The sequence below is a fragment of the Pempheris klunzingeri genome, chromosome 2, assembly GCF_042242105.1.
Source record: "Pempheris klunzingeri isolate RE-2024b chromosome 2, fPemKlu1.hap1, whole genome shotgun sequence".
NCBI classification, from domain to species: Eukaryota; Metazoa; Chordata; class Actinopteri; order Acropomatiformes; family Pempheridae; genus Pempheris; species Pempheris klunzingeri.
Genome location: NC_092013.1, coordinates 16,773,312 through 16,834,259, shown reverse-complemented (window position 1 = coordinate 16,834,259; position 60,948 = coordinate 16,773,312). Strand labels below are relative to the sequence as shown.

Here is a 60,948-nt window from a genome sequence, read left to right as displayed (position 1 = left end):
CAACCTGCTATCTCTGATTCTTCCAAGGTTGCAGAGGAGGAACTTTCAACCTTCATTCAGCTGAATTGTGTAACATCAAAGGTGAAAGGCCCATTCTGCAGGCGGCATGGCTGAACAGGAGAAACAGTGTATGCTGTACATTCATATACAGAGCAATACTCACACGGGCTACGATCACATGCATCTAAATATCGACTTATAATATAAAACATGTTTCTTTCAGCTGTCCCCAGTCTCTGTGCGCTCACGCGCCATGCGCTGACAAGCGGAAGTGCGTCACTAATAGTAAGCATGTGACAGCTGTGGTAGTGGGAGGGAGCTTTGCGGTTGTCTTTGAACGTGGTTCAGTGATTTCAGCCAGTGTGACTGTGGCTGCCTACCGGCTTATCCGCTGCTCGTCTCCCCGGTATCACCGGCATCGGTTAGTTAACCCGTTAAACCATGAAGATCTGGACATCGGAGCACATATTCAAGTGAGTAGCCCGTTTAGCTACATAGATACTTTATCTTTTCGCTCCAACGATGAGTCTAGAGATGGTTCGGCTGTCAGAGGTTCAAGGTCTGGTTCAGGCCCGCTGGATTCGCATTTAATCTGGTTGGCAGAAAACGCATGTTTTACGATATTAGATTTTAACCACAAAAAAGCAGCTAAATAAAACTTTAGTGTTAGGATGCCAGTAGCAAAATGTGACGTAGCCAGATTTGCTCCCGTGTAACGTCAGTCGGTGCCATTTTTAAAGTAATGAACTCCTTGTATGAAGGCACCGGCGAGGACCGTATTTTAACATGTTTCAAGAGCGAATATAAAACTGCGTGAAGTTGCAGTAAAACGTTTTAAGTTGCGTAATCAGTCAGTCAGAGCCAGCCCCCCGCGCGCAACCTTTCCCCTACATTCAGCCGCGTCTGCCCGCGTCACTGGGGTTACGTCGGCGCGTTCTCGCGTCTCCGTGGCAACCATCCACTACGTTCTACTCGTTCTTCTGCTCCAACGTCAAATTTAGCGCGTAAAATTGAATTCATCGTGAAATGAACCGCACTAGAGGACATGTCGTTCACTGTCCCGGGCTCTCTGGGGTAAGGGAAGGTGCGGGCAGCCATCCGGAGCGCTGGAAGCAGGCTGAATTAATGTCGCTTTGTTTCAAGACATCCGTTTGAGAAAGTGCTGCTGCCCTCAGGTCGGTTAATTTGATAATAATGTCACATAAGCAGCATTCAGTTGAAGTGTGAAGTAAAAAAGATTTATTATTAGGTATTATTAGAAAAGTGTTCTTAAGTATTAAAAGTAAAACTACTGGCCCCAGTGAGTGGTACGCTATTATTTATTATATTAATGGATTAATACTGACACATTAGTGTGGAAGTAGCATTTTACTGTTAGCAATTTTATCTATGGTGTGTAAAAGGTTTCTGTAAAGTAGGCGTAGCTAGTGACTGAAGTTGTTAAGTAAATGTAGTGGTGTAAAAAGTATATCCCTCTCAACTGTAGTGGAGAAGAAGCTCTGTGTACTAGTACTGTGAAATACTCAAGTAAAGGACAACTACTTTGTACAAAATTGTACTTAAGAACAACATGTAAGTTCTTAGTTACACTCCACCTCTGCTTGTCAGCATTATTTTGAAAACTAAGCATATAGGGTATTGACTTGACAAAGCACACAAAAAGTACATTCACTTGGATATCAGCTTTTGGCTTCACATTTGTCTTGAAATTATAAAGAATATGCTAATTAAGCATGAAGACATGTTTGCAAAAAACGTAACTGCCGATCACATGACTTATATGTGCATTTGTATGATTATTGTATTGCAATGTTATAATAGTATCTTTGTTTGTTTGCTTTCCTTCATCAGCCATCCTTGGGAGACGGTCACCAAGGCGGCTATGCAGAAGTATCCCAACCCCATGAACCCCAGTGTGATCGGAGTGGATGTTTTGGACAGACGCGTCGACAAACAGGGACGCCTCCACAGTAAAAGACTGCTCAGCACAGAGTGGGGTCTTCCATCCATAGTGAAATCTGTGAGTATCAAACCCTGTCAAAACATGTTGCTGCAGCAAGCTTTTAGTTTAACCGCTCCGGTCACACAAATGCACATATGTGACACATGACCTGACCTTCAAGTTTGTGCTCAGAGTCTGGGTGCTTTTACTTGGCGCTATTAAATCAAAGCGGCAAGACACACGCATGATGAAAAAAGTAATGGAACGTAGCTGACAAAACACATGTTCCTCTCATGTTTTAGTGGTAAAATGGCTGAAAACTACTTTAAAAGTCACATCGTAAACACAGGATACAACAACCCACTTATAGCCTGAGTCAGTTTTGCACCACAGATAGGTTAATGCTTTCCATCCAGTGAGCGTGACCTTAAATCCAGCACAGCTATTTCTGTCCTGGGGTAGCAGCAGCAGACCTGGTTGCTGACAGGAGCCCATGCAAGTTCATGGCTGTTTGCCGTCGCTCGTGTTGTACAGGACACGGTAGTGCCATCACATGACCACGTGTGATGTAACTTTCCGTCTCTGTTGGCTCCGCTTAAAACTAGAGGTCACTGTAATGCAGACCGGTGACGAAGGCCTGTGAATTTGTGCAACATGTCATTTGAACCTTTCCCCAGTTTCTTTGATTTTCTGAACCCAGTAATGATAAGGTTGGAGAGAGATAATATCCTGCTACTCATATGTAAGCCTGTGTAAACATTGGTCAGTCAGCTGCTGTTCTTTAGCACTGACCTTTGCTTAGATGTCTGGGGATGGGGTTATAGTCAGTGACAGCATCTATGAATAGCCCCTTTAATTCCAAGGGCAGTCTATGACACAGACTGTCCCAGTGATTGATAGCATATTAACGCAGCCCTTAATCAGATTGTCTCGAAGCCAGTCGCTCCTAAGGCTCAGTGTATGCGAATTAACTGGATGTATCATGGAGATGTCTCCCTCTCGGTTTACCTCTGTACCCTGTTAAAATAAAACGGTTCATTAGTGTTTACGTTTTTATCTAACCTGACAATTATAACCCTAAATCATAAAACACAGGAATGTGAATAACCAGTTCTCGGCTTTCAGGGCCTCGTGGGAGCTATAGTTGTTAAATGCAAAAAAATATGTTAGAGCTCAAGCTAGTAGAACAGACGCTTGTCTAGAAGTGGGGTGGCACATTGCATTCATACAGATTCTATATTTTTTATTTTCATACCTCAAGTTCACATAAACTTTTTTAGGTTTCACTACAAGAGGTCTGCCTAAAGAAGCTAAATGTGAAGTGTGCAAACTGAGATCTAAATTATGTTCAAATATAATTTTAGATGATAATGTTTTGTGGAAATTGAATTGAATAATAACTGTGTGGATTCATTCAACGAAGAAGTGGTTCCATGTGAGCGTGACGAGCGTAAAGTTCAGACTTGCTGCACATAATTCAGTTTTAATCTGAGCTGGCACTGGTGTTTCTACTGAAAACATTGATTAAGTAACATTTTATAATAGCATGATTTAAGTAAAGTAAGCCAACATCAAATGATGATTTGTTTATTAATTGCATGCAGGAAATGAAACCTTATGTACTTATTGACCTCTTGGGGTAACCAAACCAAAGAGAAACTAAATAAAGAATAATAAACATAGATAACAATTTCAAAGGTAAAGTGAGATGAGAGAATAAGATTAAGAAACATTTTACCATCATTTAGCTATTAATTCCAGTTTGAAATAAAGCATGTTTCTATATTTGTCTTCAGATTATTGGTAACGCACGGACATACACATATGTCCAGGAGCACTCGGTTGTGGATCCCAAAGAGGAGACTTTTGAACTTCAGTCCACCAATGTGAGTATTTAAGACGCATCATCCCTTAATTTGTGTCAATGCTTGAGATTAAGTGTCGTGTGAATTTAAATTTGGGTCTACTATGTATCAAAATTCATGAATATGTTTATTTTCCTTGATGTACTGCAGTATCAGCTGAAATTAGATACAGAAAATAACAGCTGGTACTGTAGTACATTAAGGTAAGATAAAGCCTTATACAGTAATGTGTTTTGATAACATAACGTATCATAAGTTTTTTTTTTTTTTTTTTTTTTTCTTTGCCAATAGTTTCAGCATGAGGCCACTCTTAAAGACAAGTGAAAATGTCAGCCAAAAACGCCTATAACTCATCTAGATCCACTTTTCGTGACTCCTCTTTGTCTGAACACACATAAGCTTTGTGTGTTAAACAGCGGAACATCTCTGGAATTAAGTCTTGCTTGTTCCACAGGTGGACTGCTCACATTTCACATCAACAATGAACATTCATAACGAGTTCACATGTGCTCACTGTGGGCTGTGATGTAAGATTCGTATCTTCACATTAACTCATTCGTCTCTTGTTAAATTTCCTCTGCAGATCACTTTCACAAACATGGTGTCTGTGGATGAGAGGTTAACATACAAACCACACCCTGAAGACAGAGAGAAGTATGTCTTTACACAGCAGGTGTTTAAATAATACTGATGAATCATGAATTTCTGAAGCATTCAGGATGTTTGACCATGTGCTTTTTTTTTAACGCCTTTTCAACTTTAGAACAATACTGACTCAGGAGGCTATCATCTCTGTGAAAGGAGTAAGTCTCAGCAGCTACTTGGAGGGAGTTATGGCCAGCACCATCTCTGCTAATGCTGGAAAGGTAGGAGATCTCTCAGAGCTGTCTCTCAGTTGGGAACCAAAATATTTGTGAAGCCCATTTCTGGTAGTTGCTTATATGACAAATGTTACACTAAACATCTAGACCAAATTATGTCGGGATCCTGAACTTAAAAAACATAATAATTTGTTGCGTCTAGTCACTATTTTCTGCCCGATAGATAATAGATGACTGCCCTCTAGTCATCTATTTTAGCCATTTACATTAGTCATTGAGAAACAAGACTTATTGAATCAACTTTCCCGTCAGTTCTGGATTATGAGAATGTAGTTTACAGACGCACTGCTGCCTCCACACTGAGACCTCTAGATTCTGTGTACCAGTCAGTCATTTCTGGTGATAGCCACAATACTCACCCCTGTATACTTTATGATAAGGTCGGGTGGTCTTCTCTGACTGAGAGATGCAATAATCGTTGTTCAATCAATAATCACTGCATGTCCCCTAAACTCTTACACCTCATGAACACTTCAGGAACATACTCAATAACCACCCTTCACCTGTCTGTAACTGTTTTAACTGATTATGTTGTTGATTTGTAAAATTGTATTCCCCCTGCTAGCTATTTTTACAGATTTTGGTTTGTTATTTTCGTATGTTGCCATGGTGTAATCTCGGCATCATTGTAAATGTATGTATGTCTGCTATTCAGGGCCGTGAAGCCATGGAGTGGGTAATCAGGCGACTGAATGCCGAAATCGAGGAGCTGGCGGCCACAGCCCGCGGGACCATACGCGCCCCCATGGCTGCTGCAGTCGCTGAGAAATGACACCTGCCTCCCGTTTCCAGCAGAGTCTGAGAGAAATAACAAGCCAGTACAACCAGCCTCCCTTTATGATGCTTTGATGCCGTTTTGGTGCTCTAGAGTTTTTGTATTATTTAAGGGTACAATTCCTCCATTTCTTATATACTTTACTATCTACATTAGATATACTTTCAGCAACAGGCTGCAACGTAAAGGGATTCTGTGGAGGGTTTTCAGGGGATGCTGCCCGGCAGGACCGCAGTGATGAGAGACTTGTGGAGGGAAAAAGTGGGTGGCACACTCAGGGAAAAGTTTAAACACCACTGTTATCTGTGTGTTTGGAAACATGTAGCACTGGGAAAGAAGTATCAGAGACACTGGATGAACTGAAAGCACAAGAAAAGTGCCAAAGCAGACACATCGCTTTTTGTCCAGCCTCTTAAAAGCACTTTTGCAAGCTGTGTTTTCATCTTCAAAAGACCTCAGAATGCCAGCAAATCTCCTCTGGCGTGAAATGGTTGTGGTTATGTGAGGTGTACAGACGTGGCTGTGAGGAATACTGCTGTTGAGATACGCCTTTTTGAGGCAGCGGTCAAGAAGAATGCAAGCCAAGGGTACATGGAAGTGGTTTCGGGTGTCGGAGACTAAAAGGTTGGGTTAACACAGCCATCGTCAGATTTGTTTGTACAAGAGAGGCATCTCCTCAACAAAGTTTTCTAGTGGGACCTCAGAAATAACCAGACATTCTGTATCTGGCAACATACGCAAGTCTGAATATAAACTGCATTTTGTTATTATGTGATAACTAATATTGTTATGAAGGTATTTAAATGAAATTAAGGGATCAAGGTACTTGCCATATTTATGTTTTTTGAAGTGGAAGACCTTCTCAAATGCTGATTTAGTGCGACTTGGGTTTAAATCAGCCTGATGTGTTGATGCAAACAAACCAGTAAAAACACTGTACCTCAACATGTTTTATCAAAGCACACAAGGCTGCTGCTCCTCAGTTACAACACAGTCCTCTCAGCATGTCCTCTCAGTGTAAAGGCTAAGACCTTTGCACGTATTTGCACAAAAACAAAATGATAGATTTTAACAAAAGAAAAGCTGCTACACATGAGGAAGGTGCAGATAATCTCTGAATATTTTGATATTATTCTCTGAGAGGTTAAATGTGGTTACAATTTGCATTTGAGAAGTTCTCTCTTCATACAACGGACAGCAGTGGGGTGATGGTGAACGCCTTAGTTTCTTCATTTTTCGTTTTTTTTTAACTTGTAACTAATATTTATTAAGAGGAACAGTTGATTTTGGAGTAGTGAGTTGCAACTTGGGTTGACTTGAGAAGTGTTGTATCACATGCTCGGTTAGAAATTGGAATATGTGCATTTTGTGCCTCTGAAGAAAAAAGTTCTCAACAACTGCAGAATGTGACAATAAAATAAATTATTTTAAGCTATTTAATATATCTTTGCCAGTAATTTCTCAAATAAGCTACAACAGCTGAAAGCAAAAAAGGCCTTGGATGCTGTTGAAATGGAAATTGAGCGTATTCAGAAAAATAAATGGTGTGTTTTTGAGCTAGAATTCAGTATAAATTATACAGTATTTAACACTGAGTTGATATTTATCCAAATAATTGTTATTTTAAAGTGGCAACATGGTTGGTGTGAAAACATTGTATCTCCACTGGTGTGATTCTGCCAAAACAAATAGCTTGATTGCCTTTGTGAGGTTCAGTCAAGAGATGTATGCATTCCAAAAGTCATTGTTCGCTGAAGGTGTGATGGTGTGTTTTTGCAGTGCTCCTCTGTACCATCAGAGGTCCTACACACTACAGAAGGTGCAGGCCAATACAGCTGCATTCTTCAAATACTGGTCATGCACTGATATTGCACGTTTGAAATGTAAGAGCCACATGCTGCCACACTGTGGCCGAATGCTAGACTTGCAATATGATCAAAAGAAGTTGTGTAAAAAGATTTCATGTAATGTCTCCTAGGAAAAAGGTCAAATCTAATCTTGAAAGGAGTTTAGGACCAGTGTAGGGCCACAGTTAATTAAATGTTGCTGTTGTTAAGTTACTGGTTGGAAAACAGTTTGATGTGAATGGTTGAAAATAAAATTATTTAAATTACCATCTGTGCTGTTCCTTTCACTTTATGTGTAGTATGTCTGTGTAGATGATGCTCTTGACAGATTGGTTAACTTTTGCCCCGTCCAAACAAAGACAAAAACTAGTATGAAGGAAATACATGTTGCACTCCTGTGAAGAGAAGTTTGCAGGCTCAATATCTTGAAGTTAAAAACCATTGAAGATCATACACCTGTAATGTTTCAGCCCCCTGACACATTACAGTAAAGGTGTCTCTCAGCATATAATAGGCACCTGTGTGAAATAGTAATTGAAGCAATGTTTATGTCTTAGTATGGACTGTAGCATCCGACCACAGGGTGGCAGCACTTGATGGCTGCGTTGCAGAGCAGAACAACTTTAATGGAAATAAATCCTGTTTTAGTCACTTTAAACATGCTTGACATCACCAGTTTTACTTCTGATTGGTCACTTAGCAGTTCCTCTTTCCTTATGTCGACTTTGTGGCATCAACATTGTCCATTAAGAAAGGAAGTCACCCAAAGTAGAGGTGCAGCTCAATGTGTCACTGCCTGAAAATGTGTGTTTCTTTACATCTCCAAGAATACTCATCTACTCAGATGTACTTGTGTACTTCCAGAGTCACACCATTGTACAAAATCTAGATATCATATCTTTAAAAAGATCATAAGTTTTGGATTTACTGGAGAAATAGGAAGCATGTGAGGGATGAGGACAGTCACAGAGCAATCAAAACAAAAGTGATTATCTAGAGAGCAAAAGCAAACAATGACACTAGCATTAGACCACAGTGCAGTTCAGTCACAACATGTCTCATAACTAAGCACTGAAATCTACAAAATGTAGTAAGTAAGTAGAGGAGTAAGTAAGTGCAGGTAGTTTCAATGTCAGAAATTGATATCTAACAATCTGAGAGTATCAGTGGAAAACTGAAATAATTCCCTTCCATGATCATGATCATGTTTAATGTGGCTCCACAGATATTTTTTTGGCAAATCATCATAATTCAGATACCACAGAAATGTTTCCAAAAAGTTGAATGTGGCCTGCAGGGAAAGAGAGATCCAGGACAGGACAGGAGTCATCACCATCTGACAGAGAGATGCACAAAATCACACCAGATCTGCCTGTGCAGGACTCTGATGTAGACGGCTGACAAGAAACAGCTGACCGACTCATACAACATGGAAGAAAAGGTGTGTAAATGCATATATAAATAAATAAATGCATACTTTTGTAGCTATAAGGAAGCTGAATGTGGACCACCGTCTGTCCACCAGAATCTGATGAGTCTGTCATATCTTGTCTCATTCAGGCTCTGGAGCTTCAGACCTGTAATATGTCTACAACCACAGCAGCAGCTTTTCCACAACAGGATGTGACTTCTTAGTTTTGTTAAACCAGGCACTGACCTGCAGTTTGCAGCAGCTGTGTCGGTCTCTTCATCTGGCTTTAATTAGAAATTAATGACAACAGTTCTGATGAGCTGGATATAAAAATGTTCATGCTAAGATCTCTGTCCAGAACTGCTGGCATGTTTCTGCTCTCTGAAATGCTCTCTGACATTTTAAACACCAGGACGTCATTATAACCTCCTGTAAAAAGCTGTGACAAAAACTACAAATCCTCCATCTATGCAGGCTGATGTGTTTTTCATCACAATAATCACATCACAATAGTAATAAAGTAACCAAAGTAATCTTTTGGTGTAATCATATCACCATCCTGTTTTCAAAATGTGCTGCTTTGCTGTTTTTTTTTTTTTTTTAGATCAACCATTAACAGAGCAGGCCTGTCTTTCAATCCTGTCACATTTATAGCAAGTTGATATAATAGCGAAAATTAACATATACGTAAGAAAGTCAGAGATTTCTCACAATTTCTTACCAACCCAGGCATGTAGCAAACACCCCAGTCCAGGTGCTCTGGGAGAACCCATGTTTCAAAATAAGCTGCGCTTCAAATTGTGAAAAAAAATGGACTTAACACATGTCAGAGAATAGAATAATAGTTATTTACACAATAAAGGGAGAGAAAAAAGGGAGAATTTCATACTACTTAAAATAATCACATACATTTTAACTCCCCTCCTGTGAATGTTTACATGTACATGAATTGATTTCAGTCATGATGGTTGTATTTACTCTTGCCTATATGCTAGCATGTTTTTATTCTATTTTTTATGTTTGCAGAGCTGTGTATATTTTTGTGAAGATGATTTTATTTCATCTTCGAGGGCCCTTACAAATACAGTTATATACCATAGACTATGTATACTATAGACTATACGGTCTGCTGCCCTCTGCTGTTTTGGAGGCTCCCTCTGACGTCACGACATACGTCATATAGAATGTCGCGTCAAGCCAATGAGAAGCGAGCAGAGGGCATTCCCTCAGCCAATAGGAGGCTGCGGTGTATTTAAAGGTTTTGAACAGAGGGACGTTTGAAATTAAACAAGCAGAGTGTGAGGGAAGTGTTAGCAGGCAGGTTTGAGGTTAAACACGCACGACTTTTTTCTGAGCCACATTTATCCGCGTTTGCCCCTTTTCACAACGCCTGAAGGGATCATAGCGCGATAGCTTCGTCAGAAAAAACTCGCTGTATCTTTACAGTGGAAATTTATGCCGTCGCAAACATCAGCTGTAGTCAACGGGTCGTCGTAGCTGCTAAGTTAGCTAGTTAGGGTAAGCTAAGCTAAGCTAAGCTGCCTGAGAGCTCCTCTGGGTTTCAGTTCTGGATAAGTTCCCGGTCAGTGACTGCTCTCAGTCATTGTGCAATAACATATTAAGGTAAGTTACGTTAACTAATACTAACGTTAGCTCTAGACTTAACGTTCACGTCCCCAAACGTTAGTCACGGTACCGTTAGCCGTGCTGCGGACGCTGCTAACGATTAATCTTCATTCATGGATGTGGTTTTCAGAAGTCTGTAAAAAATAAATAAAGATACAAGGGCACATCACACATAAAGCTACTTTTGAGGAGATAACCCTCATGTTCATTTTGGCATTGAGACAATTGTGGCCAAAGCAAATCGACGTCAACCTAGAGTAGCTAAAACGGCTTTAGAAGTTAGCATGATGTCTTTGTGTCAGGGACCACAACATGTATTGTTGTTATAACCCTTCACTAAATGCTAATGACTTGTTTGTTTAAATATTAAATGACCCATCTCCTTCTTCTGCTTTCTCAGATCATGGACTCTGCTGCCAGGCTCAAGCTGACAAAGGACATGAAGCTTCATAGGCCTGAGGTGAAGGTAAGCACAGTTTTACCATAAAACTGATATAGTGCTTTTCATTGCTGTCAAAGACCCCTTTTCTGATCTGTTGGTGTTGTGTATTGGTGTGGATGTGTTAAGTCTTTGCACACACAACTGTGCATATGCATTTATAGACCTGGATAAGAATCAACAGGTTTTGATCACTGAAATCACGATAATGACAATAAAAATTAAGGCAGCTAGTTGTCAAAGTAGAAGTGGTTGTGTGTTTACCAAACTAGTGAAATGGTGAGGGACATAAGATGGAGCTTTTCATGTTACTCTCAGATCAAAAAGTTTTTGGTGATTTCCTTCGCTTTCAGTCAAATGGTGAAGGGCCAAAGAGGATTCCTGTGTCACAACAGTCACATGGGACTCAAATGGCTGTAGTCACACCAACTCCACATCAGCGTGTCCTCGGTTTGTCAAATGGACCTCAGCGCATTCAGCGGCCTGCTAGCCATCAGAAACCAGTATCCAATGTCTCTGTTACTGTCAAGTCCACGCACCCCACTGATCAGAACGTAAACCCTGCTGCTCAGAAAGGAAATCCCACGCCGCAGCCCAAACGCAGTTCCCAGCAATACCAGCCAAAGAAAATTGTACCTAAGGTGAACCCAGAGCCGGCTAAACCTCCATCAGAACCTGCAAAGCTGGAGAAGCCACAGAGTGAGTATGATACAAAATGTGACGACCAAATCAGTGGTGTGTGTGTGTATGTGTTGGATACTAGAATATTTCCTTTTATCTTTTTGTTAGACAAACCTGCCAAGAATGAACCTGCAAAGGCCTCTGCATCAGAGTATGTATCATAAGTGTGATTCATCATTTGTATTTTCTTCATATAATCTTTGAGACCGCAAATGTTGTTGCAGTTGTCTAACTACGCACCTTTCTGCTCACACAGCAAGCGGTGGAGCCTGGAAAACTTTGACATTGGCCGTCCCTTAGGAAAGGGTAAATTTGGCAACGTCTACCTTGCCAGAGAGCGACAAAGCAAGTTCATCTTGGCCCTGAAGGTGCTCTTCAAGAAGCAGCTGGAGAAGGCTGGGGTGGAGCACCAGCTGAGGAGGGAAGTAGAGATCCAGTCTCACCTCAGGTAATGTGGTGTTCAAATTACGCCATCTATATAATGCTAAATATGAATACTGACTGTTGGGCCAACCAGAGGCAGTTTGAAACGGTGGTCTTCGAATTTTTAAAATTTCAAAGTGCTCTGAGGCTTCAGTTGCTGGCGACCCTCTACCAAACTCTGAATCACTTTCACGGCAAGCCTGGTTATTTTTGTTAGGCTGTACAAAGACGATGGCACATGACGTAGGATAAACTCTAACCTGTGGGGTTTAAGCTGAATGGAGATGCCTGGACGTTCACTACGTTTATATTACAGCAGCCACTGCTACATACTAGAAAACTTTGCAATATGAACAACAGCTGGGACAGTGACAGCAATTACCTCATGGAGAAGTTGCTCAAATGATACAGTTGAAAAATTCCTTTAACTCATCTTTTAAAAAAGTTCATTTCAGTCTGGTTAGTGTGGCACTAACCAGACTGAAATTAACCTTAACCTATGTTTGTTGGAGTTGACACTCAATGTAATATATTGAGTGTCAATGTAATATATTGCGTGTCAACCATACTCTCGTGTTATCTGAGTATCCTATATGGCAGGTATTATGTGTAAAGCCTTTACTTAACGTGTGAACACTGGTTACGCTCCGTTTTGCTGTGCTGGTGTGCCACGTTAATCTTATCCACCAGATGTTTTGTTACACACAACCATCTGGGAAGTCATTGGTAGAATGTGTTTTTAGGGGCAGGCACATTCAAAAAATACTTGGCAGGTGACTGGATGGACCATCTATCCTATACAGGCCAACTTTAACCACTGAGATCAACAAACCATATGGCGTAGTTAAAACCGTAGCCGAAGTCGGTCGAGAGAAGTGTCGTTCATTGCTTGTAATGCACAGATCCAATATAACTGATGCTTTAGCAGCATCTGTGTTGACCTCTTTAGGACCCGCCACTGCTGTCTTTGAACGAACAGTTGCTTCTCGTAACAGCCAAACTCCAGCTCATATTTATTGGTTTGAACCACTGTGGTTCGGCCACATAAGCATAACTTGGAGCCTGGCAAGATCGATTCTAGAGTGATTGTGACCTCAAAAAACCGAGCAGCCACATGCTGCTTAAATTAGTTTCTTGGAAAATGTGGCTACATTTATTTTTCTTTATTGCAACCTGGTAGTTCATGGATAAGCAGAATCATGCTCTGTGATTGCATTTTCCAAAGGTATTAAAAACTTTTGTGTGACCACAGGTTGTGGAAATCCTCTATAAAACCGTTGCTGGAGCGTTGGCTAACGCTGATGTCCAGTTAGTTCTGTCGGTCTTTGTTCTTTTGAAGTATCTGTTTGGTATTTCAACGATTTTCTCTGCATCGACGTCCTGCAGGCACCCCAACATCCTGCGCCTCTACGGTTACTTTCATGATACAACTCGTGTGTATCTCATCCTTGAGTTTGCACCTAAGGGTGAACTATACAGTGAGCTTCAGCGCTGTGGATCTTTTCCTGAGGACAGAAGTGCCACAGTAAGTTTGCCAACTTAAGACCTTTTTGTAAAATGTTTACTAACAAATGAGCACTTTTACTTAACGGTAGAGTGACTAGTATTGGTATTAACGGTAGAGTGACTAGTATTGGTATTAACGGTAGAGTGACTAGTATTGGTATTAACGGTAGAGTGACTAGTATTGGTATTAACGGTAGAGTGACTAGTATTGGTATTAACGGTAGAGTGACTAGTATTGGTATCAACGGTAGAGTGACTAGTATTGGTATCAACGGTAGAGTGACTAGTATTGGTATTAACGGTAGAGTGACTAGTATTGGTATCAACGGTAGAGTGACTAGTATTGGTATCAACGGTAGAGTGACTAGTATTGGTATCAACGGTAGAGTGACTAGTATTGGTATCAACGGTAGAGTGACTAGTATTGGTATCAACGGTATGAGTAGTATTTTCTTAAAGAACACAATATTCATACAAAATAATGGTCCTCCATCAAAAGATGGGTTTGAAAGTGTTTCAAAACAAGAGTGGATCTGTTTTTTTTACTCACTGTCAAGCACCCTAAATGTGGTTGGCTGAGCAAATGAGGAGGGGCCTACTTTAAATGTTGTGTTTGCAAACCGCAACCAATAAATCCTACTTGTTCCACCTATAAACGCGTATAATTTTATTCAGAGAAGGTAATCATTTAAGTCAGTGTCAGGTGTATACTGAGTCTGCAAACATGTTGCCATTCAGTGTCCTTCCTTGAGTTTGTGGAACACTCCAAAATTCAGAGGATGCCGTCAAACAAATAGTGATGCGTGTCGTGTTCCCCGTGTGTTATGTGCTACACTAGTACATTATGGAGCTGGCAGATGCCCTCAACTATTGCCACTCCAAGAAGGTGATCCACAGGGACATCAAACCAGAGAACCTGCTACTGGGGGCCAACGGAGAGCTGAAGATTGCAGATTTTGGCTGGTCTGTTCACACACCCTCCTCCAGGTATGTGCATATGTTTTCATACAAATGGCACCATTTATGTTTTCAGAAATTTCTAGTAACCTATTGTCTGTAGAAGCTTTTTAATAAAACTATGGTATTGTAAAGTTTGGAATTTGGTTCAGTGTCTCTTTGCTCAGGTTGGGAATTGTTCTTTGTTTTTGTTTTTTCTCTTTTCTTGAAGTTTCCTGAGTTCACTGAGCGCTAAATAACAAACTACTGATTTTTCTTTCCTGCTTCAGGAGATCAACACTGTGTGGAACACTGGACTATTTGCCTCCAGAGATGATTGAGGGAAAGACTCACGATGAAAAGGTGGACCTGTGGAGTCTGGGTGTGCTTTGCTATGAGTTCCTGGTTGGAAAACCTCCATTTGAGGCAAAAACTCATGAAGAGACTTACCGCAGGATATCAAGGGTAAGGCACAAAGAGGCAGGCACCCAAACAACATATAGCACACAGTATATCATAAAGCTGTGTATTTTATCTACGTTTTAGTGCACAAAGGAGTGTGTGAAATTTTAAAAAATAGTCATATGTCCTAAATAAATGTACCTCACTGTACTTCCCAGTTAATTTTATCAATTGTTTCAACCCTACAGGTCGGAAAAATAATTTTTCCACAGTTCATATTACCAATACTAGATGAGGCAGGTTTTTAATCAGAATACCTCAGGAACAGGTCTTTGTCTCAGTATAGCCAACAATGGTCTCTGTAGATCTGGTCAGAGGTGGCCTGTTTATAACCCCTCACTGTTTAATGTACGAGTCACTAACTCATTTAACACCTAAATCTAAGGGTTGCGATTTATCTTTAAATGCATTTTTGTCTGAACTTCTTCCTTAAATTATTTTTTAGATTCTCTATTGGTTGTGTAGTCTGAGGCCTATGGAGCATCTTTTCTTTGTTCGTAGAATTTCTGAAGAAATGGGGTGACAAGGCCTTTACATTTAAACCCCTATCTGAAGCGAACAACTTGCCCGGTTCACTTAGTTCTGTTATTTTATTTCTTTAAAGCAACTTGGCGTGTTCAGGACTGTCACCTTTTCATCCCATCCGATTTTGCAGACCGGTGCCATAGATTCATAATAATATAATTGCATTTTTTAATATTCAATTCTGCATTCATCATCCAGGTGGAGTACACTTACCCCGCACAGGCTGATATCGGTGCTGGAGCCAAAGACTTGGTTGCCAGGCTGCTGAAGCACAACCCCATGCACAGACTGCCCATCCAGGGCGTCCTGTCACACCCTTGGGTGGTTGAGCGCTCCACCAAGAAGCCCACGACGCTGAACAATGCCGAGACTGGCCAGTGAGCCTTTTTGTTCCTCTCTAGGGTGGAGTAGTGCAGGACACCGTCTGTACAAAGGTGTGAAACATGAACATCAGAACCTTCTTGTACTACTACACTGAATACAAACTCACTTCATAGGGATGTTTTTGTCTGCTGACATCTTGAGCCACTTGGTTGTCTTTTATCTTCTTACTCTTTGGTTTTCCTCAACTTACCAATGGCATTCTATTGCCTGTAAATATTTCACTGTCTTTGTGTAATTATGAAAATTTTATTGAGCTTTTCTAAAATGCCATTACTTGAAATAAAGTAAATTATCTTTCATGTGCTTTGGATTTAAGCAGTATGCCTGTCAGTGAAAAGTGTTTTTATATTTGTCTTCTGTGCATTTCAAGCACTCCGTTTGATTGTCGTGGCACATGGAAGATGAGACTTTGCACTAATGTCCAGAGAGAAAGATGCTTCCATCAACCCAACTAATACCGTTTTAACAAGCCGCTCCAGGGGCACACGGCCAGCAGGGGGCGCCAGCCCGCCACTAGAGCCGAAATGGGAACATGTTACAGATTTTAGTGTTAACCCCACTGTCGGTGTATATAAAGCTGTTCAGCACAGTGATTGTGAAAGTTAATTCGGTTGCAATAAAACGTTGAAATGTGTAGATGTAGGTGTTTCTTAGTGTTTTGTTGTGGCTAAAATGCTCTTAACATATTTTGGCAATTTAAAAAAAAAAAAACACACACACAAAAGGGACTCTTATCAGAAGGATGCCTCACAAACAAGTTTAAATTATGTATAAATTAAAGCCAGCGTTATTGTGACCGGTGCCATTTAATTCCCATGGTTAAAGGTGAATGAAAATGTTAACACGACCACATTATCATCCCCGCCATGGTAATCTAGTGCTGCTGGGCCCACTCCTCCAATGCTTTTGTCTTACAGAAGTTACTGTTCTGTCCGCTAGGTGACTCCCCAGACATTGTTATCTGCTGTAAGGCTGTCTGGGAGATGATACTGGGAGGAAATTCGTCTCATTGCTTGTTTTGTAATATTAAAATTCCTTCATTTAGCTCATGATTTTACCTGCGAGTCGAGCCATTTTCCTTTTGCTCTACAGTCTGTGTCTAAATACTTGGCTCTTCTCCTAAGTTATTAAATACTGACGGGTGCTGCATCCTCTCAGGAGAATAGCAGCATTATTTCTTACAGGTTATGCTGCATAGTGGGCTGATGTCTAAAGCAAAGATGTTAGTGATCTCTACGCAGTGGCTCGGGCGCCTGTAGCCTCTCTACCTGATTAACATCTGCTTGTGCTTCCAGGCTGTGGTCACATTAGAAATATTTCCCATCTCTGTGCACGTCGAGTGTCGCTTTGAGCTGCTTGTAGTTTTGAGGTGGTAAATCCGTGTGCACCAAGTAGCTGGATCGTCCCAACAGCTGCAGATTAGCGCACTCAGAGAATAAAACGCTTTGTCCAGATGTTGTCTGCGCAGGAATTCACCACAGTGGATGAACAGGTCGTTTGATGCATGCGTGCCTGCAGCAGAAAACCTGTCGAAATGTTTTCCATCAGAGCACGCTCTGAGTTTCTCCACAGACAAAACTGGAGAATATAAATGGAGCTCTAGATAACATATGGTCGGACAACATGATTTTTGAGTAGACAGAATAGGCCTGATCGCCCCTCTCCTCTCTTATCCACACATTTTTAGTTGTTTCTTTCTACGCTACAAGGCCTCTGCTGCTCAATTTCGATTTAAAAAAATCTGAACGCGACTATTTTTCTCCACCATTTTCTGTCTTTTATTATAGAGAGAAAAAAAAATACATGTTCTGACCGTTTTTCGTTGTACATAAAACCACACACATTTTTACAATATAATTTCACTTATTTCTTTATTCTTTAATATTAATTTCACGATATATGATAACGACTTTGAGATATACATTCCATCTTTTTGAAACCACAATAACACACTACACATACGGTTTTATAACATTTCCACAGGACCCATTGGATTGCACAGAATGAAAAATGTCTGTATGCACATTTTCCTCTTTAATAATGATCTCTTTTTTTTTCAGACACCGAATTTTCGAGGCGGGAGTCTTTCTAATTGATTTCCACGTATTTTCCAATGTAATGATTATGGTAAATTGAGTGTGCAGGAAACTAATTTAGGGGTCCCCATCCAGCTGATATTTGGGTCAGGACGTGGGGCTCGGACGTCTTACCAGGTCAGGTGAATTTATTTATTTATTGCCGATTTAAAGACTCAGTAAAATAAATTTCAAATATTGGAAAACAAATATCAAAGCATTAACACTTTAACGCCGAAGAATTGAAATTTGCAGGATTTGTTATTTCCACTTCCCAGTTTCGTTTTTTTTTTTTTTGTCTTGTGTGTCTGAAATATCATACATTCAATGCATAGTTTGTATAGCTGCTGTGTACTTTGATAATTTGCATTTCCAGTATTTTACACTGCCCGGGGAAGGTCCAATTTCCTCATTTCTAACGAAACTTCGCTATTCTTTAACATATTTCTATATGCATTCGTGTGTTTCTACTGCTGGTTATTGCCTTTGTGTTATTTGTGTTTCCCCCCCCTCGATTTAACACCGCATTCACTGCCCAGAATCATATTGCAAATTACCTACAGAAGAAAGTGGCATCTCTTAAATTTTTCTTTTTTTTATGTTACTCTTTTAGATAAACTTAATCACCATTAAATCACATTATGCTGTCGAATATCCGTCCATCACAAACTCGAGCGTTACATGAAGTGAAGTCTCCTGTGGGGAAGCACCACAAGAGCGACGAAAAGACAAACTGCCCTTTTTGCAATTTTGTTTAAGGTCAATATTGTAAACGTTCACTCCACTGGAAATATGTATATGTACGTTTGTTCGCATATTTATACAACATGTATTGTCCATATAGTGTGCTGTTGATGCGTTGGATTCCCTCACTGCCACCGGCTCTGTTTCTCCGAGTGTGTGTGTGTGTGTGTGTCCGTGTGTTTATGCGCGCGTTTTTTTCTGAATTGATGCAAGACTTTATGAGTGCGAAAATGTCCGCGTGTGTTCCGCGCGCGCTTTTTACGCATGAATTAAGCAGAGGGGCTGCACTTGCCGGGAAATCGTGTGTTTTTATCTTTTCACTAAACGAGGGGTTTGCAGTTAACATCTAGCTCCAGCACTGGCACGCGCCTCTACTCTTGTATGTTATATTTGAAAGCCTCTATGAGCCCCTCCATGGAGTGGATAAAACCAGATATGCTGCATATACCTCCTATTACAAAGATGGCGACGTCAAAGAAAACCTGGTGCCATAGCAGCTTTCTCCATAAAAGCTTGAGGTGGAAGAGACTGGGAAGCAGAAAGCACAGGCCTGCGCCTGTCAGGCTGCCGGTGAGACCCATGAGGAGGGCGAAGTGTGGCACATAGATCGCCATGAGCAAGGTGAACACAACGAGGGCACATCGGAGAGAGAGTCCCCAGGATTTTAGGCGTCCATCGCCTCCGTAGCAATCGGGAAAGTACGCACGTCCCCCCTCATGGAAGAGGGATTTCTCTAGTACCTCGACAGCAGCGAAAAACGGCAGCGGATACGACAGCAAAGCTTTGGCCACTAGGAAGAGGTTGACGACGGCTCGGATGGTTTGGGGCAGGTTGTCTGTGATGACCTCCTTGGTTTCGTCAGCCCAGGTCAAGTAGGCCACGAGGGCGAACAGGCCCTTGAGGATGCAGGCAGCGATGTGAGTCCAGTTCATCATGCAGTGGAACTCGCTCGGTTTGTTCATGTTCCCCTCCAGAGACGGCAGGAAGATCTGCGAGGTGTAGCTGAACACGATAATCCCAATGGAGATGGGGAACTTCTTGACATCGATGTAAAACTTGACCTTGTCCCAGGCCCAGTCCCTCGCTCTGGAGAGGCAGTAAGCTATCACCAGGACGTTGATGACAAAGTGGGCCAGTGTGCACAGCAAGCTGAACTTGGAGACGGCTTTCAGGTTCTTGAGGAAGGCGCAGGGGAGGAGAGCGGCGGTGGCGATGATGGCCCACGACTTCTGGGAAATGGGCATGTTGGGGAAGCTGTTGTACATGAGATTACCGCTGACCACCACGTACAGGATGCAAGTCATCACCAGCTCTATGATTTGGGCTACATTCACGATATGGCCACCTAAAGACGGGAACCTGGGCGCGCAGCAGGCGTTGGCAATGTCCACATAGGAGTCCCTCACACGGACGAGCTGCCCGTCTTCGTCCTCCTCGTACAGGCAGGCAATGAGGATTTTCCCCGTATAACAGCACACCACGGCGGCGAAAATAATGAGAAACAGTCCGAGGTATCCTCCGTGCAGGATGGCATAGGGCAACCCGAGAACGAACATCCCCTGTGAACATAAAAAGAGGGCAAACACATAGTGAGTGAGTTAATTGATACAGTTTGGTAATTTAGGATCAAACATTAGTGCTTTTCTAAACTCTGTCATAGTTTTTTGTTTTGTTTAATTTCTATTTGAATGATCAGATCATATGTTAACGGTGGCTTTGGCTGTGACTCTTCAGTGGGTGTCGCTCCGGTTTTCCTGTTGTGGGTTTTCCACTTTGCTCTGAGCGCATCCGCCCGCCTCTGACGTCACCACGACCTGGAGGAGACACACTCTGACGTCACGGTGACCACGGTCGTGATGAGGCGTGAAAAAAGGGGGGCTGCGTCTGGGGTGGTTTGTCGCATAGCCTGCACACACGGAGCGCACTCTGTCCTTTAAATCCCCTCTCACGTCAAATAGTCAGCAGGCACATGGCTCTGTGTGTCTGACTGGAAATTTATTGTGTGATTTAAAAAAAAAAAAAAAAATCTTTTTATGCTGCTGACTTTTGTCTGCAAATACAATTTCTAATACATTATTGGAATATGTGTTACTCATCGCACTTTATGTTATAAAGATGTGGGCCCATGTGTCCACCCATCTAAGCCCAAAAGAATTTTTATTATAGCTGCAGTTGATTTAAGATGCGTTTAAATACCCCCAAAATAATACAAAAAAGATTGGGAAAAAATAGGCCTTAACTATCTCTGCGATCAAAGTCTACGAAAGGATGATGCATCTCCTCATAGATTAATTTATTCAGTGCCATGCGGAGTAGTTGAGCACTTATCAGGGACGTGCATCGGTGACGCTGGACATCACTATACAGACAAAGAATGTGTGTGTTGGGGGGGGGGGGGGGGGGGGAGGAAGAAGGGGGATACAGAGCATCAATTACCTCCCTTTTTTCAGCGCATCGTAACTCCTTAGCTCCTCTGAAAATCTCTGCATAGCTCCAGTGAAAATATATTAGAATGAAAAATGAGCTGGGTGTCTTCTACTCTTAAGACAAAAGTATTTGTACAGAATTATTTTTAAAAAAAAAAACCCCAAAAAACAGCCACTTGACGAAGTTGCTTCAAAGGGACAGAAGCCGGTGATTTTTGTTTTGAGCATGAATATTTTAATGAGCCCTTTACGCGGTCGCAGGTGTGTGTTTATCTCGAATTTCACAGCTGCCTCGGCCTGTCTACAGTCCGCAAAGTGCGTCTTTACCTGGATCGCATTCGTGACGTTCCAGCCCGCCTCCCAGGCGGTGATTTTTGGTCTGACTTCAGACAACTCGTTCGTCGGACCTCCGTCCTTTGAGGCTGAGTGCGGCGGGCCGGTGCCGTCCCTCTGGTAGTGGGTGTCCCCCTCCATCGCGCCTCCGTCTCCGCTCGCCTCCCCTCCCATCTCATCGCTTGTCAAAATGTCCATCTGCATGCCTTGCCGGTGATCGTAGTCCAGGTCATCGCAGGCGGCGAAGCCCAGAGCCTCGTCGTCGGTGGCGGCCTGGAACCCCATCCGGGCGAACATCCCGCTCACCTTGGCCTGGGATTTGTTGGAGACAGCGGTGGCTGCATTTGACAGTTTATTAGAAAGCTTGCTTCTGATTAACGTCGCCATTTTTCGCTCCTCTCCTGAATCTCAACTGTCTGCAGCTTAATTAGTGTTTTTCCTCCCCCAGTCGGTCAAAAAAAAAACGAGGCTACTTTGGATGGCAGCTCTTGATTCTCTGCATCAGATAAAGCTACGAGGAGAAGCGCAAGTTTTGTTTCAAGACACCGACGGGTTTCAGTTGCTATCTCCACTTCTTGTTCAGTGTACGCCTGCTGCTCTCGATTATCCCCAGGTTCATGTCACCTTCAGACGTCGCCGCTCCGTTTCTGCATCTTGGCACTGCGCTCTGATGCTCGACGAGTAGCGCACCTATTCTGTCTCTGAGGCAGTTTGGCGGTGTGCGCAAAAGCTTTACGCACGAAACAAGGCGCGCCACAGGTTCCTCTAGGGCCTGTAATATCGTTTTCTTTCGGGTTATAAGGTGGCAGGCAGCGTTTCCAGGAGTTGGTCGTCGGGGTTTCAGGTGCCTTTACTGATGCCAATGCGGTACCGTGGAGCCCGGGGGGGAGGCAGGGAGGAGACACGTGTCCTCATCAGCCTGCCAATGCAAAGCACGTCTCCAGCCCTCCCAGTGCCCCACCAGGAGAAAACGGGAGAGATTTGCTGCATTTCTAGGGGAGGTGCTTGTAGTACCCCCACCAACCCTTCCCCAACCCATAATCTATAATACCTCATCCTAACATCCAATGACATTCCGGGGGCCTCAAATCTTGCATAACTTTACGCGTATAAAAGGAGGCTGGAATTTGACGAAAACCCAAACTCTTTGGACCAGATTATATAACATAGCCTACAAAAGTAGGAATTTTTTTCTTTAAAAAAGAAAAAGAAATCACGTTTCTTTTTAACGACAAGAGGACGCGGAGCATCAAAATAGTAACCCAAGTTGTTTCCGGGATTACAAGGATCGGGTTTAAGAAACGTGTTGCGTTTGTTGATGAGGAAAAAAAAAAAATGTTCCTGCATTTTGTCTTTGCTAAACGATGGTAAGATAGAACCTGAGATCGCACATATTCTAATATAGCTTTAGAAAGTTGTAGCAAATATATTTTTTCCTTAAATTGAAGCGTAAAAGTTTGATCTACTTTTTTTTTTTTAATCTTCAGCAAAGTCTTCATTCAGTTCATTCATCCATTCATGCATTCATTCACTCACTCACTCAGTGATTGTGACCGTGTCTGAAGATGGTGTGAGCCATGATGGTGTTTCCTCTGAGAAAAATGAACGTGTTTCGGGATTTGTTTATTGAAAATATAGACGAGACAGTTTTGTGGGGAAGAAAACTTTGTCAGAGAAGGTGTTTAAATTACATGCTTTTATTTTTATTCTTTGGAAGTCGAGAGTACTTCCGCTTTTTCACAAGCAAACGAAATCATACCCTAAATATACAGACAGCAGACGGTCCTGCTTCATGCAAAAATAAACGACTTTTTTTTTTTTTTTTTAAACCTGCTTTTTCTAATTTCACCGCCACGTTGAGTTTGTCTTGTTTATCACTCTCTTTAAAAAAAAAAAAGTCCCAAATAGTTTTAATTGTTGTGGTTTTGTTTCCACTACTGAAGCTTTAGTGATGTAGTAACCGAGGCCCAAAGTGCTGTAAACAGTTTGTTGACATTGGCTTGTCACTAGTACTTTGTGTCCTCCATGTTCAGTGTTTCCTCAGGCTGCAGTATCAGAGTTCATGGCCATGATACAAAGCCGCGGCCTCACTCGGCCCACTGAAATAGCCTCAACCAGCATACAGTGCAGGCTACTGTAACACGGTCTGGTGCTGATCCAGCAACAGAAAAAAGCTAGAACATGGTCTATTACATGTTTATTACACAATAGGCTCGTGGCCTGATAAGAGCACGCAGAAGAGTAAAGTGGCAGCTGGTGATCATCACAACAACAACCAGGAACAAAAGTCTGCTATCAGGCTGTCACTTAAACCGAGAGGCCTAATCTGCATTTGATTTGTGATTTTAAGAAGCTATAATACAGTAAGTCTAAGTCTAGTTTGCACTGTTAATGTAACAGTTTGTTTGCTTTAAAAAATCCTCCTAAGTAGAAAATGTGACCCCTTCGGAGCAGCCAGAAACAACTGCGATAAAATAAATTATAGTTTTACTTTTTTTTTTCGCACAGAATTGAATCATCTTAAGATGCTTTCAGGATGGAAGTTGCATCACGATGCGGTGATTTCGCTGACAGGCAGTGCCAGGCCGAGCCGTGCCAGGCCAGTGTTAAACCTCACACCTAAACAAACAGGGTTTGAATCCTAAAATACGAGACAAATAAATCGCTCATTCTGACGCGATCTGCTGTTTCGTGTGTGTCTGTTTTTTTTTTTTTTCTCTCCCTATTCTATTGTGGGAGAATAGGGTGCCCCCCCCCCCCCCCCCCCCCTCCAGCCCCTGAATGAAAGAGTTAATGACAGAGGCTGTTATCAGCGGGCTGCAGCCCTCCTCTGATCTGCGCTCTGCCTGTCTGATGGAGTGCGCTGCAGGATGAAAAGAGCAGCCGTGACACCAGCAGCCAGCAGGTTACAGCGGCTGCAGACCTTCACACGACCTGCTGTACAGATAATAAGAACAATAATCACAGAAAATAATATGTTTGTCCTGAATGTGGAGGTATTTAGAGCGAGTTTACAATAAGATTTGGGCGCATTATGATCATGTGATGAGTCCCACACGTACAGCGTATCCTTTAGAGTCCTGGTTCGAGGCCTCAGTCGCACCGTGTAAAATGCAGGTGTTATTGTGGGAAAATGTCTCTTACTGGTGGAACTGACAGGTTTCCACACACACACACACACACACACACACACACAAAGGTGACAATACGCTTTTAAAAATCAGACCAGGCCCTGATGCAAGTAACTCGATCACAGATAGGCCTTTACTGCATCATGATACTCTGCATGCACGGGTCTGTGTGGTTATCCATCCAAAGGGATTTTCTCAGTTTATCACCCATCCCGAGAGTCATCAGAGGGTCAGGGTGCCACGTCCCAGGAGGATCTTCATCTCCGCCGACACAGATATGACCAATCAGAGCTCTTTATCTGTGCCGTCCGAGTTTGAGCTGCCTTTGTGTTTGACCCGCATGTTCGATTTCCACCGAAGAGGCTTTCTTCTTCTTCTCCTTCTTTGTTTTTGTTTTATTTGTTTTTTTCCTCTCGGCGATCCAAAGTCAAATCCAAAATGGCATTGTGGTCTCACTGTGTCCTCTGATGCATCTCCTCCAGTGTACCCACCCCCACGCACATTTTCCCTCTTCCTCGTCCTCGTCCCCCCCCCCCTCTCTCAGTATTTCACCCCCGGCTCTCCTTTTTCACATTACACACATGGGTGAGCTGGCACAAGGTTCTCCGCCTTCATATAACCCCCCCACGCGCACACACACACCAACGCCAACACCCACCCATCCACCGCCCCCCCGCGCCGACCCACTCCCCCCCCCCCAATCTTTTCCTCGAATCACAAAAATAAAAGCCCAATTTTCGTGATTACGGTGGAAAATCCTCCTGGAAAGAGCAGCAGCTGATAACAAAGCCTGCAGAGACAAACCGGGACTACCACGTGCTTTTTGTGATTATCATAAGGTAAAGCACGACCTAAGATATTTCAGAAAAGACCTGATCCACACCTTATTTAAAATTCTATTCATAGTACACCATACAAAGCAGAATGAACTGGGTTTTATGTTTCCACGGCGTCCTTGACTGAAATGATGTAGGCCTACAGTGGCTGTCATTGTAGGCTATCATTACCTGAGTTACTGGTGAAGTGTGTGTGTGTGTGTAAGAGAGGGAGAGAGAGAGAGAGGGAGGGAGAGAGGGAGGGGGGGTGAGATGTTACCTGAACCGTCTGACGCGCGGCCCAGATAAGAAGAGTGTCTGAGATTATTTTTAAAGGTGCAAAATAAACCGAGGAGGGCAGAGATGCTTCTTTGATTGAGAATAGATGAAGATCTCTGGAAACCGAAGCAGCCTTACCTGTCATTTAACCCATGACTGCGTGGCTGCTGCGTGATGATCCGCCAGGGCCAGCGAGGCAGATAAATACCACCCAACACTCCCCCATTAATAAGGGACAGTGAAAAGGCGCTCTGGCCTCTCTGGGGACCGTAGAGGAGGGAAATTAGCCCACATCAGGCTAATCAGAGGACCTCAGAGTCCATTAACATTTGCATCACAATCACAGGTAGCCCGCTGTCTGTGTTATCGACTGGATTTAGTCTGCGCCGAGCAGTTTTGTGCAAAGCGGTTTGAAAGCAGAGGGAGAGAAAAACATCTCACAGCCTGTCGGTGATGTGGTCCAGATTTCAGCACCACGGACAGAGCTTGTTTCTGTTCGGCGCTTTTAAAGGGAAACTCCACCAGAAAAATATATTTATATTGGAGGATCTACAGGATAAAGGAGGTTCATTATTGACCATTGAAACAGCAGTTTTGCAAAAAAAAAAAAAAAAAATCATCCACTTATTTGGTGTTGCTCGGTTGTCCTGGATAATTTGTTGTCTGTGTTATTACAGTGATTTGGGCCTGTAAAATCAATATGTACAAAAAAAAAAAAACAGACTAGTAAGCAGGAAGTCAGAGAAGCAAGACTTGAATTGGTAATGTCATTAGATTACACGTTTGGGTTTAGACTTTAGTTGAATTCATTTTAATTAGTGGACATAGACATTGTGGCCTCTTGGATGTTTCATCATTTACTGCCTGTAGCTCAGAGGTTTGTGGCTATCACTTCTGTTCATTTCTCCAATGTTCATCAAATCACAGCTATTAAAACTGAGCAGCAACATCCTAGAAAATACCGATGAACCCCTGTTTGGTTTGCCTGCAGGAACAAATCTTACATGAGAATATGCACACAAGATAACCCTTTTTAATCAGGTAGGTTCACTAAGATCAGGATCTCATGTGCAAGAGAGATAAGACACACAAGACGACAGCATCAGACACTAAAACACCAACCATTAACTAATGTGATAGCCCACATGGGTGGTTTCCACAGTGAACCTCTTAGCTGTATATGACGAAGCTTTTCACTTTCACTGTAACATCCATTTCCACCCACTCATATCCAATGTGAATTTGTTTACACCAAATTAGGCACTTACTTCATGACATGCATGTAAAAGTTGCATGAACACCCGTTAAGCCCAGACTGTTATTATCCGGCTCAGAGTGGAGCTGAAAACACTTCATGTTATACAGCAAACATCATCATATTTGTCTCCCCTCACTGCGGAGCTGCAGCCACCAGGCAGTGACAGCCGCCGCCCACTTCCACACAGAGAGGAAAATCCAGGTGGCCCGCAGTGGTGAAACCACTAAGAGCCTTTTCATTACTCCTAATGCGCCTGTTTAATGGCTTATTATGGGCTCCCGGGAGACTTCCTGGGAGAGGGGTTTGTATTAGTCCTGCATGATGGCGCCTGTCTGAGAACAACAGTGACAAATAGCATGAGAGTATCTATCTATCTATCTATCTATCTATCTATCTATCTATCTATCTATCTATCTATCTATCTATCTATCTATCTATCTATCTATCTATCTATCTATCTATCTATCTATCTATCTATCTATCACTGAGTGGGCCACTTTTATACCTAAAGTGTCTAAACTGTAGGTGAGTTTATTCCGTGTTTGATATAAAACGCTCCCCAGACGCCGTTTGGCTGTTAACCCACAGTGACTCCGCTCTCTCCATCAACCTTTGACGTCCTGCTTCCCTCTCCTGCTGCGACACATTAACATTGTAATTGCCTTTTTTTTGAGCACAATAAACTGAGCCAGTCCGCGGGGACCTGCACAGCCCGGGGCTGGCACAGAGCTATGCCATCGATTTTTCACACACTGCCGGTACAATAAATAAATTTAAAAAGAAATGCCAACCATCAACAAACACAGACCTGGACATTTTTTCCCCCTTTGTATTTTTCCTGCATTTTCTGCAGATGATGCAGTGTATCTGACCTGACACCTGCCTCAGGGCGAATGAATTAAATCATGAAATTACAGGGCTAATTATTGTTTTAAATGTTCTTTTAACGACTTAAAACGCCCTTATTCGCAGTCCTTAGTATTTCACCAGACATCATTTGTAAGTGAAAGTGATTAGTAAAGCATTAAAACATGTCTCCTGTATTGATCAGGATTTAAAGTGATGGAAAATCTATCACATCTAATCTACTATTACAGTAAGAACTCCTATTGGTAGTGTTGATGCATTTGTGTGTGAGAATAAGTACAAATGCATGTTTAATAGAGTGTATGTGTGTGTTTCTCTCCCCCAAGCATGCACAACAGTGTGTGCTTGTGTGTGTGTGTGTGTCTGCATATTTGCGAATGTGTAACTGTGAAGTGTGACTATGTTGTAAGTGTGTGTGTGTGGTCTTGTCACCCAGAGCTAAGTCAATAAAGGAGCAGACCTCAGTGGCTGGTTAACTGATGTGTAATAGTTTTGTTCTCATTAAAGTTTTATGTCATGAGAGCGGTGACATCTTGTCAGCTCTCACAGGGATTCCCCACGTCTGAATCGCTTTGACACTTTGACTGAGGGAGCAGAAAGGTTCACAGTGTTTCCTCCTGCAGCACTAAACACAGTCACAGCACACATGCTGACTGGGAGTTCGCCTCATAAGCTAGTCTGTAGGAGCCTACCGTGTTTTCCATCCATATCTTTTTCTCTGTAGATTTGCCTTCACATCAATGAATTAATGAGTTGTCTCATGAAAACAGTCTCAGATTTTGGTAATCTTTGTTTCAAGCTCAAAAAGCACCTTTAAATCTCAATTAATCACAACCTTATTGTTATGCATCAAAAAAGTAACCAACTAAACATCCCAAACTCTCATTCATTGATTAAAGGGATATTTGCCACATTGCTGGGGTTGTATGAGGACATTGATGCCACTGTCATGTTTGCACAGTAAATACAAAGCTACAGCCAGCAGCTAGTTGCTAGTTAGCTTAGCCTAGCATAAAGGCAGGAAACAGCAGGCCTGGTTCTGCCGAAGCGTAGCAACATCTTCTACCTCTCTGTTTAAGCCATTCAAAGGGGACAGCGAGGTCAAACCCCATGTTGCTACTGAAGTCATGTCAAACAGACTGCGGTGTTGTGCAGACCGGAAAAGTTCATTTTAAAATGGAGAGTAAGTGACACCTTATATGAACTGTCACTGACCTTCCACTGTCAACTCACACTGCTACTAACTTTTATATCTTTTTTAAAGTGTTTATGGACACATTTTTAAATGGCCACTAATGTGTGAACCTCACAGCATAAACAGAGTGAAATGAGTTCATGTCAGCTGTCAAAGTTTCTCCACTTTTTTTTAATCAGGTTTCACAAATAGTGCTTTTAATTACTATTGTGTTCAGTTCATTATCACAAAAGGTCTCAAAATCAGTTAAAAGAAAAAAACAGTGCATTGATTGCAGCACTATATCTTTTCATATCTTTAAAAAGCCTGTATGTACATGTGATCTCCTTGAGTCGCCTTCATCTTTCTAAAAAATACATTTCATTTACATAACAAGCGTTTTTTACAGGAGCATAAGTTATGTCTTTTAACTAGGCGCTGGATCAAAAGCTGAGATGAAACAACTGCAGTCTGGCAATACAGGGAATCCCTTTTTCAAATTAGCATTGACGCTCTGTTTATTCTAACGCATCCCTGTGTTTTTATTAGTATAACCCATCCATTTCCTCTCTCCATCCAGTCTGAATGATTCATTGAAATGCACATCTTGTTTACAATTGACTACATTCACAACCTGCTGAAAGCTTTTTGTTCTGTCCCTGTGATGTCGGCAGGCCTTCAAACAGCTTTGATTTAATTGAAACTCACAGCGCTCATGGAGAGTGCTTGCAGCTTAATAAAGGCAACCGCTGGCCATGTTGCATACAGGTTTATGAATAAAAACCATGTACGCTTTTGAAAATGGGTTTTTCCCTACGTGTCCTCCCATCCCCCACAGTCAAACCGTGCAGCCACTCTGGGCTGTCATTAACTGCTATTGTCAGGCGCACAATCAAGAGCAGGAGAAAAAAAAAAATACACCAGCACTTATCATGAGCTCAGCCACAGGACTCACATATACACACACGCTCAGGAGCACACAAAAATTCACACCACACATCAGGAGAGTGGATGTTACTATTGATTTCTGGGCTGATGTGCGAGACGTTGCACAAATACAGAAGCCTGGCTACAAAAGGTGTTTTTGTCTTTCAAGAGCTATAATCGTTCTGCAACACCAGGCCAATGACTGCCTCTATATTTAGACAGCAGGTCAATACAGCCCTGGAACAGACAGAAACGCTGCATCGCTCCAATCTTCAGTTTAATCTGAACCAATTCTGCTTGCAAGACTTCGTGTATAGAGCCCACTCCCTTAAATGGTTCTGAAGATAGATGTAGGAGCCAGATATGACAAAATATGATGAAATATGATATATTCTGATGTCAGTGGTCAGTCCTCTATCGTTGTCCAAAAACGATTAAAAACACTTCCTGGTGCTTTAAATGCCAACAAATGCACCAAATGTAGATCAGGAAATACACGATATAAGAGAGAAAAACTCATTGATTATACACCCCCTCCAGCCATTTTTGGAAAAAAATTTAAAAAAAGAAAACTCTCAATCGAACCAAACTTCCAATTCTATTGCACAATTTTTAAAAATCACTTGTAGAGTTGGCCTCAAATCTCAAGTATTGCTCAAAAACATGACCAAAATATTAACATATTCACGGCTAAATAACCAACAAGCAAGTGAAAATAATATAATTGTGGTAAAACCATTTGATCAAGGCTGCACTGGCGTGGTTTGATCACATGTCAGGGACAGCAACCAAACAACCAACCATCAGTCTGATTTAAACGTTGCTAAATCATGACAGAAAAAAAGAAATAAAAAGGTTTGTCACATACAATATACAAAAAATATCAATAACGTTAAAACTTTAGTACAAATAGTGTGCTCATGTAAGTTTCCATTAAACTAGTAACAAACTGAGAAAACAGGTTTCAGGGCCTTTAAGATAACAGAACATAGTAATACACTTGTTTCTGTTTCTCCCAAACACATCTCTCGTCCACATTCATGGACACACTAGAGGCTAATCTAGCCTGTTGTTTTCTGCCTGAGTGGTGCTATAGTGAGCTGCGTCCCCGAGGGCGACTGCAGTAACACATCTCATACAAACCTGTCAATATACTCAACTTCTCTCACCCCTCTCAACGCCGGCCCTCAGGCTCTCTCCCTGTGTGTCTACAATTCAGCAGTGATTGCTTTCTGATCTCCTCCTTGTACTGTTTAAGCACAACACAGAGGAACACATGCACGGCTGCAGAGGGCGAGCTGGCCAGACAGGAAACACACACATATTCAAGGATTTTCTAAATCTCAGAAGAGCCCTTTAAAGGTCAAGTGTTTCTAATTGTTTTGTGTTTTTGCATGTAGATCTGGTGGAGTCACACATATTTGAGCTTAGATGTTAAACTTCAGCAATAATTTGGAATTATTTGTATCATAATCACTGAATATTTACCTAATATATTTACCTTTGGTTGCAAACATGTCGTACTAGTAGCTGCTTCCAGCTGAAACTAACAGTGAAATGACCGTGGGGATATGTTCGATATGTAGATAAAGATGCTGCTGTCTGTGATTGTTTGAATCATGGGCTCAAAATAGCTGCAACCTGTGATATGCAAAGCAGGACGTCTCCATTTCCCCGATCATTTCTCTTCACCCCCTCTATCTTTGGGTTTTGACAGAAACACAAATCAGGTCTTGTCAGCAGCCTCCCTGCTGTCTGACCACAAGGCTGCACGCGCCCACATTTCCCCTTGAATGTGCTACTGGTAGAAACAGGGTCTGATTTAATCATCATGAGAGTGTTGAAAGCTGGATTCAGCAAAATCTTCAGGACCATAGAGGGTCTGCACATTAGTGTCCTAACGTCCAGGTCGCCATTAGTTTCAGCTCATAGCAGTTTGACATGAAAATCTACTTGCAGCAAAGGAAGACCTCTCTGTGAGTTGAGGAACTCTTGTATTTTTTTGATGTTTTTACATTATCTTAATGGCGTCGCCTCCAGAACTGCAATTCCTCAGTCCCATAAGACAAATTATAAACAAAATTGCACACTGTAAAGCACTTTAATGCACCATCAAGAACACTCATGTGTTGATTAAGCACGTAACTGTGACTGGATTATGTAATTGAATGTATTACTGATCTCAAACGTGTTACATATCAAAAAAAGTGTTGCATGCTGAGCTGTACTGAAAGCAGTGATCTCAAAAGCTCATGTTCAACCTCCAAATTAGTTGGCGAAATGTGATGTTTGTCCAGGCCTCCTAAAATGACACATGAAAGTGTTTCCTGATCTGACGGCCCCCATTGATAAATGGGATAGAATACAACATGGTAAAGTAAAATCAGTAGTGCAAGATGAAACTATGTACGTACAGAAATCTTACCGGTTACCAGGATCTACCAGTATTTACAGCTAAAAGTGATCTGGTGTGCAAGTGAAAGTAAAAGTGGCACAAACAAACAGACGGTGCATACAGCATTTCAGAGTATTCATGTATATGTGGAAGTTTAATTTAAGTGTGTGTGCGTGGTGTGTGTGTGTGTGTTAAGGACCTCGATGGTCTGAGGATAAAAGCTCCTCTTCAGTTTTTCAGTTTTGGCCATGTGACCGCAGAGGCGTCTGCCTGACCGCAGCAGTCAGCCCATTGTTGGGGTGTGAAGTGTCTCTCGTGATATTTTGGCCTCTCATCCTCACACTTATGGTGTGGGTGTCCTGCAGGGTGGGAAGAGGTGATCTGGTGGTGTGTTTTCAGCATAGCGTACCCCTCTCTGCAGGGCACTGCGGTAGCAGGCGCAGCAGTTTCCATACCATGACTCAGGGTCTCTCCGCAGCCATAAGGAGGGAGGAAAATAAAAAACAAAAAAAGTGACATGGACGACATCTGGACTCGCCCACGCCATCTTGGTCCACATCAATATCCAAGATCTGCTTTTGAAGTTGCCAGTCTGCTGAGATATAGTCCAAATAGAGTCCAAATGGGTATGACTACTATATAATTTCTTGCATTATTTGGGCATGTTAAATATCTATAAACTGTGTAAGAAAGGAACACAAGAAAAGAGCCAAATTAGCAGCTACAGCAGAGAAGAGCCTGCTGATTTTATCTGTGGCTGCAGGAGGGCAGAGCTAGAAGAACTCACAACCACATCTACATCATCACATATCTGTTCCTGCCCCAGTAACGAATACATGTTATGTGACTTTTTACTTTTATTAAGTACATTTTTGCACAAGTATCTTTACCCTGGTGTTGTGAGATGTATCAGGCAGGATAGGACACCAGCGAGGTCACATGGTGATAGTGTGCTTTATGTTGGAGGGACAGTCTCACACACAGAAAATGGTCATTTTTAATGCGAAGTGTAAAGGAGTTGTAGCCACTGTGGTCTGGTTATTTAATTGTAGAAACCAAATAGTTATTTGCAAAATACAACATATGAACTTTGTGCTGAACAGTAGTCTGTTTTTCATCCTCTAAAGACAAAATCTCTACATTTGCCCTGCAATTCTTTCAATACCAAAGTAATCATATTTTACATCTGAATAAAATGTAACCGAGATGAACCGCACACTGCTGTATTTATTCCAAACTTTGTGTGATTTGCATTGTTCTGTCAGACAAACTTCAGTGTCTGGGACATGATCATTAACAAATTAAAAAAGGGTATTGAATAAAACAAGGGTATTGATATATGTTAGATGTATCTGACTTCTGTTTGTGGCCTAAATTAATTAACATAATAAAGTCTAAGCAGCAGGATTATAATAGCACCGCCTGAAATTAGGGTCATGGTTGTGTCCATGTTGAGGAATTCCTGCAGATTGCTATAAAACAAGTAAATATTCTTCTGGTCATATCTGCAGCAGCAGAAGTCAAGCTATCAGATCACACCTCTCCCTAATTCAATCTTGAATGTAGCTTATCACGTTTCCACCATGATCTGAAATGTTTCTGCCCCTTAGGAGGGTGAGATAACATCTCTATTGTGCCGCTGTGTTTAGTCGCAATAAACAGCAAACAATATTAAACACCTCCATATCTGCACCGTCTCTCTCCTCACACAATCTCACTCTCACTGCTGCCTTATTGCATTTCAGCCTCATTTCAGCTCCTCTCTGTATTCTCCTGTGAAGTGCATCCCCATTTAACCGTTCAATCGGTTCAAGATTTTGGTCCAGACTGAATATCTCAACAAGTAGACCTATTTGATGGATAGCCATGACATTTTGTCCTCACATTGATGGCCTCTAGAGGATTAATTGTAATCACTTTGGGGATCCCTTCACTCTTCTTTTTTTTATCTAGCGCCATGATCAAATCAAAATTTTGTTAAACTTTGGTTTATGGACAAATACCTGCAAAATGATTTTAAGCCCAGTTGTACTTTGGGTTTAGTGGTAATTAGTGAGTGTTAGCATGCTAACGCACTACATTAAGGCAGTGATGATGAAAAGTATTTAATCTGCTCAATATCAGCAAGGTAGCATTGTCACTGCAGGCATGTTAGCATGCTGACGTTAGCGTTTGGCTCAAAGCACTTGAGTGTAAGTAGCCTACAGTCGTTATATCGTTATATGCAGAATCTTTAGTTATGTTTACTTGTGCCAGGATGAAAAAGCAAGTCAACTGCGCAGTGTGCTTCTTTTCTGTTTTAGTTTTAGTGCTCAACTGACAGAAGTAATTTTCACTTTATCATTCAGGTCCATTTTCAAGCCTAAATGCCAAACATTACGCAGTTGCCAGATTCCAAATCAGAACATTTGCAGCTTTTTCTTGTCTTGAATTTATAGTAATTCAAATAACTTCTTGCCGGCTCTTGAAAATTGTGATGGGAATTTTTCACAGTTTTCAACAGTTTAACAGACCAAATGATTAATCGAGAAAACAATCAACAGTTTAATGAATAATGAAAATCAAATTTAGTAGTAGCTCTAATTAGTTTAGTGACCTCAGCTTTCTTTCAGTAGTTTTATTTCTCTCTTTAGATGTCCTCGCTACCATCTGCAGTCATCAACAAGCATGCCTCTCACGTCCTTGCCTCCTAACTCTCATTGTCTCCTTCACACCGTCTCTTTTCTCTCTGCCCTCTTCCATTGTCCACTTATTCTAACCTCATCCTGACTTTGCTCCCCTGCTTGCCCCCTCTCCTCCTCCTCTTCCTGTCTTTGCCTTCCTCCTCCTCCTCCTCCTCCTCTTTCCCTTCCCGGCTGTGTCTTCTCTCCCTGTGCTCTGTTGTGATCATACCTCCACCCAGGCACCTGACTGCAGATAATCACTAGAGAAGAAAGAGGAAAAAAAGCTCAGTTTTTATCTGCAGGCACAGCTGCAATTCATTGTAGAATAGTGAATGAAGAGGAGAGATTAATACCCCCCCTCCCTCACTGTCTCCTTCTCTTCTTTTTTTTTCCTTTCCTCTACTTTCTGTCAATGGTGTCTCCCACAGCTGGTGCTTTCTGAGGGGTGAAAAGCTCCATCTGAATGCCCCATTTTGAATTTGCTGAACAGAAGATGTAAATTATAGGTTGTTTTAGAAAAATCTGATCATCACGTTACAGATGAAGTTGCACACTCAATTTCACAGGCTCAGAAAGTGTCCCCCCTTTGATTGTTCAATTTACACACATTTTTGGATCATAAAATGAATTTCTACTTTTTCTAAAGATTTTAACATTAGCCTGACTATTGTAAGACAACTCTTTTACAGGAAAAAAATTAAGCTGCTGTGCATTTAAAGTCAGTTTTAGGGATGGTGAGAGAAGCGAGGTGCTATTTAAAAAGAACCGTTTGCTCTTGCAATTACAAAAAGGACAATTTTGACCCCAGGCAGCACAGCTCACAGCGTGACTTAAATGGCACAGGGGAGCAGTGGTTTGCAGGGCTCTGTGTAAATGGCACACTGGCAGGTTGAACAGAAACACTTTGCCTTGGCCCAGACAAGAAAGGGGGAAAATCTGATCCAGGCTATAACCTGTACTGACTTTCTGTCCTTTTCTGCAAACATCAAGCAGTCCACTTATTTATCTTTTTGATTTCTTCTTCTGCTAACAGCTACTGATGCAAATTACTTTTAAATTCATCCAAGAGTTGCTGAATATTCAACACTAAGAAGAAAAGTCAAAACGCCATGTCTTTAATTAGCATTTTGGCCACTTGTTTAGTTTGCCTGTTTGAACCAACTCACTTAGAGTGTTTTGTCAAATGTAGCTTTCAACTCCGCAGCATATGATCACTGTCCAGTGAGCTATGAAAAACAGCACTGCTTCAAATTTTATGGCAAAGCGTTTCTCAGATAATCCAGTGGGTTTTTAAATGGTTTACATAGCTTAAGGAGAGGGTCTCAACACTTAATCCTTCATTCCAACAATATGATGGCGTATTTTCTAACATTTTCATGTATTAACACCTACTTTACTGTCAAAGCTGTAGAGTTGATGCCTTTCTAAGAATCACAGTTTTGGCTAATCAAAGGACATGTAATGTGCTACTGCCCATGCAACAGATTTCAGTGGGGCTTTTTCTGCTGCTGACTGAATATGCATAATGCCTGATGGCTGCATCCTTTAACAAAAGAGCAGAAGAAATTGTGAGATCTGTCTGACATGTGCAGCGCCGTGAGAAGCCATGTCCACACGAGGACAGTTTTTCTCCTAACAGTCACAGAAACTGACCAGATGTGGAAGATTTCTTAAATTTGGGTACAGACATGTGACATTTTTGTCAATGATTTAGCCAGAACCTCATCATGTGCCACCTACAGGGATAGAAACTGAGATAATAAGTTGACGACTGCAAATGATTAAAGACACAAATTCACATTTATTTTTAGTAACTAAATCTTATGTAGGGATGTTTGCAAACTAAGCTAAACACAACAGAACGCAAACATTTATTCAGTTTTAGTTTTAGAGGAAAAAATATGAAACAATTTAAAGAAAAAAAAAACTCACTGTGAAGTTTAAATAACATATATAGGGGGAAAAAAACACACGTTACATCACATCTTACAGTTGACATGGTATCTTAGACTATGCTGCGATCATCTGAGATCCATCCTGTTCTCAAATGCTCTGAGATTATTTCCGCCTCATGGAGTGGCACAGCTCTCCACTCCACTGTGTGAAGGGGTGTCTGGGGACGTGGACACGGGTCGCAGGCAGCGCCGCATCAGGGCATCAAGCTCCAGCCGAGTGGGAATTCATGTTGATTTTCATGCTTGGCTAAACCTGTTTTGCCAGCTGCCATTTATGCTCAGACACTCATTCTGTATGAGCGACTGTGTGTGTGTGTGTGTGTGTGTGTGTGTCCTATTTTGGCCAGCATAATGTAGCATCCATCTTAAAATAGAAACAGTGTCATCATGGCGAAGCATGACCATCAGAGCCTCTTGGAAACAAAATAAAACTCTCTTTTAGCTCATAAAACAGTAAAAACACACGCTGCAGCATTTCTTGTTCCTGTCACTTCAAAAAGAGAACCGAGAGCTTTTTCTTTCCTGTCCAACATAATTCAGCTTGTCGTCTCATTCATATTATTACTGCAATTGCCTCAAATTTGTTGCCATGGTTATTTTTCTCCTCAGTGGCCGATGATTACAGCCGAGAGTGGCTGGGTGTGGGGGTAGAGGGTGGGAGTGTGTGTGTGTGTGTGTGTGTGTGTGTGTGTGTGTGTGTGTGTGTCTCAATAGGGGGACAGATAGGCTGCAAGGCAGTGACCTGGTAATAGTGAATGTATTCACAGGCCATATTCCCAGATAGTTGCCATGGTCACAATAATTGGGAGGCAGAGCAGTGAGAGAGGAGGTGTGTGTGTGGGTGTGAGGGTGTCTCAAGTCTACAGGGAGACAGAGAGAGAGAGTGATTGACTTTGAGAAAAGGAGGCTTGAGGCAACACTGCAGACTAGCAGCAGGAAACGGTACTACATTACCAGACTGTTCACAAAGACATATTGTACAAAGGATGGACAAAATAATAGCAACACCTCACTGCATTGTAAAGCAATACAGGTCAACAGCAACGTACACTATAGTCTCAAAAGGACCAGAATTTGTTTGGTCCCTAAAAAAACAACTACTCATCATGCAGAGTTTTAGTTTAAATTCTTATTTTGCTTTGAGATATCGGTCATTGAGACTTCTGTCCCCACACATGCAGCTCTGTAATGGGCCTCAAAAAATAATGACAAATATTCTGACAAAGGACAGAGAGGATTTACGGGGACACCCAGCAGTAGTAGTAGTAGTAGTAGTCGTAATATTTTGGAGGATCTTGACTTGAATACATCACATGTGCCAAGCTCCAAAAACCACTGGATCCCATACTTCCCTTGATCCAACTAGACAGCATCTTTCAGCAGACCCTGCACCCCCACCCACCCAGCCACGTGCCTCAAACTACACTCCCTCAGCTTTTCTTTGAAAGCTCATAGAGTAGTGTATATTTCATTAGTACCAGTGCTGTGTCCACCCTTTGGGCACCATTCATGTTGTTAGTTTTTAGTGCGTCTTCTGCCTGCTCACTGTGTATTCGTCTGCTGTCGGCCCTGTCACAGTCTGTCTGCGGCTGAATGAGGCGCTCTGTCACAACACAGCAGCAACATCATCATCCTCCGACACACTCAGATCACGGGGGTGTCCCCCACCCTGACTACAACACTCACTCTCTCTCTCACACACACACACATTTGTGACTGGCTTGCTAACCTCCGGCGTCCCACTGTCATCATTACTACTGTCTGCCCACATCTCTCCTCCTTCCTCATGCTGTGGTCAGGAAAAGCCCCCTGGAGGGAGTGGTGCAGCGTGGGTGTTTCTCTACTCTACGCATGCCGTAAAGTGAAGTAACCAGCAGCCAGGACAATGCAGTGATGACGTGGAGTCGGTGGGCGTGCGCTGAGTTTGTGGTTCTTCATTGGATGTTGGGTTTGCGTGTGCGTGGTCACGATCATGGTGCAAAGGAGCTGTTAGACATCTGAGGGCACACCTGAAGGACAGACTGGCAGATTCAGCTATACACCTCTTTTTCTTTGTTCAACTCTCCTTTCCTTCTCTTTCCTCCTCTCTTTCATCTACTTTCTTCATCTCTTCTCCCCCTTTTTCTTCTTTTCTTTCTCCTTTCTTCTCTTCCTCTACCTCCTATCTGCTCCTCCCCTCCTATATTCTTTAACTCTCTCCTCTCCTTTATTTCTCTCCTCCTTTATTGTCCTTAGACGTGGAGGACACAAAGGTCATTTTTGGGAATCATGAAAGCAAATGTGAAAACAAATGTGACCTTATGTGATGATGATGATGATGATGATGATGATGATGATTATATAATTATGTACAGTATTTGCATCGATCGGGGGCGTTTGATGTATGTGTGTCATGGTGATGATGGTGGGAGTTTTGATGGCAGTGATGCATGGGTGGGGGGGGTCCTTGTAGTCTTGAGTCATGAGTCATGTTGTGGAAGAGAAGAACAGCCCTCCTCCCTCCCAGACGGGTTTTTGATGCTCTGGGCAAAAAGCTCTCTATTGTCACTGTGTTGTAGCGATAAGGTTTGTGTGCCACTCAGTAGCTGCTGTCAGCAGCATGAGTATGCAGGCATGGAGACATACACCCACACACACATACACACACATACACACACAGACACACACAGACGCACACAGACACACACATACACACACAGACACACACACAGACACACACTGAAATCCCCATTTTTTTCTCTGAAGTATGAAAGCATCAGTTTGTGAATACATGCAGTCAGATTTGTTCAGTGTGAGACATGCTGTCAGTCAGAGGTGTCATTGTTTGTGTGTGTGTGTGGGTGTGTGTATTGGTGTTGACCCAGGGGATGCAGCACTGCCAGCGGTGTGTGTGTTTGTGTGTGTGGGTGTCAAAAACATCATCTGCTGCCACAAATACAAAAGCTGCTGCAGCCACAAATGCACCGACAGCATTTTTCTGCTGCAACCCCAAAACTGACTAAAGGCCGCAAAACGTTGTCAGATTAGTCAGAAATATCAGATTAATAAAATATATAGTTAATTAAAATGGAGAGTAAGACGAAATACATAAATCCACCTATTTTGTACACATTTACAATTTGAGTTTAAAAAACCTAAGCAAAAACGATGGGAAATAATCTCAACATATTGTAAAGCGAAGACTTTTTACTTTGCCGAGGTGGAAAAGTTGGTGTGCCATAGAAACTATATAGATTTACATACTTAAATCATGATGTACATGAAGCATGTGACTTAAACGTCACTGAAGAGAAGGAAAACTAACAGCAGAAACAAATCTGTGTTAATCGATGAGGAGACGATAGTTAAACGATAGGTTCCTCATATTAAAAAAAGTTTTCCACCATTGGAAGTTTGAGTGGCACAATTTTAGTTTGATCTTGTTGCCTCTTCTTTGTCTGCAATGGTTTAATGGCACCAACTGGAGAATCACCAACCACCGACTGTTTATCTTCATACGTCCAACTGCTAATATTTACACAACAATGGTGGGAAAAATGCACATTTATTGACATCTTCTTTTGCCAATTTTCTGGACATTTGGTTAAAATTTGTGCTACATTAGGATGGAAACTAATCATGAGTAATCACTCCAGAAAATACTGTTCATGTTAGCCTCCTTTCTGACACCAACAATATTTTCCTCTGGGTGAAAAGAACTGCAATAAAGCGTTGGTAAAATGGCCATCATCACTGACTGTTACGTCTAAATAAAATGAAACCTCAACACTAATGCGGCTCAAGTACAGCAAAAGTAACTAATTTGGGCTATTTGCATTGTATGATTTCATATAAGGTTAGCAGTGACGCTAACCAATGCGGACATGATGTGCAAAAACACTCCTGAGTCAGAATAATGGGGGGTTTTCCCTGCTCTACCCATTGTCCTTGCACTGTGTGAATACAGCATGGTGCCTTCAAATGGGTTCATGTTTACTGTGTTCATGCTCGTATGATCCATCCTCTTGTGGTATTCCTCTTGGTAAATTTTCTGAGTGCTCCAAATCCATGAGTTGTGATGTGTTGACGTTTTCATGAATGGTAGAAACCATCAAAGTTAAATTGTTCGGTGGGTGGTCGGCTTCTCGGCGCCAACAGTGAGGAATCTGTTGGCGTCCATGTTCCCCAACAGCAGACACTTTAACTTGTCCTAGTAGGGAAAGCACAGGTGTTGTTAGTAACAATGATGTGAGCCAGCGTGCACAATGCTAACACACAATGCTAGCACTTTGAAACTGAAGCAGCTAAATGGAATTCAGCCATTATTCATTTGATTATCTGCGACAAACCAAAATGTCCTCTGTGAAAAAGGCCCTTTATCTGTCACAGGTGCATTCATGTGCACGTCAAGCATACCATGTACATGACTTCCCAAGTCAAAACCATGAGTTTATGAGTTCAATTTGAAAGCAGCAACATCTACACTGACTGAGCACCATCCCCTTCCGGTAGCTACCTCGCAGCAGCTAACTTTCCTTACCGCTAGCTTTGCTAGCTTGCCAGATGAAGTGCTAGTTAATGCTAGTTAATTAGTGTTAGTTAATGCTACACAAGTTTATATAGTGAAAGTACAGTGAAACTATTTCACAGTATACATGGCTGAGTCATATTACTCCAACCGCCTGATGTAGTTCTACCATGAAATAGCTACTGCGTATAGCAGCTTTTTCTGGTACGCTTGCTAGCTTGAAATAAATTCATTATTAATTCATGAATATTAAAGTTTTTTTTTTTTTAGAGAGCTTTTTATCTATTTTTATGCTCCATAAATGATTTAGCCAAACTGTATTATTTATCTATGTATTCATTTTTTTCTTTTTCTCAAAACATTTTGATACCTACAGGCTAATCACTTGCAGTTTTTTTTTTTTGTTTCAGTTTCAAGGCTCATCTTCGTCTCACCGAGTCATGATACTAAGAGACGAAATGTAGATTTTTCTAAATTGAGAACTATTCAGAATGGCTGAAACGAGCTTAAAATCCCTTCTGCTTGAGTAAATCAGTCAGGGTTATCTGCACCGGAAGCAGCCTCTTTTAAGCATATTTGCAGTGATGGATATTGAAAGATAAAGACGGCCTTTTCCATGCAATCATTTTATCTTTAATTATGTGTTTTATTAATGGCACTTTTTATATGGAAATTCTATTATATTAACACTACATACATATTGTGCGTTTATTTAAAGCAGCTCTGCTTTTAATTTGGCACTTTTCCTTCAAAAAAAAAAAAAGAAAAGAAAGAAGGGGGAATGAAGTGGCTATTTGAATATCTCTGATGTTCCTTTCAGTGTGTCTTCCTGATGCAGATTCACAATCGGCTCTCCGCCTGTCTGTCGGCTTTCTGCAGGAGAGATAGTGCTCTCTTCATTACGCGCTTCATTAATTTAAATGCTAATTGATTCTGCGAGGGCCTTTCAGACCGAGGGCCAAATCCTGTCTTACCCCATTGATTGTGTGTGTGTTTTGTGCACCTGCTGGATCCTGGAGTGACACGTCCTGACAGAACAGCCTCTCCTGCCTGTCTGTCTGCCTCAAGCGTGGCACTGATATGGTTTGAGTGCTCAAAGCCAGAGAGACAAGTACTACACTATCAAATAGAATAAAATAAAATGAAATAAAATAAAAGAAATAAACACCAACAGCCAGGCTCAGAGGGTGGTTTCAGAGAGAGGTGCAAATAGAAGCACAGAAAATGTGAATAAAGGCAGTTGGCGTACTGTATGTTACTGGATGGATAAAACAGAAGATGCAGGGGCAGTTAAATGATCCGTGCTCGGTTGCTAGGAGACACCAGGGCTGGATGGTAGAGATAAACGCTGGGATCCACCCCTGGCGGCGAGCAGAGGGTGGCTAAGAGTGGGAGGGGAGGGACGTGGTTGGGGGAGGCAGAGGGTAAGGAAGGGAGAGTCTAGATAAGACAGGAAGGGGGTGAGTCGTGTGACTAAGACAGCGGCATCCTCGTTCATAGCAGATAAGCTTTCTTTTCTCCCTCCAGCCCCCATTTTTTTCCTTCTCTTCTTCATCTGCTTTTCACAGAAGTTGTTCAGGGCCTGTTCCTGATCCCATCCAGACATGTTTTAAGACACAAAAAACTGACGCTTTGAATCTGTGCCTTAAACAGAAAATAAACCTGCGCCTTCCTCACTGTGAAATATGTAAAAATTGTTCATTTCAAAAGTTTTACCTTCTTTACTGAAAAGTATAAGTTGGTGTCACAGATTCACTGATTGTAGGAGGGAGTTTAAGGGATCCCTCTTCTAAGGTGGTTAAAATCTGAGATACTGCCCAGCTGGAGCTCTCCTGTGTAGGTTAAAGGCCCTGCAAACATGATCAGCTTCATACACACAGTACTAATGAAGCTGATTAGCTGAGTGCCAAACTCATAATAAATAATACAAATTTATCTCTGAACTTGATTGTTGCTGAATAGAGAAACATTTAACATTTTAATTTAAGTAACTTTTAAAGTACATAACCTCAAAACATTACTTCTAAGGTAGTGTTAGTGGAAAATGATAGATATGCATATAGCTATCTGAAAATATATATAAAAAGATGCATTCATGTGTATAAATACATGCAGGCTACTTGTATATCTGTGATGTACCCATGTATAAATATAACATATGAATGATATATGAAATGGAGCCTGAACAATAACTCAGACAGCCACTATAATATCTGTGTTTGCCTAAAACCTGGAAAAGTTCAGCTTGAAAAAAAAAAAAAATCTGAATCAGCCTTCAAAACTGTAAAGTCCTCCTCAGTTCATTTAATCCCCGACATCAACAGAAACAGCTCAGTGGTATTTAAGGCCCAAACTGACAGTAAACTACACTTTGACATTAGTATACCAACCGGTTTGAATCTGGTAATCATGCCTGTGAGTTTTTACACAAACTCTCCAATCAGAAAAGTCTACTAAATCTGTCAGAGTTTCTTTCTGTTTCCTTCCCCACTTGAACGCATCATTAGCAGCAGAGATTAGAGTCTACATTTGAAAGTGAAACTTGACTTTTGTGCAAAGTGTCTCATCGAGCCTCCACAGCTGGTGCCAGGAGGGAAACCATGGCTGCCACCGTGTAAGCACAGGAAAAAGCTTCATCTTGCACCGTCATCCCTCATCAATCTGGTTGACTCCGGTCAGCCCGGCACAAAAAGACAAAAGGAGGAGAAGAGCGCTTCCTCCATCAAATGTGAGGGAAGCGGTGAGCTCTGAGTGCAGGTCGTGATTAGTTGTGAATGGGACGCAGCGGTCTGATTGGTGGAGAGAGCCGGGGGTCAGGCGCTCTGCCAGAAGCTCATACAAGGCTGCTGATTGCTTTTCATCCACTGATTACAGTAATTTAGATCTGCAGTAGGCCGAAGGGGCCTGCGTCTGGCAGGCTGGCTGCTGCTGCTGCTCTGTCTGGGGGGGCTGCAGTTTGGTTTGAGATTTTTTTTTTGTTGTTGTCAGAAATGAGTGAATGAGGCTGAAAAAAGAACCAAACATGCAGCATAAGAGCCGCACTGAAAAAATCTGCAATTCTGTTTTCTGTGCTGAGGGAAAGTCTTGAAGGTTCGTTGAAGATGACAAAAACATAAACATCTGTGGGGGGAGAATATGATACACTGAAGGATTTTCTTTGAAAATTCTGCATGTTCATAAATGCAGACGTTTACACAAGAACCCATTTGCAAGTTCCAAAATCCATCTTGTAATCCTCTCTTTTAAAAAAAACTAATATGTATTTTTAGATTTAAACACGTTCACGACCATAATTGATTCCCCACATGATCTAAAAATAGAAAATGCGGAGCTCTAAACTCTAATTCAGAAAAGAAAAAACAATCAACATCGTATCACATCAGTTTTCCTCCTTTTGTCTCCAAAGCGGCCATTCAGACACACTGAGACCTTGAATAATCAAAGTTGATGAGGCAGTTAGTTGCGAATGGTTTTTCCAGGAGCGATGGTGATGATTAATCAGGGAACTGAGCAGCACTGGCCTCTTCACCGGCACACATTACAAGGTTAATCTCTCTATTGATTACAGCAGCAGAATGAACCAATACTTCACTACAGATTCTCTCTGTTTTCACGTGTGTGTGTGCATGTTTTGTTTTCTTTCAGTGAAGCAATCGTAGATTCATATGAATGATGAATGGTGCTTTTGTTGATACCATCTCTCTACCACACCCATTATTCCATATTGAAAAAATAAATCATGTTAAGCACATTATTAGATTCACATTTATTGACAAAAAAAAAAAGAGAACATTTTTCAAAAGTTTCTCTTTCTACAGCAAAGACAGAAGTATTAAAAACAATGAATTGTGTAAAGGGCATAAATATACATTCTGACGCCTGACTGACGTCTAAAATCTTCACCACGATAAAAGCTGGACAATAGGAGGTCCACAGCCACACTTTGATCATGACAGGAAACAAATGTTCCTGTAAGTGTCCATCGTTTTGCTCCCCTGGGTAATTATATAGATAACACTGTTTCAGAGATATCTACCCCAAAGGAAGCTTCCTCTTTTTCTCTCACACACAAACACATTCACATATGTACAAACACAAACATAGAGTCCACAGAAAGCCGGTGTAGTGTGTCACCTCGTGCCCCCTGTTTTAGTGACTTCCGCATCGTGGTGTTCTGCGTGCCCTGCGTGTGTCATGTGTGTTTAGACAATACGTGTCCATGTGCTCCGCTCCTTGGGGTGTTTGGACTCACGCTGCTCGCCCTCTGGGATGCTGCTTCAGAGGTGACCTAGTTCTCCTGATTGTCAGCAGAAGGCAGGGTCATCAGCTCGCTTTGTGCCGAGGCACTGAACTGTGCCTGGGACCCTGGGACAGGCCAATTGGACTTGTGTAATGAAGCTCATCACACACATGCATGCACACACACACAGGGCATAGGGCAGCAGAATTTATAACAGCCATTTATTACCTTCTCCTTTATCAAAGAAATGTGATTCCTCTGTGTGTTTCTGATGCATGCGCCGCACTGCCGTTATGGTCCATTATGGGGAGGTGACAGAGATGGAGCAGAGGGTGTTGATGGATGCTGGTGCCGGGCCGGCTGTCATTACTCCATCTATTAAGTGGAGTGCACGAGACACTTCCCACAAAATGGCCGCGGAGCACCAACATGGCTCCGATCGCGAGGAGTAAATGATTCACATCTGACGGCCGACACAAAATGTTAAACACATTCGTTTGCTGCTTGCATGTGTTTGGAATACCTTTCGTGGCAGCACAGTCAGCGCAGACAGTCCTACTGCAGTGACCTCAGTGCCTCTTCACAGCAGAGCGTGTGAATGAGCAATATTTACACATGGACTTATCTCACTGTACTGTTTAGGAGGAACACATGTAAAGAGATCCATCAAAAAACAACTTAGCATGAAGAAATATGTACAACAACACTGCAAATTCCCACACTGAGTGTGGGGGACTTAACACAACATACTGTTACACTGAGTGCAGTAACTCCACTTTATCCTAAAGCCTCTCTAGCCTACAGAATACTCATCGAATACAGAAGCAACAGCGGTATTACATTCATATAAATAACAATAATCCCAGTAAACCCCAAGAGTCGCTTTCAGCACTTTTGGCTCATTCGTGTGTTTCAAAATGAGAATTGAAGACCAGCTTCACTGTGTGTCCTTAACAACTCCCTTTAGAGGTGCGGTAACTGTCCTTGAGGTTGTGACACCAACTCCCTCGGTATTGAAAAGGGAAAAAAACTCTCTTTGAGCACTGTTCTGTACAGGTCAGGGGTCCTTGGAAGTCCGTGGATTTTTATAAGGCCCAGGAGATCGCAGCGCTTTAAGTGGATATCAGTTAATCTGGGTCTCTTTGAATGGCACAGATGAAGAAAGGAGCCAATACAGAGAAATTCTTTGTGTTTGTTTACTTTGTGATCAGAATGTCTGAGGTGGAAAGCGCTCAGTGGAGAGATGGTGTGAGCAGCATACAAAAAGCGAATGAAAAGGATCAATCAGTTGATTGACTGATTGATCAGTTAGTAACTGAGCTGAAGTCCTGCTCCATTCCCAGGTTGGCTTCTGTCTGGTTTTAGATCGAGTGCTTCATAATGAAAAAAAAAAAACAGAACATGATGTGAGGGTTTTCTGTCCTGATGCTAAACTAACTTCATCAGTCAGTCAGTGTGTTCACATGCATGTGAGTTAAATCAGCAAGTGATGTGGCTAAAATAAGGGGAAGGGCAGTAAAATGCCTACTGCCCTGCTGCATGTGTATGAGGATTCACAGTAACCAGGCTACTACAGTGCATTTAAACATGTTGCCTGGTTACCAGCATAACCTGGTTTGTCTGCGTAACCTGGTCACTTAAATCCAATCCACGTAACCAATCAGTGGATTGGTGGTTAGTAAAATTTAAATATTAAATGACTACTTGTCAGCTTTCTCCAACTATAACTCCCATGAGTCTCCAGTATCGTCGCTATAAGCACGTCTGCAGCTCAGTTACTGGAGCTGAAGCTGCTGAATGTTAACAAAAGTAGTTGGGTAGGAAACATGTTGTCCTGCTGGCCTGAGAAGAGGGAGGGAGGGAGGGAGGGAGGGAGGGAGGGAGGGGCTCTCTATAGCCAGAGGTGCTCTGCATCCCCCATCTGCTCACTCATGGCCAGAGATGATTGCTTGAGAAAAAAAGATGGCAGACCAAACTGCCCAGCCGCTCTCTCTTTTCTCTTTCCTATGCAGCAGGTTCTCTGTTGGAAGTAATGAGTCACGTCAGCGGCCTTTTGCTCGTAGCGTCGCAGCCCCGTGGTAACGCATGAGAGGAGTGACAGAGTGAAGGGAGAAAAGAGGAGGAAGAAGGAGAGAGAGAGAGAGAGAGAGAGAAAGGTGTAGAGAAAGAGAAAGAGGGCAATGTGTGTTCATCTGATCATAGACAGTTTTTAGGCTCTGCTGCTGGCAGATTCTCCATCTATCTGTTTCTGCTTCCTCCATCTGTCTCCCTCTCGCTTGTTGCTCCGAGGATGAAAAGGACAAGAAGAGAGGGCTGCATGGATGTGATCGTTTTTCAGGCTCCGTCTTAATCTTCTTCCCCAGCCTGTCTGTCCGTCCTTCACAGCCCCCTGCTGGCGTTGGGTTTCAGCTTGATGACCCACTCTCCTCCCTGGTTACTGTTGTACAAATCCAGAAGGTGTGTGTCGGGATCCAGGCAGTGCTCACCTGCAGAAAACACACAAGCAAAATTACTAAAAGCCCTAGTTGTTGGAATTTTTTTGCAGCTGAAAAAAAATTAGGGTTCATTTTACAAATCGTTTGCAACTAGGGATTATTTTCATTGTCGAGTTCTTTAAGAAAACTGAAAAATGTCCATCAGAGTTTCCAAATTCAAATTGAAAGCTTATTCTGTTTGACAGAAGCAACAACTTGGGATTGTTTTGGAATTTTTTGCTTTTGACGATTAATCAATTATCAAAATAATCTGTGATCATTCTTCAACTGTTTCTCACCTGTGATATTAATTGACACATACAGGACGTGTGTTGGTATCAAAACAGTGACCACAAGTCAAGATACTAATGTGCAGCTTGAGAAGTTTTACATTACAAAGCTGAACTGACTGAACAAGTTTATTTTTTCTCTGCTCACTGTGTCAGCTCTCCTGTGAGAGCACAGACGTGTGTAATAAGCATTTGTCTGCTCTGATAACTGCAGATGCACTGCTCGTGTCTCTTTGGCGCTTGCACAGTTCATTACATAAGACCTTGCTACCCTCATCAGTTCAATGAGCTGAAAGACATGCAAATGTCAGCAATGTCACAGAAAGCGTTGTGACCATTTCCACTCACCAATATTTCCTCCCACTTCGTACAGGGCACAGTCTGGAAACACCACAGAGCCGTTTCTGTTGAGAGACAAATAACACCTGTATGTATCATCCTGCTTTTTTTACCATAAAGGTGGATAAAGTACATGATATTCTTAAAGGAAGTATTGATCAGGTGACAAAAGTGCCACAATTGCTCAGAAAAACAGAGTTTTAACTTGCCTGCCATGCACATTATGTAAGAAAATCCAAGTTACAAGTTGTCATTGTGATTTCATGTTACATCCCTGACGTCACTACATATCATCTTTTTGGTTTGATATTTTTGAGGAAACATCTATTTATTTTTCTGAGCTTTTCTCCTGTTTCCTGTTTTCCTGTTTCCTGACTCTGTGGTTTGAGTACCAACAGGTCTTACGTCTTTATCAAAAGTAGATGTTTTGTGGTGAAACGTTTGGAAGCCAGATTCAAACACTGGCCATATTCTACTTTCAGTGCAAAGTGGTTTGTATGTTTAAAGTAATTCTGAATAGAAAGCTGAAGGAAGCGTGTAGTAATTTAAACTCAGTATCGTACCTGCGCGTTTTGCCTTTTCCATTTTCGGGGCTGCGGACAGACTGGCGGTGAAACTGGCCGAGCAGGTCAGAGGCGCGAGAGTTGATGTTAAGCTGGAACTCCATGGTGCCGCTCAAAAGATCCCCGACCTGGATCTTCACTGTCCGGCACAGCTGCAGGACAAAAAAAGAATTTATCGCCATATTAATTTTTGATACAAATTATGACATTTCCACACCAAACACCTTCTTAAATCTTAACAACAACACGACAGTGTGCAGCTTAAACAGTTTAAATATCAGCATGTGAGGAGCTTCTTTTTTGGATGATGAGATCAGTACTTTTAACAAATACAGCAGCATGTTATTGTTGTTTATGGCTGTCAGTGTATTGTATATTTAATTGATTCCTAAATCAAGCATGGCCTTTCCTCTGGTGGACCTCAAAGCGTGGGGTTGGTAAACCAGTTCACCTCTGAAGTGTTTTTATCAGGTTTTTCTCGGCTGTCTGTGTGGATCTTCCTCAGCAGGTTCTTGATGCGGCGATCGTAGAACTGGTAACGCCGGTTGCTGTTCTCATTCAGCTTACGCACTTGGCTCATGAGGAAATTAGGAATCTGAAGAGAAAAGGAACATGACACACCAGTCGTGATGGTTATATTTTCATGCAAAGAAATATGTTACATCCTCATCATGAGGTCGACTAGCTTTCAGCCAGAAAACCCAAATAAGGGGAATCTGTGACTGAAGTCAAGAATGAACCTTTAAGCCAAATTTAATCACAGCTTTTGCTATTTGATTTATATGTAAAACACTGCACTGTTATATCTAATGTTTCTTCAGTAAAAGCCCAAATCGTCTCCTCTTAGCTTGAATATGTGGGTGGTCCTACCGTCCAGAGCAGGTCCTGGTAGCGGATGAGGAGCCTCATCACATCAGCGGCCTTCTCCGCGTGTCCTTTCTCTGCCCCCTCAGTCAGTCTGCTGGGGACGGCCTTGTGGAGGAAGAGGTTAGGAGCCATGATGGTGGCTACGGCCCACAGGTTCATGCGGTTCCTCTTCTCCCGGGACACCACCTTACTGAGGAACTCAAGGAGGGCCTGAAGGACGCACAGATGGAGACGTGCACACTGATACGTGAAGTCAAAGGCAGTCAGCCAGTAAAGGAATCTGCTTTTTTTTTTTAAATAAAATTCGTGATAACATGGAGGTTGAACAATTCATTTTTGTAGAGCTGAAACACTCTCTCTCACGTTGAACTGAACAACGTGTAAATGTTGAGAGGCTGCTCATACTGCAGCACAAAATGAACTATCACAGTGACTGAATGATCTGTAACACCTCTACTGAGAAGTATGTTAATGCACAGTAAGTTTCAGCTGCCTCCACTGGAGTCAAAATAATTAGTTCAGGTGCGTTTAATGCTCCTGGATGCTATAAGTGGAGCTGACTGCACGCTCGTGACAGTGAAAGTGAGTCGTGGTTAATGCAAGCCATTATGTAACAGGACAGAGTGTTCAAAATGTGGATTAACAGCAGGACATTATAGTACTGCATTATGAAACAGAGCTTTGATATGTCAAGTTTCATGAACGGGAATTTCTGACGAGCTCAATAAGAGCATTTAGGCTCTGGTGAAGAATGTTAAATATGGTTTTAAGGCCAATTTAGCATTTTTGGGGTGATTGATGGATTCTGGTGCAATTCCTGCAGTGTTTTCACATTGGAAGATGAAATATTTTTTCACATTTTACTCTTCAATTAAAGTTAATTTTCAACCTATGTTGTGCCTGGAGATCAAGTGCAAGCGTGAAGAAAATATTCAGACCCTTTACTTGAGTAGAAGTAGAAGCAAAACCACGCTGCAGAAATATAAGTTGTAACTATTTAAAAATGTTGGTACATGTGATTTTTATTACCAAAATGTGTACTCAAAGTACTCAAACGCAGAAAAATGTCCCCCGAGTGCTATACTGTAATACTTTGATATACTATATCAGGTTATTATAACTGATGTATTAATGTGCAGGGAGCATTTATTTTGCTGTTGTAGTTAGGCAGGGTGGAGCTCATTTAAAATATTCTAGCATATCTACATTACACTCATTATCTGTTTTGTGTGTAAAATCTTAATTTGTAAAGTGAATAGTAACTATAGCTGACAGATGAAGGTAGTGGAGTGAAAAGTACAATATTTTCTCTTTGAAATGAACTGGAGCAGAAGTAAATGGTAAATGGTCTGTATTTGTATAGCGCATCTCTAGTCATTTCACATTACATCCTCATTCACACATCATTCATACAGGAGGAATCTAAGTTGGAGGAGACTATTCTTTCACACACATTCACACACTGAAGCCAAAGGACACTTCGACATGCTGACTCATAGGAGCCGGGGATCAAACCAGCGATTCTTCCGATTGATGGACAGAGTCGCAGTACTAAGTGCCGTGTGAAATGGAAATAATCAAACTCCAAGTACCTCACATTTATCACTAAAAATGATAAACCTGGGTTAGGGTTACTGTACTAAAAATACAGCACTTAGTTTAATGTGTTTAGTTACATTACATAACTACACATGCACTTAAGAACCTGGAGGGATTACTTTTAAAACAGAAAGTGTTTACATGACCAAAGCAGATGTTTTACGAATCAGGTTACTGCCAGAAACCCAAAATATCTGATTACATGACTCCATTAAAACACAGTGACTGAGACCATGTAAAAAACAGTGTGCATGCTATCTTTGTCTTTACTCCATGATGTGCATTGTTGAAGTGTGTGTGTGTGTGTGTGTGTGTGTGTGTGTACCTTCAGTGTGTTCCTGTTGGGCTCAGGCAGCAGCAGGATAAGCAGGTTCAACATGTGGAGTTTCTGCTTCAGCTCTGTGATGTCTGAAGGAGGAGAGAGCAAAGCTAAGACAGGTTTAACACACACACACACACTCACACACTCTTCTCATTTCCTCTGTGTTTGGCTAAGACTAATGGGATACCTAAAGATTAATGACATTGTGACAGGTGGCCATTAGGTCTGTTAGCTTATGTCTCTGTGGTCACACGTCGTTTATCACTTTGCGCCATTTCTCCTCACAAACTACACATCAGTGAGTCATCAATCAGATTATATTAATATCAATCCAGTCTTTTATTGAGGTGAAACTAATGTGAAAATAGCAGATCTTTTACTCTGCTTTGTCAGTGTGCATGTATTTGTGGAAGTGCAGGGACGCCTCTTAAAAGGCTATCAACTTGTTCATCTTAATGTGGATTTCTCAGCCGGAGCAGAAAAGATAAGCATCACACGGTGCTGTCATCATGGTAAAGAGACGTAGGTAATTATGGTGTGAACTCTGTTGAGCTGTCTGGAAAGTGGGCAGCAGATTGTTAAAGACGTGTAGAGGAGGAGAAGAAGAACGGTTTTGTACAGTAAATCCTGGCAGACATGAAAACACATACACAACACAGTCACTTCAACAACAAATCCAACTACATACTGATATACCATATGGTCTATCACAGTCTGCACATTGTCTGAAACGCTTATGCAGTATTTTAAATCTGCGGATGTTCATCACATCTTAAACTGCTAAAATGCTGAAAGTAGGGTTGTAACGCCCACTGACCTCTGACGGCGCTGAAGGTGTTGAGGTACTCAGCGGTGAGCAGAGGGGCGGGCAGTTCCCTGATGAACTTCTTGAGCAGCGCGGCAGCGTCGTTGGGACTCACATCCTCCCAGCAGACCTGCCCTGAGTAGAAGTTGGTCTCCAAGTTCTGCTGCAGCAGCTGCAGGCAGAAAACAGTGAGTTTTCAGAGCGAGTTAATTCAGCACTTTTCTTTTATTTTATTGAATTCACATTTATTTTCTACAGTTATTTACATTTTTGTTTTTCTGTGGGAATTGTGTCTGAGCTTCAATATCAATCGCACTTAATGAATAATGACTTATGTGAGTCTATAAGTCATTTATAAGGTTTTCAGAAATGTTCAGAAATGTTTTTTCAGTAGTCAATTTTCAGTACTATGTTTTTGAATTATGAAGCCCTGATATGGAGACTGTTGTCAGTCAGAGAGCTCACACGGCAGCCATTTAAAACTCATTAGTATTAAAGTAACTCTCCATGACTGACTGAGCCCTCCTTGGTACGTGGAGGTCACAGCTAATCACCACGCAGTGTTATCAGTCTCTGTTTGAGCCTTAGGTGTGTGTGCACCTTGTGTTACTGGTTCTTATTCTACAGCCTGTTGCTGACAGAAGCGACCATTTCTCATATCTTATAAAAATACTAAAACTGTTTAGGCAGGATGTTGAGCTTTGGGTTTATTGCATTGACTCCCACTGATTCCTTTCCCTATTTGTGTATCTAAAATCATGATGTATGTTTAAGTATGTTGTAGCTCTGCAAACTGGACAAAATGGCAGAATATAATGGGGGTAGTAGCGTGTGTGTCACAACTATAGTACATAGATAGTTGAACATTTATCGAATATGATTTACATATTTATAAAATCAGTATATAGCAGTATATATATTTCGATATTTGTATTTCTGTTGAGTAAGAAATGGTTAAGAGAAAAAGAAATACCGCCATAATGGTGAAATATTTTGGTTCATTAATATCACCATAAAGAAATGAAGTGAAAAAAAAATTGTGCCCAAATCTGAAGTTTAGTTAAGTCTCTCTGAATGATCATTGTTGTCAAAACTATTAATCAATGACAAATGCTCAGCCGATGTTTCCTACTGATCTTCCCTGTCTCTCTCCCTTCTGTGCCAAATGGCGCCCTCTTCTGTCTGCTTTAATGTCATTGATCCACCATCTCATGTGCATGTTCTGAATTAAATACAGTAGCATAAGGATTATCTGGCAGCGGCAGGTGAACAACTTTATTGATTTTGTCTCATTGAACTTGTTTTTCTAAATGTCAACTATAGTTAAACTCCATGAAGCTGTTTGATTTTACTCACTGCTGCTCAAGCACTTCTGATACTTTACAGCATCAGTATTTTGGCTGTCCTTTAGGCCAAACGTTTTTTCTTTTCTTTGCTTTAAACCCAACATAAGAAATAGATGATAAAATTATTTGGAGCAGTGCCAGCTTTGTGTGACTGAAATAGGTGTGGATCCAAATATTGTACCTTAATTCTGGACTGAGATCCTGGAACCCGCAGGATCCCCTCCGAATCGACTCCTTTCTTCTCCAAAAACGACAATAACTGCAGAGAGAGAGAGAGAGAGAGAGAGACATTAGCAGAGAGTCAGGCATCAGGAGATAAGAATCTCTCGCTCACCTCTGCTGGTTATTCTCAGTAACTGCTGCTACAAACAGGGTGTGGTCAAAGCATTTCACATCCAGAGGACACTGAGATCGTTTTGTGTCGCCTGTCTGCAGATGTGGTTTGCAGGTTCAGCTACGGCAAAAATGTGCTAAACTCACGCTGAACCAAATATGGTTAACAGGATGTAAACTGTCGTCTTGTGTCAGACTAAGGGCTCATTCAAAAACCCAAACCTCAGACCTCAGAGCTGAGATACAGTACAGATCCTTACATGTAACAACTGTATGGAATTATCTTTCTTTTGAGTTGTATCATAATATCACAACAAACATGAATTTCAGGTTCTTACCGCCTGCAGGAAGAGAGGAGTCGTGGTGTTGGGCCTAATTTTCTGATCGTTCTCCAGCAGCGTGGCCAGCGGCACCCCATAGAGCGTGCTCTCTGTGGAAGACAAAAGTGTTACTTGTTCTCTGCTTCTAATTAGTTGCCTTAGTTTAGTCTCATTTTCAGCATAAAGAAACTGGCACAATGTTAAATGTGTATTCAGACGCAGAAGCACATGCTCAGTTAAAGTCCTCTTGAAATGAAAACATCACATTGGAAATCTTTCTTCAACAGTAAAAATGTTATGTTACATACTAGTTCTACTTCCTTGTGGCTATTTCCTTGTGTGTGTATTTTAAGTGCCCATCCCTTTGCTCCCTTCCTGTGTCGGGGCTGTGTGTACCTGGGATTTTTCTCTTGCCGGTTTTGTGCCTTTTGACCTCCAGCTCTAAGAGGTCGCACAGCGCCGTCATGTCGATGAGAGCCAACTGACGCACCTTCTTCATGTCGCTATGAGAGAGATCCTGAATGCGAGTCATTCCTAGACGGCACTTGGGGCAGATCACCCGCTGAGAGGGTGAGAGCAGAGGGAGAGGAGAGTGAGGAGAGGGGCATTGGAGTTGAGAGGTGGGAAGTGAAGGTGAAGAGGTGAAGAAGGGCAGAGAAACATACAAAGAATAAGAGGAGGAGAGAATGGGATAAAGAGCAGGGAGGAGAGGAAAAGAGAGGAAAGTGGTGACAGTGTCAAAGTATTTACATAGTACTCATTGTCATTTACTGTGCATTGATATTCTCTGCAGTGTCTTTAAGGAAATGTGGCATCAATGTCGGTATCCCTTCATGTATAATTAACCTCTAATCCGTCCCTTTTGCTGAGGAAACTGATTTAGCCTGAAACAGAAAAGTAAATCTGCTGGATTCAGTAACACAAGTCTTGCTTTGTTTTGAACGAATTCCCTCACTCCTTTATTCTACTTAACCCAGTTATCTAACCAACAATGGGGCCGATTAGAGTTCGCTTAAAATAACATTTATTTGTGACTGTGTGTATTAAAAGGCTTACATCAAAGTTCAAACTTGATCTGTAAAGTGATTTCTGGTGAAAATGTCTAAAGCCCTAAAGCCTTAAATTACTGACATTTATTTTTCCTGATGAGTCACAGCAACTTTTATCTTTAATGAAGTGCTGTAATAATACAAATCTCTAATCTCTAATATAATCTTAACTCTCAACTACAAATTAAGCTAAATGTGAACCAATGGACCCAAGGTGGTGATTTGACTTGGGAGGAAAGACGAAAGGTGAGTGACTGGGTTGAAAATGAAGCAAAATGACATAAGATCTTTAGGTTGTATGTAATAGTTTAAAACTATGTGATAAATAGAAGGAAGCTTTGGACACAGCGTATACTGCAGAACAAGAGGTGCTGACAACAGCAAGACAAACGAAAAAACAAACCACAAGTCTGTGTGATAGTGGCCACTGAGCAATAATAATTTGTTCTAGTATAAAAGGAAGCACATTTAGGACTTATCACGCTGAACCTAATATTTTAATCCTTGGCATGACTGACAATGGCTGAAACCCCCATTCCCACCGCCCTGATACACAAGTCAAGCCATTAATCAGGGTTATTATGCATCATGCATGTTACTTGAGTTCCCAGAGCATGTGATTCAAATCCTTTCTCCTGTAAACAGATTGCAGATGTACTGCCACACCCACCAAAAGAAATGAAAGTAAGAAATACAAACAGAGAAACATTTGTCTGTATTTTCTCTTTATTCCCTGTTTCTCTTACCATTTAACAACATCAGTGGAACTTTTACAAAAATCCCCATTTGAAAAAACTCTTTCCACAGTTCTCCTTGAAGGCAGCAGGGCCTCCATTGTCCCTGGGTGAGTCGGAGAGTGGAAAGTGTTTTGGTACTTACCGGAAGGGTGCCGTCCTCTTTTCTGCGTTGGCTGTTGTTCTGCGGCAGTTTGGCCTGTTTGAGGAAGATGACGGCCTGTTCACAGTAAGCCACATCCGTGATGAAGAATTCCTCTTTAGGAGCACCTCGCTGATGCTCCGGTGTCACAGCTGAGCAGGAAACACACAGGTAAACAAATACACACACACACACACAAACTTCAATCTATTGGTTCACTTGGGGAAGTCCACTGTAGAAATGTCATGAAAAACAAAAACATCTGAATGCACGTAACCTGGGAACGGGGAAAGAAAAGTCCACAAATATGAGGAAATGTACCCACAGGCATTTTATCTCTTTATCTCTTACCTAACTCTTATCTCCCAGAACAGAAGAACAAAACACCAGAAAAAAAACATTTGGCAAGAGTATCCTTTATCCACTTAACTATTTAGAGTCTGTTCTGTTTAGAACTGCTCACATAAAAAAGTCGGACCAAATTACTACACGTCAGTATTTACTATAATTAATATAAACTATTAATATAAACTATTTAATATAAATCTGTGGGACCCCCTATATCATTGTGTATAATGACATGTATATTTGAATTTGTTTGTCTACAGATGCCAACTTGCTGCATGTTTTCATTTTTAAAACATCAACCTTAATATTACTCAAAAATATTGAGATTTGACAGGTGATCTGAGCAGTGTGTAGAGACAAGCAGTTATCGGAGGATAAATCTGAGTTAGACAGCAGGTCTGTGGCCTAATCCTGACGGATTCAACAGGACCTCACAGTTCCGCTGCTCACCTAACTTCTTCAGGTGTGTTTTTTTAGAGACATGTAAGACAGTTCATTTGTAATTAAACCTGTGGGTAGTTTTCATGATGATACAATGATGAAGGTGTGGCGACTATTCAAGTCTAATAGTTTTGGTTATGGGGTGAAATCTTGTATTGTCTTGTAGTATTAAAACAACATTTTTGCACAGTACTACTGTGTAAAGGCTCTTACCTGATAGCGGTGTTTTGGCAACCGATGCCATGCTGTTTTGGGCAAGGTCTTCACTATGCTGGGATTCAGGCAGAAGGGTCTGGTGAAATACAGCATTTATTGACACGTCGCAAACACATGTACAACTTCAGTTAGAAAATATCAGTTCTGTAATATTTTCTCCACCCCTGGGAATAGAAGTAGTGTTTTATATTGCCCACTGGGGAGATAGGCATGGATACAAAGAGTGTTTCCTCTGATAAAGGACTGATAAGTATCAAAGGAACAGTGTCTCTATCCCGCGCTCAGGGTTGCTCACACAGACAGGTGGGACAAAGCATGGCCTTTACATGTGATTTGCCTTTATTGTCACAGGTCAGCCCCTCTGCATGGAACAAGACAGCACAATACACTGGAACAGGAGACAGTCGCTCACTGAGTGCTGACAGTCACCGGGGAAATAAGTATTTATGAGTATGGACATTTTTACTGCATGCAGCTTTGTCTCAGAAAGGCTCTGCTTGATTGTATGACACGATAACAGTAATCCTGAGACAGGAAATACGGGCAACTGATGAACTTGTGCACAGAAAAGCTGAGTTTGTGGGTGAAAATCTACATGTGCGATATACATATTTGCATGCACGTTAATTTGCAGTGTGGACTGCATTTACATTTAGAGCCCCATCAATTAGCAGCATGAAGTGCCTTTTCTTGCATTTTCTTTTGGGTAGATGTACATAAAGGACAAACAAAGTTGTTAAAAGTCACTCTCAATTTCAAACTTCAATTTTTTTCTATTTGTTCATCTGAAAGCACAGAAAGTTTGCTTTTCCTTGCTTTACCAGCATGTCAAAGGTCGTGGTGAGTTAAAGAACTACTTCCCTTCGACCAGCAGGGATTCAGGGATTTAAATACTTCACAAGGGTTTAAGGTATTTCAAAGTCCTAACCTGAGCGATGGGGGAGTTGAAGACGTCGCGGACGTCTCGCGGAGCCGGTTTGTTCCTCTTCCGCAGGGACAGTGTGTAGGAATCCAGTCGACGCTGCACGGCCTCGGCCTGGGTCCGGGTCAGAGTGGACAGCAGCACCGTGTTATCTACATCCTCGCTGTCCTCACTGATGAGGTTCGACAAACCAGCATCAGCCAGCCACTGCTCCTCCTGCTCGCCCTCTGAGACACAAACATAGGACAGGCCACATGTGAATATACAGCGACATCAACATCAAGATATACATATAAGGCAACGTAAAGTACAGAATGTTGCAATTCTAAATTATTATTTTGATGTAATATAATGTGTACAATTATGACAAGTTGCAACTACTCATAAATCTATTTGTGCATTAAGTCCCTCCTCAGTCTGTAGTAACTACTACCTCGTTTCAAACCAGTGATTTGTCAAATTTACTAACTAAAACTTAAGAAAAGTCTTAAGTCTTAAGTCAAGACGTTAGTTGCTAGGAAACATCTGTAGCACAGCCTTGTCAAAACCAATCGACCTTGTAAAGCTAACGCTAGCTTTGTTAGTCAATTGTCAGTTACAGCTGGTAGTTAATAAGTGTAGAAGAATAATTAAATGTTTAGTAAAAAGGTCATCTCTACATAACATAGTACGTAACTGGATTGTGTGGTGTTATTAATTTATCTCCACTTTGTTACATTATAAGCAGGTTAAGTCTAAATTTAATAGCTCTTAGGCACTAACTACAGTTAGTAAGTTGTTTTGGTTTTTATCCTCTCAAAATAATAATGAAACATCCAGAGAAATGAGTAAAAAATTGCATTTAAACAGTGTTTCTGTTTACCACGACATCAGAAGGATTTATTAAAGAGATTAATTAAAACAATTAGATCATTTGAATGGAAATAATTACAGAGCATACCTGACAAGTCAGTATTCATGAATGGCTAGTTGGCTTGTGCACATTAAAACACTCCCTGCCCCAAAGTGTTTGATAGAGTTGTCATGGTGATATTTGCTGCATGAGGGAGACCTAGTTATGTTGCTATGGCAAACGCATCATTTCATGGAGGATCTCAGCAGTGGTTGTTAAACACTGATGTTTTGTAATTCTACCACATAAGCTCGTGATGACTTCTATCTAAGCTCTGTCTATTCACCCTTAATCTATCAGCACAGGATTCGCAGTATTTACCCTCTGACTGTCTGGAGTCTCTCCGGGTGTAGTCGAGGTCTGTGTAGCCACTCCCCTGTCTAATGGTCTCCACCTCACTCCAGAATGAGTCCAGGCAGAGTTTGTCGGGGTGCTGCTCCTGATCCTGGGAGGATGGCGTTTGCGTGCTGTGTGCGTGCTCAGCGGCTGCCTGGTCCTGCGGGCTGGCCCAGGGCTCCACGCTCATCTCGGTGGGACTGGGGTTTCTGGTGCAGACATACACACACGTAAAGAAGTCACAGGCATGCATGCAAACAAATGAGCAGGAACACAAAGACACATACAAACAGAGGAGGAGCGATGAAGACTGAGGCAATGTGGGGAGGATAAATCCGCTGGGAGAGCCCGAAGAGATGGAGAGACAAAAGGAGCGGGGTGGAGGGAGGGCCGGACTGAGGAGAGAGATGGCGAGAGCGGACACAAAGGGGGGTCTCTATTGTTCTTGAAAAATGTGGCCCGGAGGTTTAATACCCCGTAGATCCACTAGATGTCACTGGAAGAATGTGAAATCTGTTATGCAATGGGTTACACCCCTTCATCCACTGAAACAGACACAATAATATAACCCACCAACAATAAAAGACATAACATGCCATGAACAATTTAATAAAAAGAAACCATAAATCCTTTCAGAGTCTTTTCCAAACACAAGCAGGGAGAATGCAGCCAGCTTTTCCTGTGTAGGACTCCCAACAACAGAGGACTCTGTTCCCTGACAACAATGGGACACACTCAGCTGCAGACACACTCACACCCTCAAGCACCAAAATGTGACCTTTTAGTGATCACAGACACAGGAAGTGGTCAGCTGACTCACGCCATCTGCATGTGGTTCAATCACATTCTTCTAGTCAGCAACTCTCAAGAGACATACCAAACCACATTAGTCTATTTCTGAGGAACGCCAGATGGCTTATCATGCCAACGCGGATGAATAAAGATAACAAAATGTTACGTAATTTATCAGAGCCAAAAATACCTTCCATACTTTCAGCTGTGATTCGATAATCTTATAAAAATGTTCCTCATTCATGCCCACGCCAACTGCAAGTCAGCTGAAGCCAGATCAGGTTTAATCCAGATCAATGTGCTGGTGTGTTAAACCAGTTTCATTG

At 41.8% G+C, this 60,948-nt stretch overlaps 4 protein-coding genes across 4 annotated transcripts in view; 2 read left to right on the top strand and 2 right to left on the bottom strand.

Annotated features, from left to right (window-relative positions):
• Positions 1-351: 351 nt before the first annotated feature.
• Positions 352-7,576, top strand: prelid3b (PRELI domain containing 3). The gene is made up of 6 exons (XM_070849239.1): positions 352-473; positions 1,852-2,020; positions 3,739-3,828; positions 4,391-4,461; positions 4,571-4,673; positions 5,344-7,576. Exons 1-6 carry the CDS (start codon positions 442-444, stop codon positions 5,458-5,460), a joined length of 582 nt encoding a protein of 193 aa, XP_070705340.1. The 5' UTR covers positions 352-441; the 3' UTR covers positions 5,461-7,576.
• Positions 7,577-10,029: 2,453 nt separating this feature from the next.
• Positions 10,030-16,339, top strand: aurka (aurora kinase A). Its single transcript, XM_070843736.1, has 9 exons — positions 10,030-10,344; positions 10,748-10,813; positions 11,140-11,485; positions 11,576-11,618; positions 11,724-11,915; positions 13,277-13,415; positions 14,235-14,383; positions 14,623-14,797; positions 15,518-16,339. The coding sequence occupies exons 2-9, from the start codon at positions 10,751-10,753 to the stop codon at positions 15,698-15,700; spliced, it is 1,290 nt and encodes a 429-aa protein (XP_070699837.1). The 5' UTR covers positions 10,030-10,344; positions 10,748-10,750; the 3' UTR covers positions 15,701-16,339.
• Positions 16,340-18,893: 2,554 nt separating this feature from the next.
• On the bottom strand, positions 18,894-21,668 carry slc32a1 (solute carrier family 32 member 1). The gene is made up of 2 exons (XM_070851210.1): positions 21,276-21,668; positions 18,894-20,081 (listed from the first exon to the last, which is right to left on the bottom strand). Exons 1-2 carry the CDS (start codon positions 21,666-21,668, stop codon positions 18,894-18,896), a joined length of 1,581 nt encoding a protein of 526 aa, XP_070707311.1.
• A 25,625-nt stretch (positions 21,669-47,293) lies between these two features.
• LOC139216714 (rho GTPase-activating protein 40) overlaps positions 47,294-60,948 on the bottom strand; it is a 15,585-nt gene continuing 1,930 nt past the window's right edge. Inside the window, exons 2-15 of the mRNA XM_070847931.1 lie at positions 59,816-60,039; positions 58,609-58,829; positions 57,678-57,756; positions 56,679-56,827; positions 55,147-55,312; positions 54,769-54,860; positions 54,279-54,356; positions 52,764-52,923; positions 51,950-52,032; positions 50,029-50,235; positions 49,610-49,753; positions 49,159-49,310; positions 48,605-48,660; positions 47,294-47,978 (exon numbers count right to left, since the gene is read on the bottom strand). Of these exons, the coding sequence (XP_070704032.1) occupies positions 47,872-47,978; positions 48,605-48,660; positions 49,159-49,310; positions 49,610-49,753; positions 50,029-50,235; positions 51,950-52,032; positions 52,764-52,923; positions 54,279-54,356; positions 54,769-54,860; positions 55,147-55,312; positions 56,679-56,827; positions 57,678-57,756; positions 58,609-58,829; positions 59,816-60,039 (1,918 nt within the window). The 3' untranslated portion in view covers positions 47,294-47,871. The remainder of the gene's footprint in view (positions 47,979-48,604; positions 48,661-49,158; positions 49,311-49,609; positions 49,754-50,028; positions 50,236-51,949; positions 52,033-52,763; positions 52,924-54,278; positions 54,357-54,768; positions 54,861-55,146; positions 55,313-56,678; positions 56,828-57,677; positions 57,757-58,608; positions 58,830-59,815; positions 60,040-60,948) is intronic.

Excerpts from the sequence above, each read along its gene's own strand:
- prelid3b (XM_070849239.1), top strand. The coding sequence starts at position 442 with ATGAAGATCTGGACATCGGAGCACATATTCAA. Across the intron at positions 3,829-4,390 it reads TTGAACTTCAGTCCACCAAT|ATCACTTTCACAAACATGGT; the intron begins GTGAGTATTTAA and ends TTTCCTCTGCAG. Across the intron at positions 4,674-5,343 it reads TCTCTGCTAATGCTGGAAAG|GGCCGTGAAGCCATGGAGTG; the intron begins GTAGGAGATCTC and ends TCTGCTATTCAG.
- aurka (XM_070843736.1), top strand. The coding sequence starts at position 10,751 with ATGGACTCTGCTGCCAGGCTCAAGCTGACAAAGGACATGAAGCTTCAT. Across the intron at positions 10,814-11,139 it reads TTCATAGGCCTGAGGTGAAG|TCAAATGGTGAAGGGCCAAA; the intron begins GTAAGCACAGTT and ends CTTCGCTTTCAG. Across the intron at positions 14,384-14,622 it reads GTTCACACACCCTCCTCCAG|GAGATCAACACTGTGTGGAA; the intron begins GTATGTGCATAT and ends TTCCTGCTTCAG.
- slc32a1 (XM_070851210.1), bottom strand. The coding sequence starts at position 21,668 with ATGGCGACGTTAATCAGAAGCAAGCTTTCTAATAAACTGTCAAATGCA. Across the intron at positions 20,082-21,275 it reads ACGTCACGAATGCGATCCAG|GGGATGTTCGTTCTCGGGTT; the intron begins GTAAAGACGCAC and ends TTATGTTCACAG.